The following is a 72,089-nucleotide window of genomic DNA, read 5'->3' as shown; positions in this document are numbered from 1 at the left end:
CTTGGAGAGAGTGGATTACCCCTTTTCTTAAAGCTCTTAAGGCATTTTAGAGGTTGCGGAGTACCCTCCTCTAAACCAATATTGTCTTCTTGTAGAGTCATTTCTATCCTTCTCTTAGAATGGCCGGGGACCAAGACATTAGTATGACGGAAAGTTCGGAGTCCAAGTTGCATGCTATCATGAATGCCCTTGCTATGTTATCGCAAAGAACTACAGAGATTGAAGGAGTCGTGGCAAGGCTTCATAATGATGGAGCATCTGAGATGGCACAATCTAGGTTGCACCAGCTTCAAACTTCTATACTTGGAGAAGCAACTTTACCATCTTGTTCGACAAGCACCGCTGGTTCTACAACATAAAGAGCTTCAAGTTAACCTTTCGAACAAGTTCGATGGTACGCATTCTAAGTTTTGAAGATTCGTCAACCAAATCAGGTTGATAATAGTTCTATAGCTCGAACGCTATCTAACAGAGGAATCACGTGTTGGGCTTGTTGGAACCTTACTTACAGGACAAGCTCTATCATAGTTTGCTCTTTTGTTTGAGAAACGATCGTCCATACTAAACAACTTTGAAACCTTTTTGGAGGCGTTTGCGGAAGCATTTGTTGAACACGACAAGGTTCGATGGGCTACAACAAAGATCCGATCACTATGACAAGAGATGCGCTCTACATCAGTCTATGCATCGAACTTCAGGCAATTAGTATGCGACATCAATTGGAACGAAGAAGCGTTGATGAGTCAATTCTATTGGAATTTAAGGGACGATGTGAAGGATTTGCTGTTAACTCTTTCTGATCCACAAATGCTCAACGAAGCTATTAGCCAAGTTGTGAAGTGCAATAACCGCCTATTCTAACGCCACCAAGATCAACGTTTAAGACAACATACGATTCACCAAGCCTTAACTTTGTCGGCAAGCAGCATGAATTCACATTCAGAGGTAGAAGACATGCAAATTGATGCGGTACATGTCAAATCCCTTACTCTAGAAGAAAAAAAACGGCATATGGAAGAAGGTCTATGCTTGTATTGCGGTGAAGAAGGCGACAAAGTTGAAAATTGCCCCAAGAAGCAAAATCGACATATTGTTAAGACTAGGAGTGCGTTTATTTAGGAAAATGAGGATGTCCAATCACAATAGGAACCGTGTAGATGGAAAGTGAAATATCGCAATAACAACCAGGTTCCTTTCTTTCCGCTCAACCTGCCCTTTGTTTTACAATCCCTTTACTTATTGGCCCTCAAAAACTAAAATCCTTAGCATTATTAGATTCAAGAGCATCTGCTTGTTTCTTAGACAAAGAATTTGTGAAGCATCATAAGATCCCTTTAATACAAAAATCCAAACATGTTCACGTTGAGGTCATAGATGGACGACCTTTATTGTCTGGTAGTGTCACCCATTAATCAGAACCTATAGAAGTGACATTTAAGGGCCATAGTAGTCATAGTATTTTCAATATTATTAGAATCCTATCAAATCCAGTTATTCTTGGTCTTTCCTGGTTGAAAAAGCATAATCCATCCATAGATTGGAAGTTGGGAAAGATGACCTTTCCCACAAAACCACCCAAGAGTAAGCCTAGTAGAAAAACCCCAAATAGAGAAATCCTTATTTATTGGAGTAAGAGCATTTATAAGATCGTCCAAAGAAGGCACACCATTTGTCATTTATGCGGTTCCAACTACAGGGGAGAAGATCTCGACAACAAGTATACTGGAGCAATATAAGGATTTTAAAGACGTGTTTCAAAAGAAAAATGCCAACATGCTACCGGAACATAGACCATATGATTGCACAATAGACTTACAAGAAGGAGAACAACCGCCTTTTGGCCCAATCTACAATCTATCGCAGACGGAGTTGGCGGAGTTGGAGAAGTACATTGACAAGAATCTAGCCAAAAACTTCATCCGTCATTCAAAATCGTCAGCTGGAGCATCCATCTTATTTGTGAAGAAGAAAGATGGCTCATTGCGGATGTGTGTGGACTATCGAGGCCTCAACAAGATAACAAAGAAGAATCGTTACCCGTTACTCTTGATTTCTAGTCTCTTAGAACAACTTGGACGTGCAAGGATTTTTACAAAAATTGATCTAAGGGGAGCTTACAACCTCGTACGAATCAAGGAAGGAGATGAGTGGAAGATAGCGTTCCGTACAAGGTATGGCCATTTTGAGTATAATGTCATGCCCTTTGGTCTTACCAATACTACAGCGGTCTTTCAACATATGATGAATGACATTTTCTGAGAGTACCTTGATGATTTTGTTGTCATCTATTTAGATGATATTCTTATATTCTCCAAAAATGAGGAAGAGCATGAAAAGCACATTCGTTTGGTCTTGAAGAAACTACGCGAGCGAGGACTATATGCCAAGTTGGAGAAGTGTTTATTTCACCAAATAGAGATGGAATTTTGGAGATTCGTTGCGACTACGAAAGGCTTGAAGATGGACCCCAAGAAGGTGGAAGCAATCGTGTCTTAGGAGGTTCCGAAGATGGTAGGAGACGTACAATACTTTCTTGGCTTTGCCAACTTCTATCGAATCTTCATCAAGAATTACTCTCAAGTTGCTGCTCCTCTCACTCGGTTGATATGCAATATAAGCTGGAATGGGGATCATTAGCGGAGAAGGGGTTTCAAGACCTAAAAATCATATTTAGTACAGTTCCAATCTTGATACATCCAGACTTTACAAAGGCCTTTCATTTAGAAACTGATGCTTTAGATTTTGCTTTGGGAGCTGTACTTTCACAAATGGAAGAAGACAAGAAGCTCCATCTGGTTGCATTCTATTCTCGAAAGTTCTCTGCTACTGAAATCAATTATGAGATCCACGATAAGGAACTTCTTGCTATAGTGGATTCTTTCGAAGAATGGCGTCATTTTCTTGAAGGAGCTGCACACTCAGTCACCGTATACACAGATCACAAGAATTTGGAGTATTTTATGTCGGCTCGAGTTCTAAATCGACGTCAAGCTCGGTGGAGTATGTTGCTATCAAGGTTTGATTTTGTTATCACTTATCGACCAAGAAAGCAACAAGGACTATTTGATGCCTTATGGAGGAGATCGTAGCTTGTACCAAAGGCTAGAGAAGCAGCGTTTCATCAACAATGTATGATGTTGTTGAAGCCAGAGCAATTTAGGCTTTGCGCTACTATTGTACCAATTGATGCTAACTTCTTGAATCAAGTATGTGCTGCGACCATTAAAGATTTAATAGCCATTAGTATCAAGCAGTATGCCAATGACAAAAAATTCAACGTGGAGGGAGATCTTTTATACTTTGAGGAGTCGTTGTATATGCCAAAAGGACCAGCACGACTCCGAGTTCTTCAATCTTGCCACGATTTTCCAATTGCGGGATATTTTGGATTCAACAGGACCTTGGAGCATATTTTTCAAGATTTTTGGTGGCTCCAAATTTGGAAGGATGTGAAAGATTTTGTCCTGTCCTGCCACATCTGTTCAAGATCCAAGAATCCTCGACATTGCCTTTATGGACTCCTACAGCCATTACCGATTCTACGTTGACTATGGTCTTCAGTTTCCATGGACTTCATCACAGACCTTCCATCATCAAACTCATTTGACAACATCTTTGTTGTGGTAGATCGGCTTACAAAGATAGTGCACTTTGTTCCTTGTAAGAAGACATCGTCTAGTGAAGTCACAGCAAGGCTCTTTCTCGATAATGTGTATCGATATCATGGACTATAAGATGATATCGTATCAAATCGAGGAATCCAGTTCATATCAAAGTTTTGCAGATCTCTCTTTGAGATACTGAAGGTGGATATCAAGCTTTCTTTGGCTTTTCATCTTCAAACTGACGGCCAAACGGAACTAGTGAACCAAGTCTTGGAACAATACTTAGAATGCAGCATCAACTATCAGCAAGACGATTAGACCACATATCTACTGCTAGCCAAGTTTGCATATAACAATACCATCTATGCGTCGACTCAATACACACCATTCTTTTCCAACTATGGATATCATCCGAAGCTTGATTTATTGAGTCTGTCAACAAATAACAATCCAACAACTGAAAGATTTGCGAAACAACTATCAGAGCTTCAAAATATGCTGAAGCTTCAATTACAATCCGCTCAAGAATCCTACAAGGCGTCTACAAATAGATTTCGGAATGAAGCACCTACTTTCAAAATTAGAATTGGCTTGGCTTCTTCGATGGAATATCAAGACCAAGTGACTATGTGATAAGTTGGACTATCAAAGATTGGGACCATTTATCATCTCGAAGCATATCAATCCAGTGGCGTACCGTCTGGAATTACCGGCTTCTATGAAGATACATCCAGTCTTTTATGTTTCTCTGTTAGAGCCTTGTCGAGAGTCGTCTTTTTTTAAAAGAGTATAATGTCCACCACCTAGTATTGAGATCGAGAACCACGAGGAATACGAGGTTGAAAAGGTACTGGATTCAGGGCATAGGTGGGGCAATTTGGAGTATCTTGTTCATTGGTGCGGCTACGACATTAATGAGCGAACGTGGGAGCCAGCTGAAAATCTCGCCAATGCGCCACAAAAAGTACAAGAGTTTCATCAACAACATCCTCATAAACCTAAGCTGGTTCGACGATAGCTTCTTTCTGAAGCTTGCTCACCCAAGAATATAAGAAAGGGAGGAGCACCACCAAAATTCGTAGTTGATGTAGATATTTTCTCTAAAATAAAATAGAATTTTTTCATAAGCCATAGTTTGGTCTTTTGATATGGATAGCCAAGAGATAGATACTATGCCAGTCAGATTATCTCAACCGACTAGCTCACGAAGGTGACTCTGAGATGAAGAACTGCCTACACCACGACGACGACGGAGGATACCAAGTAACCGATCACTAATGATTGTATTTCAGTCCGAGCCTGCTTACGATGGTCAACCAAAAGGCGTGTTTGCAGGACAATTTCACAATGAGGACACGAAAATTCATGCTTTGTCAGAAGTTGAAGGAGTGGGCTACTACCATTGGCTTCAAGGGTCGATGAATCATTTGCCTCGTGATCAACAGTTGGAGTTCATAGCAGACGTTATGCGAGAGATCTTCATTTTCTTGCATTGGTAGTGATCAACAACATTGCATCTTAGAGACCTCAAAGCTAAAGGAGGGGGTGATGTTAGGGACATAATCCTTAGAACCTTCTAGAGACAAGTTTCTAGAACCTTCTAGAAGCAAGTCTCTGGAGCCTTTTAGAAGCTTCTTAGTTGGTAGAAGATATTAGAGACATAGTCCTTAGAATCTTCTAGAGATAAGTTTCTAGAACCTTCTAGAAGCAAGTCTCTAGAACCTTCTAGAAGCTTCCTAGTTAGTAGAAGTTGCTTGAGAAGCTTCCTAAATAGAAGTATATATTGGAATCGAGGCTGAAGAGTTCTTTAGTCTCCAAAACACATCTCTTGGAGCTCTAGCTCACCTCTCTGGTGTTGTTCTCATCTGATTAATCTAGTTCTTGTTAGTTCTTCCTGAACTTCTTGTTAGATCTCGAGTCTGTATTTGTGTGTCCATGACACGAGCTTGATGATGATTTAATATGCATGCTGACATAAAATACTCGAGGTTCTTGTGATCCGTATATACGGTGTCGTAGTGTAAATGCTTATAGTATGTAAAAATTAGTTAGAACACATTAAATGTTATTAAATCTAAATGTATGTTAGAGTGGATAATAGATTAAATTAAAAAGAGTTGATAAAAAAAAAAAAAAACTTTATTTTGTTTTCTTTACTTAGTTTGATTATAGTATATAAAAGTTATAGAACCTTAATGTTAAGTATGAAGCCTTGAGAGGAGATAGGGGCCTAAAGATGAAGATTTAAACTAATAGGAGGTTAATTGAGAGGGATGAAACCAAGGCATGGTTGGATGAAGGTAGAAATAAGGATCTTCATCCCCCTTGGTCGAAATCCATGCCCAATGGGCTTTTAGGAGGCTGCCCGCGACCTTGATAAGGGTTTCGGCGACTTCAAAGAGGCCATTAGGAAATCAGAGGCAAGGGTTGTAAAGTTTAGGATTTTGGCTGCAATTTTTGTGCAAATTTTATAGGGTTTGGAGTTAGGGTGAATAAGTTATAACCGTTTGAAGTTAAGGTGTTAATTTGAGACCTACTGTTACTCTTTTGAGTTCAAGAAGAGTCTTACGGAAGCTTATGGAGATCGGAAGGTGCGACTAGAAGGGCATCTTTAAGACATACATCTTTTGTGAAGGAAATGTTGCATTTGGAGTTTATGTGAAGGAGTTATAGGGAGTTAAAGACAACACATTCAAATCAAAGGCAGTAAGTCAACGGTTTTGTTCAAAGTAGTGTTAGGAGCCATAACTTGAGTTTACGAATGGAATTTTGGCTCAAACTTTAAGAGAATGTAAACGTTTGTGTTAAGAAGCTATCTGTTTAAGTTTCGTGGAATTTGGACTTATGGTTTGTGAGTAATGAAGAAAATTGCGCACAGGTATATAAAGATTAAGGTTTGAAGTGACTATTAGGGTTTTGAAGATATCTCAAGATCTGCAACGAATTTGCGGTTGAAATTTGTTGTAAAAATTAATAACAACATATCAGTACTTCACGTAAATTTTGATCTTGTTTGGACGGTTGGATCACGAGTTATGAGGTGTTGAGGTTCGGGAGAATTTTCACACAAGGATATACAAGGTTTTAGAGTACTTCTACCATATTTGGGTGTTATTGGTTATTTAAGACTTAAGTATTTGGTGTAATTGTCCCAAAAGGAGAACTTATATATATAAAATTAGGATTACCTTATTTTAAGCTTGATTGAGCAATTAGTGACAGCCAGAAGCCCAGCGCTTTCTTGAGGCAAAACCTCTCTATCTAGACAACGGTGATTGGACCGGAAGCACCTTTTAGATAATGATGCCATTCTTGAAAAGAATCCACAATTGCAAGAAGTTCTTTGTCATAGCTCTCATAATTGATTTCTATTGCTGAGAATTTTCTTGAATGAAAGGCTATTGAATGAAGTTTATCATCTATTTGCATTTGTGACAAAATCGCACCCAAAGCAAAGTCTAATGCATCTTTTTCCATAAAGAACACTTTGAAAAAATCAATATGATACAAGTTTGGTGCACTAAAAAATGATGTCTTCAAAGATTCAAAAGTAACTTCTGCTTCTTGATTCCATTGGAGTTTGTTTTTACAAGTCAAACGTGTAAGTGGAGCTGTAACTCAAGAGAAGTCTTCAATGAAGATCCGACAGTAGTTGGCAAATCCCAGAAAGCATTGGACATCTCTTACCATTTTTGGAATCTTACAATCTATAATAGTTTGAACTTTCTTAGGATCCATCATAAGTCCATCATTTGAAATGATGTAACCTAAGAAATTGACTTGAATATTGTGAAATATACACTTTTTTATCTTGGCATAGAGTCCCGCATCTCTTAATTTTTGTAACACACGACGAACATGAAGTTCATGTTCTTTTGGATTCTTAGAATAGATTAAGATGCCGTCTAGATAACAGACCACAAAATTGTCCAAAAATTCTCAAAAAATATCATTCATTAGATGTTGAAAAGCTGTTGGTGCATTTGTAAGTCCAAAAGGTATGACGTTGTATTCAAAATATCCATACCTAATTTGAAACGTAGTCTTTCATTCATCTCCTCCTTTGATGCATACTAGATTATATGCTCCCCGGAGATCTATTTTTGTATAGATCTTATTTTGATTCAATTAATCAAGAAGTCTAGATATCAAAGGTAGCAGGTACTTACTTTTTATAGTAATTTTATTGAGTCCTCAATAATCAACACACATCTGTAATGATCCATCTTTTTCTTTATAAATAGAATTGGAGCTCCTATCGAAGATTGAGAATAGCGTATGAAATTCTTCGCTAGATTTTATCCTTGATTTCAATCAACTCATTTTGTAATAAACTGTAGATTGGTCCGAATGGCGATTGTGCTCTTTCTTGAAGGTCAATTGAGCAATCATAGGGACCATGTTTAGGAGTGTATCCACATTCTTTTTCTCAAATATTTCTTGAAATTTTTGATATTGGTTTGGAATGCTACATAAAAACTTTGCATCATTAGAAATGGATGTGGCATAAATAATATATGGTGATTCTTTCATAGCAGCATGCAAGAAAGCTTTTGCACCTATAAACACGAGTTTAATTGACCTGAACTTATGACTCTCTACTTGATTAACTACACTGTTAGTTATACTTTTAGGAAAAGTAAGAGTTCAGAAAATCTAATATATTTGAGGGTTGTATTTTTCTAACCATGATAAATATAAAATGACTGGATTAGAGGGACATCTAATGATATTAAATACTACAAAGTCAATATGATCATTGACTTATTACTTCTATAAGAAGGATTTTGGGAGTAATATCTCCAAAAGACAATGGATGACCATCTATGACTTCTACATGAACAGGTTTAGTTTTCTTTACTAAAGATATGCTATGTCTTTTAGTAAATTCTTCATCTAAGGAACATGTTGAGGCTTCTAAATATAACAAGGTAGAGGCTTTGTAATGTTTAGGTCCTAAAATTATATTTAATATAAAATAAAGATAGGGTTCTAAAGAGAGAATAAGACCTTTACTAGATATTGTGTAAGGTTCTAATCGCACGGTCCCTATTGTAGCTGGACAAACTCATTTTCCAACATATTATCTTTTTTGACAGCCACAATCCTCATTTTGTGGTTGCATCTTTTCTTTAGACAATGTTGAGCGATGTGTTTTGGTTCTCCATAATATAAAGATAATCCTTCTTAATGATGACGAGTCTTTTTTAGCTCAGTAAGAGGTTTGAAACATACTGCATTAATTTGTATATCTTCTACTTCCGAATGTATGTATTGAAGAGGTGTTGGTATTGCTTTTGAATTATAGTAACGTTAAGGTCCACTTGAACGGTTCTTAGATCAGAATTCAAAAAGGCGATTGTGGTACTTCATAGTAAAGTCAATTACTTGACTCAATGTTTGAGGATCAGGTAAGTTGAGCATTAATTATTTTACCTCATATTATAATCTATAGAAAAATTGGCTAATAAGTGTAAGATCATCCCACTTAATATCAATTGCAAGTTATCAAAATTGTGAAGCATACAACATTACAGATCGATTGCCTTGTCGTAAAATACCGATCTTATTAGTTGTAACATGAATTGCATCATGTTCTTCATACATGGATTGAAACTCTACCAAAAAAGCCTCTAGATTATCTAATATTGGATCTTATTGTTCAAGAAAAGATAAAAACCACGATAGTGCTAAACTTAAAAGAAGCATATCAATGAATCTAACTTGCGATCTTGGAGTTGGATAGCTTTGGGGTTGAAGTTCAATCATTAGATACACTTCACTTATAAATCCTCGAAACTTGGATCTGGTGCCATCAAATTTTTCTAGTAGGGAAATTCTTGGTTTTCTAACACTGGAAGGACGTTCCATCATAGGAGAAAGGACATGATGTGGTGCAGATGTTGAAGCAGCTCCAACCATTTCTATATCTTCACTTCTTGCCAATCTTGTTGCTCTTTGTGGTGGTAAATTGAGTTAATGCATCGTAAGCATTAACTCCCTCAATTGCTCTTGCATTTGTGCCATTGCACTCTTCATTTCACTAAGTTCTACCATGATAACACTTAAAAAAAAAAAAGATGTTTAATATCGCTCAAGATAAATAAAAGAGAGGACTTAAGAACAAAGAAAATATTAAAGACAATATCAGTTTAGAAGATGGTAATCCGCAACTTCTAATATGCTTATATCTTATCAAGAAAAAGAAGTAATCTATTCTTAATCAAGATTAGACAAAACTCTAATATTGTAGGTGTACTCTTATCAATCTGTCAAGGACAAAAACTCAAGGAAAAAGTAATTCAGAGAAGTGAGCCTTTACTTAAAGAAAGGTAACAGAATATAAACAAACAAGTATGTATATTAAAAGAAGAACTAGAATGGCTATTGCTAAAAGACAAGAAAACTAGACATCCTTGAAACTAGACTAGAAGCAAGAAAGGAGTTGACAAGAGTGAAGAAGGCTTCACTCTTTTTTCTATATATACTATCTAACTAAGAGCTACATGGCGACATTCTATAGGACCTCGAATATGTGTTGACTTTGTAGGACTTATGCCTTGACTTATAAGGCAAGTTTTTCTACGTGTGGGCCACATAGTTAGCTTGGTCTTCAAGCTAACAACATGTGTGGTACATGGCTAACTTGTTGACTACGTTTCTAATCCAAAAAGTCAATTAAAGACACTTATAAAGTCAAAGTGGCATCTATGAAGCTTCTAAAAAGCTTCTATATCAAATACTATAGAATTAACTTACTTTTATCTACTTTTACTTACTTCTACCTATTTATACATGTAATTATTTGCTTACGTGTGTATGTCCATGACAGGTACTCCTAAAAAATCCTTGAATTCTTCAACATTCCTTGGCAATGGATTTTCTCTCAATTTGTTTCAATTCTGCTCATGATTTGGAGGCACATTCAAAAATTGTACTGCCCTCCTCTCATCCTCACTACAAATTCGTGCATAAGCTTAACCATCATCAAGTACCTTTATTTCCATCCGAGAAGCAATAATATATGGTTATCTCAAAATAAGAAGATAAGATATTGTATCTTGAATAAAGAAATTTAGCTCAATTGCAACATCACCAATTCAAATTTTCACATCTGGGTAAGCACCATATAACTCCCTTCGTATATTATTGGTTGCACATTGTCATATAGCATGATTTCCTATCTGAGAATATACTGGATATTTAGCTAAATAGATTTTAGTTTAAAATTTTATATATATCTTGTCTTAGCTTCCAAAACTCCTTTAATTTATAAAAAATTCTAAATATAAAAAAATCTTTTCAAAACATATTTTTTTCGTAAAGGATTTTCTCTTCCAAAACTTTAGAAATTCATAACCCTTGATCTAATTGTTCAGTTTGTTTCAAACTTGTAGAGTAGGTAGAATTTATCGTTAAGTTTTACATCAAAAAAATCAACTGCAAAATCACTTACGATCTTTTAGGATCTAAGAAACCCTTGTAGATGCTCTAAACTCTAATTTATAAGCATTTGAGCACTATTTTCTTCATATCTCAAGAACCCAAATCTAAAATATCATTAAAATTATGTATAAAATTTATTAACATAAATATACACATTTTCTAAAATATTGAGCCAAAATCTTGTCAAATTGCTCATGATATAGCTCAAGTCACAACCACTAGTAAATTGGGTCACTAACTACCCTTAAATTGCATACACTGACTTCAAAATATAATATCTCCTTCACCATAAGTTGGAATCCAGCAAGAAAAATATAAAAAGTGTGGCTATAAAAGTGGTCTCTCCTGGTGGAGTCACTGATCCTCAATTGCGTTTTGTATGCATGCGTTATATTTAAAAGAGTGACACTAGGTTCCAAATCAACACCTTAACTTTGAACACCTATATCTTCTTCATATAAACTCCAAATCATATAAAATTTGTACCAAAATCGTAGCCAAAAACCTAAACTTATTCATTTTAGCCTTCAAAGCTCAAATGGCTCCGAAAAACTAACCCTAATCTCTAACATGGCATCAAACAGCCTCCTCAAAGTCCATTGGTCATGATTTTTGACCAATAGGAATAGAGATTTTTATCATCCATCTCCATTCATCTATATTGATGCCCTAAATTCTCTTTCTACTACCAAAATCCTTCACCAACTCTTTTTTTTATAAGATTTATTTAACATATATCCTAAACACAAATTAAAGAATCAAAATAAGACTTCTTGGATCACCAATGTCTAATAAAGGTGACTCTAAATATTTAAAATTACGACCAATAAAATCAATTTCAAAAGCTACTATAAAAAAAAAAAAAATTATACAAATTCTAATATTAATCCTTTTAAACAACCTCCTTTTAAAATAGTAATTTAATCATATTCTTTAACCAACTAAAATCCAGTAATATGGTGTCAAGGACATGAATCTCGAAGAAAGAGAATCTTCAATACACTCTTCTATCACTGAAGAGAACTAAAAAGTCACTCAAAGAGGTGATGTAATATTAACTAAAATGGCTATTGCCAAAAATAAGAAAGATTAGAAAGTCTTGAAACAAGACTAAGACTAGAAAGGCATTGAGAAGAGTGAAGAAAACTTTATTCTTGCCTCCATATATACTATATAACTAAGAGCAATGTCGCAATGTCCTATGGAACCTCCAACATGTATTGACTTTGCTAGCCACATGTCTTATCTTGCAAGACAAGTTATCTATATATGTGCCACGTAGTTGGCTTGTTCCATAAGCTACTATATGGAGATAACTTGCTTCACAAGCTACTACATGGAGATAACTTGTTTGACAAGCTACTAATACATGGTTAGCTTTTAGGCCAAGTTTCTAACCTACAAACACATCTAAACTTAAAACTACTTCTATGAAGCTTCTAGGAAGCTTCTCTAGAAGACTTTATGAAATTATTCTATATTTACCTACTTCTACTTAATCATATAAGTAATCATTGAGGTAAATATATATGTTTGTAATATTATCCCCCTTTCTAGAGACGAGTTCCACAAGGAGCGATGTTCATATAATGAGGAAGTTCAAGATGTAACAAATTATATTTGTTACATACTCCGATCTTTGCTCTCTTCAAAGATGGTTGATAGGTCCTCTCAACCATCTCTACTATCCAATACCACGGTGAAAAGACCACCTTGTTATTTAGTCATTGTTGACGCCTTCATAACTTCTTTCAAATAAAACATTTGGAATATTGTCAGGAGTTGTTCCTACCTCTAATAAAATCACTAAACATCGGGAGTCTCTTCTAAGGTCATGATGTCAAACACATTGTATCTCACCATCTATTCGAGGAAGGACATGTTGTTCTTAAGGATCTTCATCTCGATTTCGTTGTCTTGAAGGTTGTGACAATCATAATGTCTCATCTGGTAAGTCCGCAAATAAAAACTCTTGAGTTGAATCTGCTAGTTGTTGGTGCTTCATCTCATCACGAATATACAGAAGCTACAATAAAAGATAGAAGGTAGAATATTATTTTTGTTTGATCTTGTTTCTTTTTTAGCAAAGATTTGCTATTCTTCATCTTGATTTTGATGGATGTCATTGATGAAAGTCTTCAACTTTCTTTGCTGCATTTATAAGATTCTTTGACGGCTCCCATATATGTTCATTAATATTATATCCACAACAATAAACAAGATATTTCAACCTATTTTGGCACCACCATGAGTCTAAGACTTCTTCCACTTCAAACTTTTGATTATTATCTACTTCTATAAAAAGAAGTGGTATTTGTCTTCTTCCCAAGATTTTCAATGTCTTAAACAGCTCCAAAAGAGACATGTGAAATACAAGGTGGATCTTCATAGACTCCGATAGATGTAATCAATAGGCAACAGGATTGATTTATTCACAAATAGGAAAAGGTTCCAACCTACGATAATCTAATTTATCACAAGGATGAGTAGTCTTGTTATTATGATGAAGTAACCATACCTTATCACTCATATTATATTGTAGTTGCTCCTTGCGATAGGCATCTACATTAGTCTTTTGTCGTTCTTGAGCTTCCTTTAATTATATCTTCATTGTTGTATGTAGCTCTGATAAGTCATTTGTTAAATCTTCTACCATAAGATTATCAACTTTGAAAAGTCAAAAGTATCAAGACGTAGATGACAACCATAATTGGCAAAGAAACGTATTTGTTGAGTGGAAGAATGTACCAAATTATTATATACAAATTCTACCAATGGTAATAGAGTTGTCCAATCAACTTAATGATAGTTGATGGTACATCTCAAATACTGCTCTATAATTTGATTTATCCATTCCATCAGTTTAAGAATGAAAAGCTAAAGAAAGCTTTATATCCACCTTTAAAATCTTGAATAGGATTTTTTAAAATCTTGATACAAATTAAGTCTCCCTATCTGATATAATATCCTTTGGTAATCCATGATAGCTATAGATATTGTGAATAAAAAGCTTAGATGTGATAGATTTTGTACATAGTATAAAATGTGCCATCTTCGTAAAATGATCTACTATCATGAATATAGAATCATAAGAACCTGAGATTAAAAGATCAGTGATGAAATCCATAGAAATAGAAGACCATGATTGTTTGGGAATGAGTAATACCTGAAAAAGTCCATAAGGTTGATGACGAGGAGTTTTTGATCTTTAACAAATATCACAAGATTGTACAAAATCTTTGACTACCTTCTACATTTGCAGCCATCAAAAATCCCTAGATATTAGTTCTAAAGTTTTATTGTACCCAAAATATCCTGCTATTAGAAAGTCATGAGGATATCGTATTATAATACGACTATATGGTGAAAGATGATAATATGGATCTTATTATAAAAAACCAAGTTAAAAGATAAAGTAGAAAAATATAGATAAAAGATAGAGAGGAGGTGTGATTGTCGTTTTACTTATTCTTCAGTTCCTTTCAGAATAAACTTGTATAGGGAAATTCGAACACAAGGAAAGATTAAGTGCATGATGTCCGGTAGAGAGAGTTTGCCTTAAAAAAACGCTGGGCTTCTGGCTGTCACTAATTATTCAATCAAGCTTGAAAATAAGGAATGCCCTAAGTTTATATATAAATTTTTCTTTTTTCAGCAATTACACCAAATATACAAGCCTCAAGTAACCAACAACATCCAAAATATGATAAAATCCTCTAAAACTTGGTATATTCTTATGTGGAGATTTTTCCAAACTTCAACACCTCATATCTCTTAATCCGACCGTCCAAACAAACTCAAATTTTACTTGAGATACTGATGTATTCTTATTAACTTCTACAACAAATTTCAACTACAAATTCATTGCGGATCTTGAGATATCTTAAAAATCCTAACAGCCGCTTCAAACCCTTGTCTTTATATACCCACGTGTAATTTTCTCTATATCTAACAAAATATAAGCTCAAATGCCACGAAATTTGTATGTATAGCTTTTTAACACAAAAATTTACATTCTCTAAAAAGTTTGAACCAAAAATTCGTTTGACTACTCAAGTTATGGCTCCAACCATTACTACAAACAAAATCGCTTACTTACTGCCTTTGATTTGGAAGCGCCACCTTCAATTCCTTATAACTCCTTCATATAAACTCCAAAAGAAATAATTCTTTCATGAAAAATGTAGGCTTTGAAATCGCCGTTCCAGTCGCACCTTTCGATCTTCAAAAGCTGCTGTAAAACTACTCGTATCCTCAAAAGAGTAATAATATGTCTTAAATTATCACTTTAACTTCAAACGGCTATAACTTCTTCATCCTAACTCCAAATCCTCTAATTTTTGCACACAAAATGTATCCCAAATCCTAAAATTTATAATTCTAGCTTGTAATCTCCAAATGTCTTCTTTGAAGTCACCGAAATCCTTTTTAAGGTCACAGGCAATCTCCGAATGTCTTCTTTGAAGTCACCGAAATCCTTTTTAAGGTCACGGGCAGCCTCCTCAAAGCCCATTGGGCATGGTATTCGACCAAGAGGGATGAAGTTCTCTATTTCTTGCCTTCATCCAACTATGCCTTACTTTCATTCCTCCCAATTAGCCTCCTATTAGTTAAGATTTTCATCCTTAGGCTTCTACCTTCTCTCAAGGCTTCATACTAAACATTTAGGTCCTATATATATATATATATATATATATATAATGTTAAAATCAAAAAAAATAAAGAAATAAATTAAAGTTTCTTATACCAACTCCTTTTAATTTAATCTATTAGTTACTCTAATACACATCCTGATTTATTGACATATAATATGTTTTAACTAATTTTTACATACAATAAGCATTTATAGTACGACAAAGAGTTTATTTATTAGGGTCATACAATTAATCATATTTTGAATCACTAAAACACTAAAAATAACTACAATGCTTTCTACCAGCTACAATACTCCTTCATCAACTGATAACAACAGTGTGCAACCTTGCACTCTCATAAGACTGCTCAAAAAAAATAATTTCCATCCAACACCAGAATTAACAAACTTCACTCCAACTAATCTAAATTCAAATAATTTCTGTAATCATAGACTTCCTCTATCCAAAACACACACACCTCTCAATAAACAACAATCATAATCTTTCAATAATTCCTCATATAATTCCATCACTCAATGCTCCAATTACATAATCAATAACTCATAAATCAATCTTTGATTTATTTTATAGACTCACTTTTTAGTATTCAAAAATTATACATTACTTTTCAAGAACAAAGAAACACAGAAACAAAGAAGTAGGACCAAGCTTAACCCCAGCTCATGACTATCACAGTCTAGTACTCAGACTAACTTCTAGAACTCCTATATACTTACTCTCTATTTCCAGATTCTAATTGTAATCCTGTAATTAATAACTTTTAATAACTAAGTTAACTATCCGTTCTCTTGAACTGACTATTCTATGGACTATTAGTCTATTTTACCAATATCTTACAGAAACAAACTAATATCTATTCTACATAGCCTGACTTCTATCTGTGCAACGTCCTTGCAAATACACAATTGTTACGTATCTAAAAACTACTTAAAAAAACTCTACAAAGTTACTATTTCCTCTAGTCCACCCAATTGATCATTTGCTACATTATCTAATGTGGATTCCGCCGTTCTAGTTCTAAATTCAAATCTTCTTCTTCTTCTAATATGTCCATCGACTCCTTCCTCAACTGGTTTGAGAGATTCTCATTATACTCTCCCAATTCATGGACTTGAGCTTCCAATTTTAAGATGTGGGCATCACGGAGTTTCAATTGATGCTGTTACTGACTCGTCTATTTTGGAACATCTTCAATTGATGCTTAAGATCGGCTCCTCAGTGTTAACTCTTAACTGGAACTATTACTCTCGAATACACAAGAAACACAAGAAATGGCAATCTCAAAAAAAATAATGCAAAATGACACAACAAAATGATCTTGATTTGGTGTCCCATTCCTATTCTCTTACTACTTGGTGATAATGACAACATGTCATCCATATTTTTTGTTTCTCACCTCCATCCCATCTGGTGGAGGTTTCTTTAATAAGTTTGTTAAAGGTTGATAAATAACAGCAAATGAACAAATAAAGCGGTAATAATAACTAACATGGCTGATGAACCCTCGAACACCAAAGACCATCTCTAGTCTAGGCAAGTTCATTATATGCTGCACTTTTTCAAGATCCATAGCAATACCATGACTGAAGACAATATGTTCTAATAATTTTCTGAATGGAATACCAAATTGACACTTCTCTGAGTTCAACAATATTCCAAACTTAGTGAATTAAGCCAAATATTTGACAGGATAATTAAGATGATTTTTTTTTGAACTGAATGTACAAAAGTCATCTAAAAAGAAGTCCATAAATATCCAAAGTTGGTCTTGGACGTCTTCAGTCATCACTCTCTGAAACGTAACTGGGACATTGTATAATCCAAAAGGCATCACATAATAAGCAAATGTGCCCCAATCCGTAGTAAAGGTTGTCTTGAACTGATCTTTCGGTGCAATTTGAACTTGATTATATCCTGAAAATCCATCAAGGAATGGATAACATTCGTGACCTACTACAACATCCAATATACTATCCTTGAATGGTAATAGGAAATAATATTTCTTGGTAGCTGTATTAAGTTTTTAAAAATCTTGACGATTTTGGATTTTTTTGTTCTTTTTCGGCACCATCACGATTGGAGAAATCCACTCATTATTCGATACCAGGTAAATAAAACCAACTCCAAGAAGCTTATCCAATTCCACTTTTACCATGAGAGAATATTTAGGATTTAGACGATATTGCCTCTACTGTACCGGTTTAGAATTCTCCTCTAAAATGATACGATGCTCACAGACTTCAACAAGAATATCTTTTAGATCATTATAAGTCTAAGTAAAAGAGGAGTTATGATGCAAGAAAAATTTTGTTGAGCAGATCAACTCTTCTTCTCTAATACCTTTATAGATCTGAATTCTTTGAGGCTATGCTGTAGTCATGAAGTTGATTGTTTGATATAAAGGTGCAGCGGCAATGTTATGTTTTAATCCCCTCGCTAGTTTCAAATCAATTGGTAAGTCCAACATGTGCGAAGTATAAAATCCTGTATCTAGGGCACTATAGAATAAGTAAATAAACTTTGTGATAAGTTACTGGTTGGTTATTGACAACCTTGAGAATTAAAATTATGATTAGGTAATTTAATTAGTAACAATAGATTGTTAGTGGAATAAATGGTTAAAAATTCAAATGGTCATAACCTTTGAAATCCGCTGGCTGACGGATCATCTTTTTAGTGGGATAAATGGGTTGAAGAAAGAGAGATTGGAGCCAGACTGTGAGAGTCGTAAGCTGAGGTAAACTTGATGCTACCTCTTTATTTTCTTCGCTTTTATTATTTACTTATGAAGAATTGTGATTGAGAGAAGTATTGTTGAATTGATAATCGAAGAATGGACTATGGGTTGAATTAAGACGGAAGTAGTAAGCCTCAGTGTTTTGTAGTTTAATAATTGATTTCAGAAACCCAGAGTATAGTCAATTGTAACACTAACAGATCCAATTCATATAATCAGTCTTTCCCCGTATTTGACCCCACCTCTATTAGTTCAATTGCTTAGGTATATTGAAGCTTGAATGCAACAAGAACAACATTTTGGTGTCGCTGCCAAAGAAATGATAACAATATGAAATGTTAGAAATTGATTGTTTGGGAGGAATGAAAGATTATAAGTGATAATCATGAAGGGGAAGATTATCAAAGAATTAATTTACAAGCAAAAAAAAGACAAGAGTAATTACGCATAAGAAATATCTTACAGGAATGACAAAAAAGAATTCCAACTCCGAGAAAAACCAAAGGAAGAAAAATTTTGATTCAAATAGTAAGGAGACCAATAATAACACCAATGGTCGCGGGAGTGCCAGAAGTACCAATTGCAATACAAATGGGAGCAGTAGGAGACCGAACTATAAGTGTGGTACCATAACCTACTTTTAGTGGTTGGCCGGACTTTGATCTCGATCACCATATATCTCAATTCTTGACAACTTGTGTGGCTAATAATGGTAGAACTGAAGACATTTGGTTGAGATCGTTGCCAGCAACTTTAAAAGATACATCTTTTGAATGGTATATTTGGCAATTAATGGGTACATTTTTTAATTGAGAGGCCTTGAGGAATGCCTTCTTAACCCATTTTAGACCAATTAGATTTGAAGATCAACTTTGAGAAAGTTTTACGAATAGCAAAATGTTTACGAGAGAATCCATAGAGTTTTATTATGGCCGAATCATGGATATACTTTGTAAATGGTCAAATAATCAATTGCCACATGCATTTATATTGTCGATATTGATAAACCGTTTGCATCCACCAGAATTAAAAATATTTATAAAAGAAGCTCGACCAGCTACAATAGAAGCATCATTGGCAAGAACAAAGGTGTGGGAAGAATGTCATTATGACCAATTATTAACAGTAGGGGCCTTGATGATCCCAAGTTCAAGAAGCCAACAAATACAACTTGGAAATATGTTGATCGGTAATTATCCACAAATCGCTCCCTCCAATGTGAAGAATGTTATGTTACAACAATCAATTAATGGTACACAACTCCAAGCAATAGCGCCAATAACAATGACACCTTATTTTACATCGTCGGATTTATTCACAAATGCTATTGTTAAAGATCCAAATAAAACCTTGTTATTAAATCTAACAAAGAAGATGGAAGAATTGGCTGTGAATTTGGCTAAAGATAAGGAGACATGACATAAGCCTTCTAATACGAGACCTAATGTATGGTATAATAATTGTAAGAGATAAGATCATTTTGATACGAAATGTCCATCACCTAGACAAACAGGTGTTCAATGTACATTTTACGGAGAAAAGCATCCTACCCAAAATTGCTGGCATTTACAAAAGCAACAACCATTCAGTAATCAGACCATGATTCCACGGACTCAATGGAAAGTCAATCAAGTTCAAATGGAAAATATGTATGGATGAAATGGAATTCGATCTAATTGACAAAATCAAACATTCAATAATTTTTAAAGTTCTAATTTTAATCAAGGGTTTACATCAAACCCCCAGAATTATGAAAAGGAGCAGCAAAGGTATCAATAATATGCTCCATTGGCATCATTGAATCAAGTATCCTCCGTACCAACGGGACAACTAGGATCATTTTCTAACCCTATATGGAACAAGCCTAGTAGGTATATATTGGTAGAGATATCCAATATGCCAAATAGAGGTACAAGAAGATCACTTCGTTGTTTTCGTTGTAGATACATTGGTCATTATGCCAGTGAATGTCTCAATCCCAGAGCCAGTGACAATTATGCGCCAATATATATGAATTGCAAGCAGTCAGAACATATTTATCAGCAATGTAATGCTCCGTTCAATTTCAATAATCGAGATCAATAAATCCAAAGCCAAGGAAAAATGGAGGAGATAAATCAAGGTCCTTAAGATTGACCAGTTCATCAAGTAGAAGTAGTCCAAGCTATCCTTACAAGAAGTCAGCAAAAGGAGAAAGGACCAATTCAACATTTGGGTGATCTAGAAGCGAAGGACCAATTGGACCTAATTACGGGGAAATCCAATCCAGGTCCTGACATGGGTCCCTTACTCAATATAAGACCTGAATCGATTAAGTAACCCAATGAGGTACCGATTACAGAAGCTTCGGTTCCGTGTTGAGCTGTTTTGTTCTCTATACAGTTTTGAAAAACGTCCTTTCCGTTGAAAGGTCTTCTAAGAGGCATGAATTCGAAGGAACTAATATCAGCCAAATTGGAAGAACAATCTTACTAGTTGAAAGAATTGATTTTATAGGCTTTGTCAAATTTAGTTTCAGTTGCTCTACCAATTTCCAATTTAAAAAAAACCAATTTACTTGCGTTGGTATCTAAGACTCGAAAGAAGAAATAGACATTGAAAATTACTTCTAATACAGAATCATATGATATTCTAAAAGATTTGAACACCATACAACCCACGATCTCAATGAAGCAAGTATTGGCGGTAGTACCTGAGTGCTGAACTATCTTGAATTCTTCATTAATTCATCGTAGATCTTGAAATAAAGAAATTCGAGAAGTAAGTTTGAATCCCGATCCGGGCGCACAAATGATTGATGTCTCAATTGATGGAATGTTACTATTGAGAGTGCAAGTAGAGGGAGGATCTAGTGTAAATCTTATGAATGCTGCTACAATAGAGGAATTGGATTTGGATCACTTATTGCCTACTACAATAGTTTTGAGAATGGCTGACTCCAATCGAGTTAAATCTATGAATATTTTACGAAGTATTGATATAGTAATTACGAGGATTACCTACAAAATTGATTATATTTTTTTTCGATTGTGAAGCTCTATATTGTCATACTCAATTTTTAATGAGGTAATTGTGGTTGTATCAAGCTAAAGCTTGAAATGATTGGAGCCATGGTACATTGACAATTGAGAAAGATAATGATAAAATTATGCTTCAAATATACCCTGTCTAATATCATGGAGAAACTCAAGTTGTCAATTCAGAATTCATGTCGGATTATGAAGATGAGTCCACAGAAGAAGAAATTGGTACACTTGACCTAATTTATGTTGATACACGGCAAGTTATCAAGCACACTAGAATAAACTACCAATGCAAGGGACCGAGAGAGTACTTAGTTCCTCCAAATGTTATTGATAATTCTGATCATATGATTACATATTGGATGAATAGACAGGATGTTAATCACATTAGTACTATTGAACTGGAATTAGAAAGTTCTAATATGTCGGATTTTATGAAAGATTTTGGTATTAAGTAGAACATTATTCTAGAGACTCTTGAAATTCTACGATGTCAATCAATTAATTTAGGTACAGAGAAGGCTTCCCAAATCATTCAGATTTACGATGGTATAAAAGGCAAGGAGAAAGAAATTTGGATGGATTACTTTTTAACGCATAAAATTATTTTTGCATGGTCATTTGTGGATTTGAAAGGAATTCCAGTTGAAGTTTGTGAGCATCAAATTATATTGGAGGAAAACACTACACCAGTATGCCAAAGACAACATTGACTTAATCAAAAGTACTCACTTATGGTAAAAGAAGAGCTGGATAAACTCCTAGAGGTCGGATTTATCTATACAGTTCCATTTAGTGAATGGGTTTCATCAATTATTATAGTACCAAAAAAAAATGAAAAAGTTTGCATCTATGAAGATTTTTGAAAATTAAATGTGGCTTGCAAGAAGGATTATTTACTTTTACCATTTACGGATAATATATTTGATGTTGTCGCTGGACATGAATGTTATTCATTTCTTGATGGATTCTCTAGTTATAATCAAGTTAAGATTGCAAAAGAAGAATATTTAAAAACTACTTTTACTACAAATTGGGGGACCTTTGATTATAAGGTTATGCCATTTGGGCTTTGTAATGCACCAGCTACATTTCAAAGGATAATGACGTAAGCATCCCAAGATTATCTATGAATTTCAATGGAAATATTTCTAGATAATTTTTGTACATTTAGTACGAGAGCCAGACATTTAGAATGTCTAGGTCAATGTTTGAATTAATATGCCAAATATGAAACTTCTTTAAATTCAAAAAAATACCAATTTGATGTGCCTTTTGGTAAACTGTTGGATCATATAGTTTTGATGGCAGGCATTGCTACAGATCTAGATAAAATAAAGATTATAGTAGAATTAAAGCATCCAAACACTGTTACGGGTATTCGAGCATTTGTTAGCTATGTCAGTTATTATTGGCAATTTATCTATCTATTCATAGTTATATGTCTTTTTTTGATAAATCTCTTGAAGTAACTACCAATAGATAGGACCAATTCATTTTGGACAAAGGAATGTATAATTGTATTCAAAACATTGAAACAAAAATTGGTTTCTACACCAATATTGGTGGCACCTTGTTGGACAAAACGATTCCAAGTTTATATGGATGCATCTAATATCGCGATTGATTCTGTACTAAGCCAGAAAGATGACCAGGGTTTTGATCACCCTATTTATTATGCAAGTCATCAATTGGTAGCAGCTAAAAGAAATTATACCATAATTAAAAGATAAATATTGAGGATGATTTATTTCGTACAAAAGTTTCGACATTATCTTCTTGGATATAAATTTGTTTTCCATGTCGACCATGATGCTTTAAAATAATGATTAATAAGCCTCAATTGAGTGGTTATATTGCATGATGGATTTTACTATTACAAGAATTTGACTTTATTTTTCAAGTAAGACCAAAAAAAATCACATTCCAATGTAGATCATTTATCTCGATTATCTAATATATTGGGTAATGAACATATTAACAATGCACTACCCGATGCAAAATTATTTGTGATAGATGTAATTATTCCAGAGTATATTGAAATAATTCAATACTTGACATTTCAAACCTTTCTACCCAATTTCAATGAAAAGCTTAAATGATGCTTAATAATAAAATATGCACCTTATATGATGATTGGTGATGCTTTATATAAACAAGGTAAGGATGGAGTTTTGTGACCCTATATTTATCAGACTGAAGTGTGTACTATATTAGAAGGTTGCCACTTGGACAATTGTGGTGGATATTTTGTCGCACGGCTTGTAAAGCTTTATTAGTAGCAACAGATTACATAACAAAATGGGCTGAAGCAATAGGTAGCTACGAAAACCGATAGTACAAATACAGTAGCAACCTTTTTGTATGAAAATATTATTACACAATTCGGTTGTCTACAAGAATTAGTTAGTGATCGAGGAACTTATTTTCTAAATAGTACAATCGAAGTACTCATGGCTAAATATGAGATAAAACATCAGAAGACTACACCGTATCATCTTAGAGCCAATGGACAAACGAAAAAGATTAATGGAATTTTATGTAAAATCTTAACAAAAACAGTTTCAAGAGTGGGAATAGATTAGGATACAAAGTTGTTTGCAGCTTTATGGATATACCATACTACGAATAAAGTTACTACCAATGCTATTCCTTTTCAATTCGTTTATGGCCAAGAAGCAATATTACCTATTGAATTGGAAGTCCAAAGTTTACGAATTGCTATAGATAATAGATTGGAAGATCAAGGTTCATTACGGCACTATTTAGAAGAATTAAAAAAATTGGATGAAATTAGAACCAATGCATTACTAATAATAGAAACTATACAAAAACAAAGGAAGACTTAGAATGATAGTAAGCTTAAACCAAAGGCTTTTATGCCAAATTATTTAGTACTTCTTTATGATAGTCAATTTAAAAATTTTCTAGTAAAAATTTCAAGTACTATGGCATGGGCCATATCGAGTTATTGATGGATTTCCAAATGGTTCAATACAACTGGAAGATTTTATGGGTATTAAATTTACGACATGGTGTCGTGTTGTGGTTCGGCTACTATATGAAAATAATGTAATTATATACTTAATATATAATTTATTAAGTAACATGGTGAGAGCCATATTAGTAAATTTTAGTTGGTTGTAGAATATAATTTGATTATTACCTTGAAAAGAGGTTGTTTAAAAAGATTACTATAGAATTTGTATAATTTTTTTTTTTGTTATAGTGGCTTTTAAAATTGGTTTTGGTTGATAGTAACTTCTAAATATTTAAAATCACCTTTTTTAGACATTGATGACCTTTGAAAACTTCTTTTGATTCTTTTATTTGGTGATTAGAGTATAAATTATGTAAATCTTATAAGAAAAAGGATTGAATAAGGATTTTGGTAGCATAGGAGGCTGCCTAAGGCCATGTTAGGGATTAGGATTAGTTTCTCAAAGCCATTCGAATTTTAAAGGCTAGGATCAGAAGGTTTTGGTTTTTGGCTATGGTTTTGGAGCAACTTTTGTATGGTTTGGAGTTTATATGAAAGAGATACAAGTGCTCAAAGTTAAGGTGTTGATTTGAGAGCTACTAACATACTTTTTGGCATAATGCACGCATACGGATAGCAATTGAGGATCCGCGATTGCAACTAAAGAGAAAACTTTTGCAGCTACATTTTTTACATATTATTTATTGAATTCTAAGTTGAACTAAAGCAGTTATTGGATTTTGAAGTCAGTGCATGCAATCTAAGGGTAGTATGTAACCCAATTTGCTAGTGATTATATCTTGAGCTATATCTTGAGCAATTTGACAAGGTTTTGGCTCAAAATTTCAGAAAATATGTTATTTTATGTAAGTAAACTTTGTGCATAAGTTTTATGATATTTGAAAATTGGATTCTTGAGATATTAAGAAAATAGTGTTTGGGTGCTTGTAAATTAGGGTTTAGAGCATCTACTAGGGTTTTTTAGATGCCAAAAGTTCAAGATTGAATTTATAGTTGGTATTTTTTGTGATAAATATCAAGGGTGAATTCTACCTATCTTATAAATTTGAGACAAATTAAACAATTAGATACAGAGTTATGATTTTCTAAAGTTTGGTACAAGAAAATCCTTTGCGGAAAAAATATGTTTTAAAGGGGTTTTGTTTTATTTTGAGTTTTATGCAAAATATAGGAATTTTGAGAGGTGTAGAATAGATATTAATTCGTTTTTGAAAGGTATTGGTAAAATTTATTAATAGTCCATATAATAGGAAATTCAGGAGGATGGATTAGTGATTTAATTATTAAAAGCAGTTAATTACAGAATTACAGTTAGAATCTGGAGAATCAGGGAAAAGTATGTAGAAATTGTAGAAGTTAATTAAGGTGCCATCGCTGTGATAGTTGTGAGCCACGGTAAGCTTGGTGCTACCTCTTTTCTTTTGTTTGTTATTTTCTTTTAATAAGAGTATTGAGAGTTTCTAAATATTGTGAAGTGAATTATGGAATGGAAATGTGATTGGTATTATTTGAAAAGAAGAAAGATTGAATGCTGAAATCTTATTGTAGTTCAGCAGAGAGAATGAGTCTGTATTTGTGTGAAATATCGTAATGTGAATGGTAGTTCTCTGTGAAGAATTCCAGTGATTGGAATGAAGGTAATTGTGTGCTGAAAGCTGTGAGGGCACAGTATTACAATTGGAGATTATGAGGATGAATATATTGGTGGAAATAGCAGTTATTGGTATGACTGAATTGCTGTAAGGAAGAGACCGATAAGATGAAGGAGGAAATTATAGTTTCCTTGTATGTTTAGATATTAGAAATAGAGATGATACATTCATGAGGTAATTGATTGTGTGACCCTAACGTGAATGCTTAAGCAACTAGTCATTTCCTGTGTTCGAACCCCTCTATATGAATTTATTCTCATTAGATTAATTTAGAATAAGTAAAATGAGCAATCACAAGAGGCTACCACAAGATTAATATATAGATTTAAGCTACACTCTCTACAGCTAGATACCCAATGTATTACCAAATAGCAAATCATGCTATATGATAAGAGATCAATGGTAATTGGCTTAAACTTTACTATATATAAATCTGGGATGAGTTTTCTGTTAAAAAAGAGGAAGTCGACTCAATTGATTGGACCATAGTAAGAAGTAGGAGGAGGACTCTTGACAAGTATAGTATTTTTTTTTGTGGTTAAGAAGAAGATGGCAAACATGATGTCTAAGAATGCAAGCAGGAAGATCGATTGGAAGGAATGGCAAGAGCGGCTGCAAGTAGAGGTTGCGATGATGTAGACTAAACTAGCAGCATTAGTAAAGGAGGCCAATAATTTAGTGCAGATCAATATGTCAATTTCATCAATAACACCTTCGGAGATACCTTTGAAACTAACAGAAGAATGATAGAAGATGTTGGAGAAGCGTGACTACCAAATTGCCCGACGTGAGTCTCAGGTATGGAAATTGGACTTTTTGAATGAAGATCTGATAACGCGTTTAGATAGAGAACTATCGAACACCAAGGTAGACAATGAAGATGTAGCAGAGGAGAAGGTCACCAATTCAAAGGATGGTAAGCGAACGCCATTGACTAAAGAAGCCAACGATGCTACGTCTTTATAAGTTGAGGCTAAATAATATTTGCGAGGACGCTGCATAATTAGGAGTGGAGCTATGTGTAATAGATAAATAAACTTTGTAGTAAGTTACTAGTTGGTTATTGACAATCATGAGAATTAAACTTATAATTAGGCAGTTTAGTTGATAACAGTAGGTTGTTAGTGGAATAAATGGTAAAGAATTCAAAGGGTCATAACCTTTGAAATCTGCTAACTGATGGATCATCTTTTTAGTAGGATAAATAGATTAAAGAAAGAGAGATCAGAGCCAGAGTGTGAGAGTCGAAAGTCGGGGTATGCTTGGTGCTACCTCTTTGTTTTCTTTGCTTTTATTATTTACTTATGAAGAATTGTGATTGAGAGAAGTATTTTTGAATTGATAATCGAAGAATGGATTATAGGTTGAATTAAGATGGAAGTAGTAAGCCTCGGTATTTTGTAGTTTGATAATTGATTTCAAACAGCCAGAGTACAGTCAATTGTGATACTAATAGATCTCATTCATATAACCAATCTATCCCTATGTTCAAATCCACCTCTATTAGTTCAATTACTTTGGTATATTGAAGCTTGAACACAACGAGAATAACAGGTACTCACATAGTGCACATCATACTTGGTCATTCAATCAATATTAACTTTAGTAGAGATTTCTAAATCTGATGAGTATATTAAGTACTCTCTCCGACCTCCACATTGGTACACTAATCCAAGGTATTGAGTAGCTTCTCAAATGCCCTCGTAATTAGTACTACTCCATCATCATCGGAGCTAAGCTCATCGTTTGATGCCAATTCAGATGCTAGCAATTGATACTTCCTATTATAGTGCACTGGGTATATTTATAATACCATTTTATCTCCGTCCTTGCTAATTGTCAAAGTATCCCGACTCCAATTGTTCTTGGCCTTCATTTGATAAAGTCAAGGTTGTCCCAATAAAATTAGATATAATAAAGTCGAATGTTGTAACCATAAGATAATATAGTCGATTTCATACACAATACCAGTAATTATAGAGTGAACATTTCATAAAATTTCCATTAATTAATCTGGCTATGATCTGCTATCCCTAACACCAATGTTGTGGGTACAAAGTGTTTTAAATCTAAAGCATCTATTGTATCAACATTCATTAAATTAACATTGGAACCATCATCTACCTAAACAATTGAGATCATAACACTGTCAATCGAAACATCGATGGTTGGTTCACCTGGGTCATGTTCAAACTGACTTCAAAAACTTCCTTATTGTATTACGTATGCCACATTAAGAATGAAAGCAACATAGAATGACATTCTTGTGCAACCGCTAGAAGTTGCTTCATAGAAATAGAAGGCCAAATAGCATCGAGATTCTTCAAAATATCATAGGATTCCATATTTGAGGTAATTCTCAATGTCCTCTTTCTTTTCATTGGATTGAGTTTAACTTTGAGAGGTAAGATATTCTTCTACCTTCTAATTAGAACAGTAGCCTGAGCTTTCTTGGAATTCATGCCTCCGAGAGGATCTTTTAATGGATAAGATGATTCCCAAAACTGCATAAGAAACAGAACTCTTTGGAATTGAATCGAAGCCCCCGTAATCAGGACCTCATTGGATTGCCTAACCGAGTCAAATCTCATATTAGGTAAGGGGCCCATAATAGGACTTGGATTGAATATCCCTAAAATTGAGCCAAATTGGCCCTTTGCATCAAGCTCACTCAAATGTTGAATTGGTCCTTTTCTCTTTTGCTGATTCTTGGTAAGAACAACTTGAACACATTCCACTCGATTTACTAGAGAATCTTGAGGACCTTAATTTATCTCATCTATTTTTTCTTGGCTTTGGATCTGATGATCCCATTTATTGAAATTGAACGGAGCATTATATTGCTAATAAGTATGCCCTGACTGCTTGTAATTCCTACACACTAGCGCATAATCGTCACAAGCTCTGGGATAAGGACATTTACTGGTATAATGACCAATCTGTTTGTAACGGAAACAACAAAGTGATCTTCTTGGACCTCTATCAAGCATATTAGATATCTCTATTGGTATATACCTACTAGATTTGTTCCATGTAAGATTAGAAAATGATCTTGATTGTGCCATTGGTACGAAGGATACTTAGTTTGATGTCGCCGGTAGAGCATATCGTTGATACGTCTGCTGTTCGTAACCATAGTTCTAAGAGTTTAATATAGACCTTTGATTAAAATTAGAAATTTAAAAGTTATTGAATGCTCGATTTTGTGAATTAGATCGATTTCTATTCCATCTTAACATACTTCCCATTTGAACTTGATTGACATCCCATTGAGTCAGTGGGATCATGGTCTGATTATTGAATTGTTGATGCCTTTGCCAATTCCAACAATTAGCTGTTAAATACTTTCCTCTACAAAATATACATTGACCCATCATTTGTGAGGGTGAAGGGCATTCTTTTACCACATGATTGTGGCCCTTACAATTACTGCACCATACATTGGTCCTAGTATTGATAGGCTTGTACCTCTTCTCCTTATCCTTGGCCATATTAATAGCCATTTTCTCCATTTTCTTTGTTAGATTCAATAATAAGGTTTCATTGGAATCTTATGGGGCTATTATTATTGATAATTCTGTTGCTTGTTGTTGATATGAAAAATAGGGAGCATACACTCTTGTCTGTTTGGTGGTATAGCTTATAATAGGGTGACATTAAGTGGCTCCTAAATATTGGTATTGAAATTGATCATTGTTTCTAACATCCATGAATAACTACCCATTGATCCATTCCAAGTCGGATTTTGATAGCTGCCTTGAATTAGAATCATCGTGGCATCCGCAGTTAAAAACTGATCATAATGGCATTCCTTCGTATTTGGTTGAGCCTCTTTTACAAATATTTTTAGTTCGGATGGGTGCAATCCGTTGATTAATATGGACAATACAAAAGCATCTGGCATTTGGTGATTTGGCCACTTGCGGAATATATCTACCACATGAAGATAGTATGATTCCACTACCTCTTCTAGATCTATTTTGCTAGTCATTAATCTTTCTCGAAGTTGATCCTTAAAACCAATTGAGTGAAAATAGATTCAAAATGTATTCTTTCATGCTTCCGAATTGAAAAATTGATCCATTAGTTGACGGTTGTACCATTCAAATGCCGTATCCTTTAAAGTTGCTGGCAACCATCGTAACCAAATATCTTCAGTTCTTCCATTATTGGCTACACATGCTGTTAGAAACTGAGACAAATGTTGATCGGGATCTGTACTTTGAAAATTCCTAAAAGTAGGTAATGCAGCCATGCTTGTTGTGCGATAGCTCACATCACCCATTTGTACTGCTATTGGAACCGTTGGACCACCCGTGGGCATTGAAGAGAACAATGTTCCACTTAATCTTTTGTTAAAACAACTGGCACCTTTCCTAATTGATTGTTTTGAATTTTTAAGTTTTCTTAATTTACTATTATTATCCCTTACTAAGTTATTTGATTAAATTAGAGGTAAAAATGGAAGATTTTAAAATACTTTAAAATGACTCTAATTGACGAGTAATTTATCTACTCTATTGAATCAGTTTTGACAACATTAGAAGCTTCTGTTATTAAAAACGTATTTAATGGAGTATCCAATATTTCTATGATTCCTTCACTTGCAATTAATGGCCACTGATCTAGTGACTAAATTATTTGTAAGTACTCTTGGAAATTTCTCTAACAGTATATACTTTTGAAATATTTGATGTCGATCAGCTTTTGGGTATACTCGGATATGCTGACAAACATGCAACCGTGGTTTAATGCAATTTTATCAATGATTCTTTTTTAACTTCTATTCTTGATTTCTATGTAACAAATTTTTTGTTTACAATCTCTCTATTCTTTCTTTCAATTAGTGTATTCTCTTAACTATTAAGTTCTTCTTTTTAATAACCATATTTTTTCATTATATTCTACTGAATTTTTTTCTTACTTCCCATCTAACTAAATCGATAGTTAATTTGTAACATTCAATGCTATTGTCTATCCCCAGCAGTGATGCCAAAATGTGATTATCATTTTACTAATTTTATAATTCCTTTCAAAATAAACCTATATAGGAGAATTCAATCATAGATAAAGATTAAGTGCATGAGTTTTACTTATTAGGGTCATATAATTAAGTGTATTCCGAACCACTAAAACACTAAGGAACACTACCTTGCTTTCTCTTAGTAATAATACTCCTTCATAAACTGATAACAATAATGTGCAACCATGTACTCTCAAAAGACTACTCAAAACACATAATTTCCATCCAATACTAGGAATAGTAGACTTTACTTCAATGAATCTGAATTCACAAAATTTTCGTAATTACCAACTTCTTTTGTACAAAATACATACAGCTCTCAATAAACAACAATCATAACCTTCCAATGCCTGGTGCTACCTCTTTGTTTCTTTGTTTTCTTTATTATTAAAGAGTAATGGATAGTTTTTGAATAATGAGAAGTGAATCTGTGGAATAAATCAGAGATTGATTTATGACTTATTGATTATGTAATTGGAGCACTGAGTGATTGAATTATATGAGGAGTTATAAGAAGATTATGATTGTTGTTTATTGAGAGCTGTATGTATTTTAGACAAAGGAAGTTGGTAATTACGAAAATTTTGTGAACTCAGATTTGTTGAAGTGAAGTCTGCTATTCCTGGTGTTGGATGGAAATTATGTGTTTTGAGTAGTCTTTTAAGAGTGCACGATTGCACACTGTTGTTATCAATTTATGAAGGAGTGCTATTACTGAGAGAAAGAAATGTAGTATTTTTTAGTATTTTAGTGGTTCAGAATACACTTAATTGTGTGACCCTAATAAGTAAAACTCATGCACTTAATCTTTATTTATGTTTAAATTTTCTTATACAAGTTTATTCTTAAAAAAATTCTAAAATTAGTAAAATGATAATTATATTTTGACACCACTGATGGAGATAGATAATAGCATTGAGTATTAGGAATTAACTACCGATTTAGTTAGATGAGAGGTAGGAAGCAAATTTAGTAGAATATAATGAAAGAATATAGTTATTAAGAATAAGAACTTAATAGTTAAGAGAATACGGTAGTTGAAAGAAAGAATGGAGAGATTGCAAGCAAGAAATATATTATGTAATGAGCAAGAACAAAATTTAAAAAGGAATCATTGACAAAGTTGGATTAAACCATGGTTGCATGTCTGTCGGCATATCTAAGTATACCCAAATGCTAATCGACATATACCATTAGAGAAATTTCTAAGAGCACTCACAAATAATTTGGTCAATAGACCAATGTTTTCTTTGAGGCCATAAACTGTAAGTGGAGGAATCTTAGAAGAATTGGATCCTCCATTAGATACGTTCTCAATAACAGAAGTTTCTAATTCCGTCAAAACTAGTTCAGTAGAGTGGAATAAATTACTGGTCAATAAGAGTCAATTCAAAGTATTTCAAAATCCCTCATTTTTACCTCCAATTCAATCGACTAACTTAATAAGGAACAATAATAGTAAATTAAGAAAACTTAAAATATAGAATAATCAATTGGAGAAGGCGCCAGTTATTTTAACAAAGGATTAAATGGAACATTATTCTCTTCAATGGCCACGGGTGGTCTAGCAGTTCCAATAGCAGTACAAATGGGTGATGTGAGGTATCGCATAATAAGGGTGGCTCCATTACCTATTTTTAGGGATTTTCCAAGTATGAATCCCGATCAATATTTGTCTTAGTTTCTAACAGCATGTATAGCCAATAATGGAAGAACTGAAGATATTTGGTTACGATGGTTGCTAGCAACCTTAAAGGACACTGTGTTTGAATGGTACAACTATCAACCAATGGGTCAATTTTTCAATTGGAAAGCATAAAAGAATACATTTTGAGTCTATTTTCGCCTAATTGGTTTTAAGGATCAACTTCGAGAAAGATTAATGACTAGCAGAATGGGTTCCAAGAGAGGTAGTAGAATCAACTATGGTCGTGTGGCAGATATACTCCACAAGTGGCCACATCACCAAATGCTAGAGGCTTTTGTATTGTCCATATTAATCAACGGATTGCACCCACCTGAATTAAAAATATTTGTAAAAGAGGCTCAACCAAATACGATAATTGTATCTCTTATTAGAGCCAAGGTTAGGGAGGAATGCCATTATACTCAGTTTTTAACTACGGATGCCACGATGATTTCAGTTCAAGGCAGCTATCAAAATCCAACTTAGAACAGATCAATGGATAGTTATCTAGGGATATAAGAAACAGTGGCCAATTCCAGTGCCAATATTCAAGAGCAAGTTAATGTCATCCCATTGCAAGTTATACTACCAAATGTCACAACTGCGTATGCTCCATATTTTTTGTATCAACAACAAGTGTTAACTACAATAGAGTTACCATTAATACCAACTCAAAAAATTCCAATGAAACCTTGTTATTGAATCTAACAAAGAAAATGGTGGAAATGGCCCTTAATATGGCCAAGGATAAGTAAAAGAGGTACAAGCCTACCAATACTAGGACCAATGTATGGTGTATTAATTATAAGGGCCATGGTCATTTGGTAACAGAATGCCCTTCACCCTCACAAATGATGAATCAATGTATATTTTGCAAAAGAAAACACTAAACAACTAAATGTTGGAATTGACAAAGGCAAAAATAATTTAGCAATCAGACCATGATCCCACCGACTGAGTGGAAAGTCAATCAAGTTTAAATGGAAAATACGTATGAATGGAATGAAAATCGATCTAATTGACAAAATCAAACCTTCAATAACTTTCAAAGTTCCAATTTTAAAGGGCCAATTCGACCCTATTACGGGAACATCTAATCCAAGTCTTGTTACGGGCTTACCCAGTATGAGACCTGACTCAGTTGGGCAATCCAATGCGGTCCCGATTACGGAGGCTTTGGTTCCACTTCAAGCTGTTTCGTTCTCTACGTACTTTGAAGAAACGTCTTATCCGTTGTCAGATCTTCTCAAGGGTGTGAATTCCAATGAAGCTCTAACTACTGTTTCAATTCTAAGTCCAGGACGAAAGGATATCTTACGTCTCAAAGTTAAACTCAACTCATTGAAAAAAAAATGGCATTGAGAATTATCTTAAATATGGAATCCTATGACATTTTGAAGGATCTGGACGCTATCTAGCATTCTGTTTCTATGAAATAACTTCTAGAGTTGCACCAGAGTATCGTTCTACATTGAATTCATTGTTAACATTGTATAGACAACACAATAAGAAAGTTTGTGAAGTCAGTTTGAACCCTGATTCAAGTGAACCAACCATCGATGTTTTCATTGATGGTGTTATGACATCGGGTGTTCAGATGGATGGTGGTTCCAACATCAATTTAATGAACGTTGATACAATCGATGCTTTAGATTTGAAACACTTAGTATGGAAGACATTATTATTACGGATGGCAAATCATAGCCGGATTAAATCAATGGGTATTTTATAAAGTGTTCAAACTATAATTATCGGTATTATAAATGCAATTGACTATATCGTCTTTCGACTAGAATATTTGACTTTATTGTATCCAATTCTATTTGGACAACCCTGGCTTTATCAAGCAAAGGCCTAGAATGATTGGGATTGGGGTACTTTGATAATTGGCATCGATAGAGATAAAATGGTATTACAAATGTATCCAGTATACTATCATAGGGAATCTCAACTACTAGCATATAAATTTACATCGGACAATAAACTTAGCTCTAATGATGATACAGTAGCATCAATTATGGAGGCGTCCGTGGAAGCAACCCAACACCTTGGAGAGGTGTACCAATGTGGCGGTCCAGAAGAGTACTTGATATATCTGCCGGATTCAAAAATCTTTACTAAAGTTAGTATTGATTGGATGACTAAGTATAATGTGCACCATGTAAGTACCCTAGACACAGGATTCAGTACTTCGTACATGTCAAACTTATCGACTGATTTGAAATCCGTGTGGAGTTGAAACAAAACATCACCACTGCATCTTTATGTCAAACTGTCAACTTGGCAATCATAGCAGAGCCTCGGACAATTAAGATCTACAAAGATATTAAGGAACAAGAGTTGACCTACTAGACAGAATTTTTCTTGCATCATAAATCCACTTTTTCTTGGACTTATGATGATCTAAAAGGTAGTCCACTAAAGTTTGTGAGCATCATATCCTTTTAGAAGAGAATGCTAAACCGATATGGCAGAGCTAACATCGCCTTAATTCTAAATATTTCTTCATGGTGAAAGAAGAATTGGACAAGCTTCTTGTGGTTGGTTTTATTTATCCGGTACCGAATAGTGAGTGGATTTTTTCAATCATGATGGTACCGAAAAAGAACCAAAAAATCCAAATTTGTTAGGATTTTCAATAATTTAATGCGGCTGCTAAGAAAGATTACTTGTCATTACCTTCCATGAATAATCTGGGTAACATGTTGTTGGTATCACCAGATAGTAAAAGAATAGGAGTAGGGCACGAGATAAAGTCATTCTATAATGTTGTTTTGGGTTGGTTGGAGTACCATTTGTTGTGTTTCTTGTGTATTCATGAGTAGTAGTTCCAGTTAAGAGTTAATATTGAGGAGCCGATTACCAGTGTCAATTGAAGATGTTCCAGAATAGATGAGTGAGCAGCAGCATCAATTGGAAGTTTGAGATGTCTAGATCTTCAAATTGGAAGTTCAAGTCAGTGAATTGGGAGAGTATAATGAAGATCTATCAAACCAATTGAAAAAAAAAGTCAATGGAAGGACTGGAGGAGGAAGAAGATTTGCAGTTCAAACCAGATTTGGTAGAACCTACATTCGATAATGCAGCAAATGATTGATTGGGTGGGCCAGAGGAAATAGTAACTTTATAGAGTTTTGTTAAGTAATTTTTAAATAAGAAATAATTGTATATTTGCGAGAACACTGCACAAATAGAATTAAGGTTATGTAGAATAGATATGAGTTTGATTTTGTAAGATATTAATAAAATAGACTAATAGTTCATTGAATAGTTAGTTCAAGAGGATGGATGATTGATTTAGTTATTAAAAGCATTTAATTATAGGATTGTGGTGAGGATCTAGAAATCAAGAGCAATTATATAGGAGTTGTAGAAGTTTGTTGGGATGCCAGACTGTTACAGTCATGAGCCAGGGTAAGTTTGGTGCTACCTCTTTGTTTCATTACTTTTTTTGTTGTTAAAAAGTAATGGATAGTTTCCAAATACTGAGAAGTGAGTTTCTGGAATAAATCAGAGATTGATTTAAAAGTTATTGATTATGTAATTGGAGCGCTGAGTGATTGAATTATATGAGGAGTTATAGGAAGGTTATGATTGTTGTTTATTGAGAGTTGTGTGTGTGTTTCGGACAAAAAAAGTTAGTGATTACAAAAATTCTATGAATTTAGATTAATTGGAGTGAAGTCTGTCATTCCTGATATTGGATAGAAATTATTTTATTTTGAGCGGTCTATTGAGAGTGTAGGATTACACAAAGTTGTTATCAGTTGATGAAGGAGTATTGTTACTGGGAGAAAGCATGGTAGTGTTTTTTAGTAATTTTGTGGTTTGAAATATAGTTAATTGTGTCACCCTAACAAGCAAAACTCATGGACTTAGTCTTTCCCTATGTTTGAATTTCCCTATACAAGTTTTTTCTGAAAGGAATTCTAGAATAAGTAAAATAATAATCACAATATAACTTAGGAATACAATATAGTTATCTTTATTAGTGACCAATTTGTTCCAATCTGAAGAGCCACTATTGCTCGTTTCAGCAGTACCCTCTACTAAAAAAATATCCAATGGAGTACCAAATTCTTCTATGCCTCCTTCTCTTTCACTTAACGGCCTCAAGATTTCTACTAGAATATTAACGAAATTTCCTGCAAGTGTTCTTGGTAATTTTTCTAACAGTACATATTACTGCAGAATTAATAGTCTGTCCAGTTCTTGATATGTTTGGATGCGCCCATGGTTTAATCCAATTTTGTCGATGCTTCCTTTTAAGATTACGTTCTTGCTCCTCTCTAAGCAAGTTTCTTCCTTGTGCTCTTCCCGGTCTTTCTCTCAACTGATTTATTTTCCTCGATGCAATACTCTCGTTCTTATTAACCATAATCTTGCTTCAAACACTACTGAAATCATCTTCCATTGCCAATTTTCTCACACGTTTGGTAATTAATTCCTAACACTCAAAGCTATTATTACTCCTCAATAGTGACACCAAAATGTGATTGCTCATTTTACTTATTCCAAATTAATCTAATGAGAATAAATCCATATAGGGAGATTCGAACACAGGGAATGACTAGTTGCTTAAGCGTTCACGTTAGGGTCACACAATCAATTACCTTCTGAATGTATCATCTCTATTTTCAATATCTGAACACATAAGGAAACTATAATCTCCTCCTTCATCTTATCGGTCTCTTCTTTACAGCAATTCAGTCATACCAATAACTACTATTTCCACCAATATATTCATCTCATAATCTCCAACTCTAATATTGTACCCTCACAGCTTTCAGTACACAATTATCCTCTTTCCAATCACTGGAATTCTTTACACAGAACTGCCATTCACATTACAGTGTTTCACACAAACACAGACTCATTCTCTCTGCTGAACTACAATCAGATTTCAGCATTCAATCTTTCTTCTTCTCAAATAATACCAATCACATTTTCATTCCATAATTCACTTCACAATATTCAGAAACTCTCAATCCTCTTATTCATAGAAAATAACAAACAAAAGAAAAGAGGTAGCACCAAGCTTACCTCGGCTCACGACTCTCACAGTCTGGCATCCTAATTAATTTCTACAACTCCTATATACTTTCCCCTCATTCTCTAGATTCTAACCATAATTCTGTAATTAACCGCTTTTAATAATTAAATCACTCATCCATCCTCCTGAATTTCCTATTATATGGACTATTAATATATTTTATCAATATCTTTTAAGAACAAATTAATATCTATTCTACACTACTCGAGGTTGTTTCAACATTAGAAATGGATGTAGCATATATAGGAAAAGATGATCCTTCTTTTGTAACATGCATGAAAGCTTTTGCATCCACTAGTAAAGGTTTGGACATATTGGACTTATGTACTTCTACTTTGCTAACGCGGTTTTGGATTATACTATTAGAAAAGTTAAGGTTATGAGAAATCTAATCTATTTGAGGGATATGTTTTTCTAACCATGATAATCCTAAAATAACCGAATAAGAAGGAGAATTTAATACATTAAATACTACTATGCCGTTATAATATTTAATATCTATATCTAAAGAAATAGTTTCATGGATAACATTTTCAAAAGACAACAAATGACCATCTATGACTTCTAAATGTACGGATTTAACTTTCTTTACTAAAAGTATTTTTTTATTTTTGGCAAAATCTTTGTCTATAAAACATGCTGAGGCTCTTGAATCTAACAATGTAAAGACTTTGTGATTATTAGGTCCTAAATATACTTCTATTATAAAACAAGATGAAGGATCTGAGGAGAGGATAGGACCTTTACTAAGTATTGCATATGATTCCAACTGCACGGTCCCTATTGAAGCTGGAGAAACTCATTTTTTGACACATTATCTTCTTTGGTAATTGTGCTCTTCATTTTTTAATTGTGTTGCTTTTTTGGACAATATTGAGCAGTGTGCTTAGCTTCTCTATAATATAAACATAACCCTTTTTGGTGACGTCGAGTCTTTTTCTGCTTTGTGAGAGGTTTAAAACGTATCATATCAATTTGCATTGGTTTTGGCTTTGGCAAATATGTTTCAAAAAACTTGGAAGCTGCCACCATTACTTGACTTATTTTTTTCTAACCAAATCTTTTTTCTTGATGCCTTTTAAATAAATGATTATTGCATACAATAGCTTGAATAATAAATTCTTCCAAAGATTCTACTTTCAACATTGTTAATAACAAATCTTTGACGCTATCCTTCAATCCATATCAAAATTGGTTAATAAGTGCTTTGTCATTCCAGTCCACGTCACAAGCAAGGTTTTGGAACTTGGCAGCATATATACTGGCTGATTGTGATCCTTGCTGTAATGATAAAAGTTTAGTCTCTGCTACTCATTCTTGATCACTTTCTCCGAATGTAGCCGTAAACATTTCTAGAAATGAATTCAAATCATAAAAGAGTCGTGAATCTTTTTTCATTAAAGGTGCAAATCAAAAGAGAGTACTTCCTAATAGTAGTATATCTATAAATCCGACTTGGATAAATCCATCATGATATTGAAAAGGGTGCAACCTTAGATAGAGCTTGACTTGTTGCAAAAAACTTCAAAATTTTGATCTTCTTCAATCAAACTTCTCAGGCATACTAATCCTTGTCCCTGTCAAACTTATAGAAGCAAAACTCTCTGGATTTGATTGTGATGTTGATCTACTTGCTTCTTTCAACTGCACAACTTCTTGTTGTCGACTCTGAACTTCTTCCATAGACATAGGCATAGTACTTCCATGATTCACGTTGGAAATACATGAGATTTCTACTCTTAGAGTATTGACAAGCTCATGAAGATTTGCCATGTTGCAAATCTATTCTCACTTCTATTGACAATAGCATCCATAATCTTTCCTTCGATAGACAATTTAAAGGAATTCAAAAGTTAAATTAGAGGAAGATAATCCGTAACCTCTAAAAAAAAATACCATTGAAAGGGGTAATCCATTCTCTTTAAGAAAAAGATCAGTTTTGTGATTGCTCGTTTTACTTAATCTGGAAGAAACCTCCTAGAATAAATCCATATTGGGGGATTTGAACATGGAAAATGACCATGTATATGAGCTCCAATTGTTAGGGTCACGCAATTAACCGCTACTGCTGAATACTTACCATACCAAAGAACACTTAACTTTTCTTCCTACTATCTACTCTCTCATATCAATACAATAATATCCACGATAACAATTTTAGTACCCTGTGTAATTCACGAACACACAAGCATATCCCCAACTTTGAAATGAACAACTTTCAATCTTTAGAATTTAATCAAGATAATTTCTTCGATTACAATTCCTCTCCACTAAACTTACAACCTTGTGATAAACAGTGACTGCAAACTTCCATACGTCCTCAATCTTTTATAACAATTGATAAACAGTGATCCATAAAAAACTTCATAAATCAAACATTAATTCATTAAATCAATTCTCTTCACTAGAATCAACACTAATACAAAAGAAACAAGAAAATTAAGAAGAAGAGATAGCACCAAGCTTATCCCTGGTTCAGTACTATCGCAGACTGGCCCTCGGCTCACAACTCTCACAATCAGGCATTTTCTTCCCCTCTCCCATCCTCTTTGTACTACCTCGAGATACCAACTCCTATACTACAGATGATAACTACTTTTCTTGACTATTCATCCATTCTACCTGCTGAACCACCTTTTCAGTAGTTATCTATCCCTGTTTATACTATACACTAGGTATCTACATTCTGAAAATAACTACTTATTCTACATAGCTCCACTCCTAACTGTGCAACGTCCTCACAAATATTCAATTCATACCTATCTAAAAATTATCTAACAAAACTCTACAAAAATTGCGATCCCTCTAGCCTATCTAATTAATCAATTGTCGCAATATCTGTTATTGATTCCACCGATTCCGGTTCCAACTGCAAATCTTCATCCTCCTCCAATCCTTCCATCGATTTCTGCCTCAACTGAGCTGAAAGGTCTTCATTGTACTCACCCAGTTCACGGACTTGAGCTTCCAATTTCAGGATCTAGGCATCTTTCAATTCCAACTGGCGCTCAAAGTGACTCCTCTCTTCTGGAACTTCGGAAACTGACAATGTCGATACTTGTGCTTGACCAATATTGACTAAATTCTTTATCAATCTTGTCATCTCGGCATTCAAGGCCTCAATTTCAGCCCTTAACCGCTCTGTTTTATATCTGTATTGGTCACACAATACCAATTTCTCTTGCGCCAATAACTCAGTCTTTTCTCGTTCCATTACCAATTGACCCTTCATTTTTTTCAGTTCCAAAATTGAATGACTGCGAGCCCAAAATAGTTCTTGCCTGTGGATCTCCACCATGCATTTTCTTTCTTGTGACTGGCCCTTCACTGTTAACTTTTATTTGGAACTACTACTCTCAAAAACACAAAAAATACAAGAAAATGGCACTTCAGCCAACCCAAAACAATACCACAGAATGACTTTAACTGGTGCCCCACTCCTATTCTTTTACTACCTGGTGATAATACCAATATGTTATACATACTATCCGTGAAAGGTAATGAGAAGTAATCTTTTTTGATGGCCGCATTAAGTTTCCAAAAATCCTGACAATTCCCATTCTTTTTCGGTACCATCATGATTGGAGAAATCTACTCACTATTTGATACCGGGTAAATAAAACCAACGGCAAGAAGCTTGTCCAATTCCTCCTTCACTATGAAGGAATATTTAGGATTAAGGCGATGTTGCCTCTGCTATTCCGATTTAGCGTTCTCCTCTAAAATGATACGATGATCACAGACTTTAGCAGGAATACCTTTTAAATCTTCATAAGTCCAAGCAAAAGCGGATTTATGATGCAAGAAAAATTTGATCTAGCAGGTTAATTCTTGTTCCTTAATACCTTCGTAGACCTTAATTGTCCAAGGTTCTACTGTGGTCGCCAAGTTGATAGTTTGACATAAAGGTGCACGGCGATGTTCTGTTTCAACCCCCGTGCTGGTTTAAAGTCAGTCGATAAGTTCGACATGTATGAAGTACTGAATCTTGTGTCCAGGGCACTAACATGGTGCACATCATACTTGGTCATCCAATCAGTACTAACATAATCCGAGTTTTTCAAGTCCATCAGGTATATCAAGTACTCCCCCAGATCTCCACATTGGTAAACCACTCCAAGGTGTAGTGTTGCCTCCACAGGCACCTCCATAATTGGTGCTATTACATCATCATCGGAGCTAAGCTCATCGTCGGACGTTAATTCAGATGCTGACAATTGAGACTCTCCATGATATTGTATCGGGTACATCTGTAGAACAATCTGGTCCCAGCCTTTTTCAAATGTCAACATATTATAACATCGTCAATCGAAACATCGATGGTTAGTGCACCTGGGTCAGGGTTCAAACTAACTTTACAAACTTCTTTATTACGGCGCCTTTGCCGTATTAACGATGAATTCAATGGAGAACGGCACTCTGGTGCAACCGCTAGAAGTTGCTTCATAGAAATAGAAGGTCGAATAGCATCCAGATCCTTCAAAATATCATACGGTTCCATATTTTGAATAATTTTCAATGCCTTCTTTCTTTTCATTGCTTTGTGTTTAACTCCGTGATGTAAGATATTTTTCTGCCATGGACTCAAAATTGGAACAATAGTTGGGATTTCCTTGGAATTCTCGCCCGGAGAGGATCTTTCAATAGATAGGACATTTCTTGGAACTGCGTAGAGATCGAAACTGCTTGGAATGAAACAGAAGCCTCCGTAATTATGACCTCATTGGCTTGTGCCACCGATTTAGGTTTCATACTGTGTATCGAGCCCGTAACAGGACCTGGATTGGATGGTCCCGGCAAATTGGCATATGGAAGCGAATTGAGTTCCTCAGTCTGTTGAGGTCTCAATATTGGGATACGTCCTAATACTGATATTGGTTCGTTTAGCCCCGTTGTCCTATTACGTGCTTTCCTGCTCGAGAACGCGTCGGTCATCTGGCTTTAGAAGGTAGTATGGAGATTTGCCGATAGTCAAGCAGTCTATCAGTTTTTGACTGCTGGAATATAAATGACTGCAACAATGTACCGTAAATCTATATGGATACTCTTCGACTGCTTGTCCAAGTCTTTTTTTTTGTCCCACCCGATAGGTCTCTAGACATTACAAAGAACCCCGAACAACCCAAACTGTTAATCTTCAATATCCCTTTGTACTTACGATCTTGTATCCACTGACTGTCCTGTTAGATTAACCCAATAAATTTCATTCACTCCGCATATTCAATCCTATAGACACCCCTTTAATCCTTCAATCACAGACGTAACTCGATTTTACAAAACAGTCAAGAGTATTCAAACCCACTTCATTTAAAAATCCCGATTCACCATTACAACACTGACTTCAGCAACGATTGCCTCAGTCTTCCCAAAACTCTACGAAGAAGAAAAATCCAAATTCTATGTCTTTCCTTCCTCGACCCGAAGCATGAAGCTCCTCTCTCTAATTTCCTTGATCTTCAAAAACCTCCAATGAAACCGAACTGGTAACCTTGCAAAAGCTTGAAAACTAGCTCCCCCCCCCGATTCCCCGAAAAAAAAAAACCTCCCCCCCCCCAAAACTATATCCATCCTAACCTTATCCTCTGAATTTCTTCAATCTTCCATCTTAGATCCGGAATTGGCTCCCACCTCAAGCTTGGATCCAAAATTGGCTCTCGTCGTCAAGCTTTCTCCTCCGTTTTTACCTTTAAGAAATCAATTTACCGAAAACAACGTTCCTTGAAACGGCACAGAGAACAGGACAGCCTGAAACAGAATCGAACCCCGTAATCGGGACCACATTGAGTCGCCCGACAAATTCAGGTCCTATATTGGGAAAGATGCCAGTAGTAACCTGGATGTTCCCGTAATTGGGTCAAATTGGTCCTCGCATCAGATTGGCTAAGACCCGTAGTAAGACGTGGATTTCCCGTAATTAGACTGCATTGGGTTGACCGGCCAATTCAGGTCTCATATTGGATAAGAAGACCCGGATTGGATTATCGAAATTGGATCCAATTGGCTCCTCGAACCCGTCGTGTGAATTGATCCTTCTCTTCCTGCTGACTCCCGTTATTGGAATCGAATGGAGCATTTCAGTATGCTCCGGCTGACTGTAACGGAGTGACTGAACCTGACCACTCAGTATTTGTACTGGAGTTGGTCGATGCTCCCAATATTCGAGGTAACTGAATATTAATAAAATTCCCCTTTCTTTTTATTTTCACTGTATACTCGTGTTACAACATGACATCCACCCCCTCTGAACCTGTGCATCCTCCGGTATGCACCAATTTACCCAATTGCTGTTTGATTCAGAATATATCCCCTACATCTTTGTCCAGTTCGTCTTCGTCACCTTCATTATCCAAATATCTTTCATCTTCTTGCTGCTGAATGTCTATACCTTCAATAAGGTCTTCCATATTCATCTGTGTGTGTCTTCGTTTAAATATTTTTACTCGCTTCCTGGCAATTGGTATTTTCAATTTTATACCATCTAACTCCCGTAATGAGTAAGTCGCATTATCATGAACAGTTGTTACAACATATGATCCAAACCAACGTTTTGAAAATTTCCACAAAGTACTATGTTGATTATCCAGACTATTGTCATAAACAAGTACCCAGTCACCTTCCTCGATTGCTTTTGGTCTCAATCGATGTTGCTTATCGAATTGCACCTTATTTTGTAACCTTGCTCTTTTTAACCTTCTCAATGCTATCTGGATATCTTCCGTTCTTTGCTCCAATTGTCGAATCCTAATAGCCAGAAGTTCTTCTCTTGTCAATCCATCTTCCCATGGTAGCATACTCCAAGTAAGTACCTTTTCTTCAATCGGCATAATTGGTTTTTGACCTGTCATAAGTTCTACTGGCATATATCTTGTCACCGAACTATGTGATGTTCGATCAGCCCATAATGCAAATGACAAAAGCCGTGGCCACTCTTTAACCATTCCATTACAAGCTTTAACTAATGCTTTCACAATCGGCGGGTGACCGCGTTCGCTTTTTGCATTCCCTTCTGGATTATAAGCAGTAGTCAATGATAGTTTAACTTCACATCTTTCAAAGAACTTACGAGCTTCTTGTGCATTTAATTCTCCACGATCTGCAGTGATTTTTTCTACGCACCCGTAACAGCAAATGACATCTTCAAGCAAAAATCTACAAATCCCCTCTGTAGATTTTGTCCTCAATGCTCTTCCTTCTACTTGATTTCATAAATCTTCACGAGCTAAATCCAAATATCTCATCTGCCATAACCTAACCGGCATAATAACCAAATCAACAACCCATTTAAAATGAATAGCCAGAGGATACGTAGGATGAAGACCATCTCGATGTCGGATATTAGAATACGATTGACAGATTTCACATGACTCTACAAATGAGAGCACATCTTGATACATATTTTTCCACCAATATCGTTCCTTGAGTTTAGCAAAAGTAGCCCAGATTCCTCTATGCCCTGCCCCTAAACTATCATGAAACTCCTTTAATAATTTTAGTCTTTCTTCCCTTTTGCCTATCACTTGTTGTGGCATTCCAATTCTTTTCTTCGGTCTCTTCCATAAGAATCCATCTCAAAGTAAAAATCCATATGCTTTTTTTCTTATTTGTTTGAATTTTTCTGTAGACCAATTCCCATGCTTAGTCAAGGTATTCAAATAATGACCAATATCCAATAATTCTCCTTCATAAGATTCTTCAAGAAATAGCTTGTCTTCTATGTTGAGATTTGATATTGAATAGAATTTCAATCCGACATCATCAATGTCTTCAACCATTTCGTCCTCCCTCTCGTACCTTGCTCGAGATAGCATGTCTGCTACTAAATTGTCCTTTCTAGTGATATGCTTAAATTCTGAATTTAGTGACTTAATATAAGCAATCCATCTCAACATTGCAATATCTGGCGTTGAATAGTTAATAATCATTCCAAGCAATGGCAAGCAATCTGTTTCAATTACTACTACTGCCCCAATCAAATAGTCCTTTTCAGCTTTCATAGCCGAAACGACTCCCCAAAGTACTCTTTTGACTTGCGAATATACACGCTGACGAATACTTAAAACTTTAGCCCCAAATCGAACTGCAAATCTACTCCCATTCGAATCATCTTGACCCACCGCCCATCCAACGGCAATTGGACTAGCGTCTACACTAAGAATCACTGGTCTATTGTACTTATAATCAACCTTCCTCAATATTGGAGGTGACATCAATAAATTCTTCAATTTTTGCATTGTCTGATTATGTCTTTCTTCCCATTTAAATCGATAATCCTTGCGTAATAGTTCATATAATGGATCCGCTATGTGAGCAAAATGAAGGATCCAGATTTGATAAAATACACATGCACCCAAAAACCTGCGAACCTCTATTAAAGAACCACAATCCTCTTTCATCCTTCCAATTGCATCAACTTTAGTCGGATCTGGTTTTCTTCTGTAAGATCCACATAAATGTCCAATAATTACAACCTCTCGCACTCCAAATACGGACTTCATACCCGATAATGTAAGTTGAACTTCTCCAAGCCGAGTTAAAATCTTTTCACAATCTTGTATATGATCAACAACATATCTGCGACACCCCCTCGTATCTAAAGTTTCATCCTTGTCTCCTTCTCTGCACCCTTTTATAGGAACATCATCCAGAAAAGGCATAGTCTTTTCTGGAATAAAATCTCTCAATACCTTATTCATCCCATTCATCATATGCGTAACTGAGTTGGTCGCGCCTTGAGGAAGAGTGCACATTCTAACCAATCCAAGCGGTGTCCTCATCATTGTCATATCTCTACTTCCTTCGACAAGTTGAAATTGATCATAACCTGAATACAAATCACCCATTGAATAGATCGCCCTTCCAGCAAACGCCTCAGCAAATTCATCCACAATAGGTCCAATTCCTGCATTCCTGACAGTTACAGCATTCATCGGCTGCATATCTTGAATAAACCGCAATGACCCATTCTTCTTAGGTACCGTAAACCATCGACTAGAATACGGCGCAAATGAAGGTTCTAATATTTTCATCTTTATCTTTTCTTTCAATAGTTCCACCAATTTAGGTAAATGTGTCCTCGGTACTGGAATCGGTCTTAGATTCCAAGGTACATGCGGTACAGTGAAGATAACCATAGGTGTTATAATATTTGGATCCACACACCCAATTTCATGAGATTCGAAGGCAAACGATCTACCTTGTTTAGCTAACATCTTTTTGAAGCAAGAAATTTCCTCCGGGAATAAAGAACCATCAGAACCAACCTTCAATTCTTCAAAAGTCTCTTCAGTAAACTGATGTCCAATACTCATTGGATCTCTTAAACTTGCTTCTTTTGATGCTTCTCCCATTTGTTCTTTAGAATCCTCTGGTAATGGTCCGGCAACAGGCTTTACCTTCTTATCTGCCATTTTATATCTCGTCTCCACTATGACTTCTGGTGCTTGAAAAGATTCAAGCATGGTGTAAACCTCTCTCGAATGAATCTCAACAATCTTATCATTATCCCCTAACCCAATAGATGTAATCAATTCCAATGAATCTTCCAGCCCATTTTCTTCATAAACATCCAAAATCCTCTCAACATCTTGCAATGTACCTATCTTGCGTAACTGTCTTTCAATATCATATAATCTTTTTCTTTCTTTTCTTTTAAAATCATCAACTTTCTTATACATAATATTTCCATTCTTCAATATACCAATAAAACTCGCATCAAAGGTACCTTCATCTCGCGAGAGTACCTCCTCTTTTGTACTTCCATAATCTCGCTTTACAGTGGTACCTCCCCAAAATCCTTGAATCCTTCAACAATCTTTGGCAATGGTTTCTCCCTCAACCTATCTCGATTCCGTTCATGGTTAGGAGGTACTATTAGAAATTGTACAGCTTTCCTCCCATCTTCGCTCCGTACCCTTGCATAAGCAGAACCATCATCAAGTACCTTTGTTTCCATCCATGTTGCCGTGATATAAGGTTGTCCTAAAATCAACGGATAAGACGTTGTATCTTGAATGAAGAAATGTTGCTCCGTCGCAACATCCCCAATCTGAATTATGACATCTGGACAAGCTCCATATAAATCACCTTGTGTGTTATTAGCTGCTCGTATTGCCCATCCATGTTCCATATCAATTGGCCATTTTTGCTTCTTATAAAGATCTTTAGACATGAGATTTATTTCTGAACCATGGTCCACCTAGGCAACTATTGGTTCTTCTATATCTCCTACCTTCACCAATACCTCAGTAGTTGCCCTTGCCCAATGCTTTCGAGTATAATGGCTCAAAGTTTCCATTTCCTTGTCACTAGAATCTTCGAAACGTACTCGCTGATTATACCCATTCTTTTCATTTGTTGGTTGCTTGTAACCAATATCAACCTCTTCTTCATCTCTACATATTCTTGCATCAATAGCATGATTCATTCCAGTTTCGCCCATTAATTGCCTCTTTCGCTTAATGCTGTCAATGATAACATCATGAAACTCCTTCTTTGCAATTTCCAAGACTTCTTTTAATGTGAATTCCACCTTAGCTTTTAATATACTTTCTTCCAACACCTCTATCAAATTTGTTGCTGCTTCAATGTCAGAAAGTAGCTTACAAGCAATTGATTTGCCCTTATCTTTTGTCTCCTTTGTTTTTTCTCCCAATGATGTTGAGGTATCTTTTACAGGTAATTCTTGTGAAGCTGCCTCTCGAGCCTTGTCTCCTCGAGTTTGCCTCTTAAAAGAATTTCCTTCTCTAGTATCATCAAAATTTCCTCGTCTTTTTTCTTCCATCAAAGCTTCATGTTGGCTCTTAGCAATATATGCATGAACTGAAAGAGACTCAACGGGATCCTCCCAACCTGTTCTTCCTCATATTGTAGCTGCAGTTCTCAATAACGCTTCTCGAGGTAATTTCCCTTCTTGCATTGTAGAAACGGCAGAAGCCCAAAACTCACTAGTTTTCGTACTTCCACCAATTTCATCATCTACTCTAGCACCATAACTTGCACTTTCTCGTACTACTGTTTCATGCTCTTTTAAGTAATCTTGAACCAATGCTCTCATTCCTCTCTTGCCAAAATTGGTTTGAAGAAGATCCTCCCTATCTTTCAATGCTATCTTCCCATCTTTCCAGCAAATAATTCCCTACCGTATCATATTATTAAATTCATTGCAATCTTTTCTAGTGTGTGAAGCATCATCACACCAAATGCATCTTTGTACATATCTTTGTTTTGAAACATTCTTCGAGATGTTTATAGAAGTATTCTCTTCAAGTCTTGCCAATTTGATTTGAAGATCTCGCATTCCTCGTATAATTTCTTCCATATCCATATCTGCTTTCTTTGACAAGGATGTCGAAGGTTGAACTGTAGGCATTGTCGGTGGTGTTGTACGTATTGGAGCTTTGGGTGCTTGTACTGTTTTTGGAATGTTGCTCCTATCCTTCCTCCTTTCTTTTTTTGTAAGTAACCCCATCGCATCTTCAACGTTCTTCCACTTCGTTGTCAATCCTTCATCTTCTTCTTTGTCTTCAAGAAGGGGTTCTAATTTCTCTTGCTATTCTCCATCAGCAGCTTGAAGAAATAGATCAACTTTGTTCGGCTCCAATGTCAATTTTTCTACCTTCGATAATTGAGAGTACTGCCTCTCAAATTCCCTTAGTAGCTCTGTTGCTTGCAAATTCTTATTGGGCCGTTCAATCCATCCCAGAAACAGCTTCTTAGTAACGCAATCAGCATCTTCCAAGAAATATTTGTCTTTCAATGCATGTGAAAAATCCTCCTATGAATTCCCATAACGATCCGTAATCGATGTAATGTGGTCCCTTATCTCCGGTATCGTGGCAAGTCCAAATAGTGCAACCATTTTCTTCTAAGAAACCCGATTTAATTCCATTTCACAAACATAACATCTTAAATACCTTGAAATATTCCTCCCATCAAATTGATCAATTTTATTGACCATTGCTTGCAATGCTTTGGTTGCCAAAGCTTCCTTTCGATCATTGCTTTGCTGTTGCTGCATTGACAATGAGAAGGCTTGAAACAAACTAGAAATAGATGGATCCATGTGCATACCTTGTCCTTTAGAAGAGTCCCCACCAGAAACTCCTCTCAAAAATCCTTCAAAATTTTTATTTTTGTTTTCCATAAAAATAAAGATAAAATCAACCAAAATCCAATACCTTGCACCTCAAGATTTCACGTCGGGTTTACCATTTTTTGTCGTATTACGTGCTTTCCTGCTCGAGAATGCGCCGGGCGTCTGGCTGTAGAAGGTAGTATGGAGATTCGCCGATAGTCAAGCAGTCTATCAGTTTTGACTGCTGGAATATAAACGACTGCAACAATGTATTGTAAATCTATACGGATGCTCTTCGACTGCTTGTCGAAGTCCTTTTTGTCCCAACCGGTAGGTCTCTAGACGTTACAGAGAACCCCGAACAACCCAAACTGTTAATCTTCAATACCCCTTTGTACTTACGATCTTGTATCCATTGACTGTCCTGTTAGATTAATCCAATAAATTTCATTCACTCCGCATACTCAATCCTATAGACACCCTTTTAATCCTTCAATCATAGACGTAACTCGATTTCACAAAACAGTCAAGAGTATTCAAACCCACTTCATTTAAAAATCCCGATTCACCATTACAACACTAACTTCAGCAGCGATTGCCTCAGTCTTCCCCAAAACTCTACGAAGAAGAAAAATCCAAATTCTATGTCTTTCCTTCCTCGACCCGAAGCATGAAGCTCCTCTCTCTAATTCCCTTGATCTTCAAAAAACCTTCTATGAAAACCGAACTGGTAACCTTGCAAAAGCTTGAAAACTAGCTCCTCCCCCGATTCCCCGAAAAAAAAAAACCTCCCCCCCCCAAAACTATATCCATCCTAACCTTATCCTCTGAATTTCTTCAATATTCTGTCTTAGATCCGGAATTGGCTCCCACCTCAAGCTTGGATCCGAAATTGGCTCTTGCCGTCAAGCTTTCTCTTCCGTTTTTACCTTTAAGAAATCCATTTATCGAAAACAACGTTCCCTGAAATGGCACAGAGAACAGGACAGCCTGAAACAGAATCGAACCCGTAATCGGGACCACATTGAGTCGCCCGACCAATTCAGGTCCTATATTGGGAAAGATGCCCGTAGTAACCTGGATTTTCCCGTAATTGGGTCAAATTGGTCCTCGCATCAGATTGGCTAAGACCCGTGGTAAGACCTGGATTTCTCGTAATTAGACCACATTGAGTCGCCCGACCAATTCAGGTCTCATATTGGATAAGAGGACCCAGATTGGATTATCGAAATTGGATCCAATTGGCTCCTCAAACCCGTCGTGTGAATTGGTCCTTCTCTTCTTGCTGACTCCCGTTATTGGAATCGAACGGAGCATTTTAGTATGCCCCGGCTGACTATAATGGAGTGATTGAACCTGACCACTCAGTATTTGTACTGGAGTTGGTCGATGCTCCCAATATTCGAGGTAACTGAATATTAATAAAATTCCCCTTTTTTTTTATTTTCACTGTATACTCGTGTTACAACACGACACCATGAACAGCGCTACTTGCTCTCTTGTGATTGATTCATCCATGTTCTGAATTGGATTCTTGTCTTTTTGTCGGCCTTTGGTAAGCACTGTGTTCACCACCTTGACACAATATAGTGGTGCGTCTCGTTGAACAGGGCCTTTGTCCTCCGTCAGTTGGCTTGTTTGCATTTGCTGGACCCAGTTATTATAATTAAAGGGCGCATTGCACTTCTGATAAGTATGACCAAACTGCTTACAATTTTTACATATTGGAGCATAGTCATCACTGGCCCTTGGATTTGGACATTCACTCACATAATGTCCGATTTGTCTGCAATGATAGCAACGAAGTGGTCTCCTGCCAACTCCTTCAGGGATAATTGATGTCTCTATGGGTATATAACAACTAGGTCTGTTCTATGTCGGATGAGTAAAGGATCTTGGTTGACCCATTATTACTGTAGAGTCTAGCATTGGCTTCGTCATGGGTGGATATTGATGGTAACTTGGTTGATTCATCGCCAATCCATAAGTATTGGATACACCTCCTTGGTAAAATTCAAAGTTGAAAAAATTAGAATAATTCGTATTTTTTTTATTCGCTCAATTTCTATTGCAGCCAAAGCTATTATTCATTTGTACTTGATTGACATCCCACGAAGTTGTTTGAGTCATTATCTGGTTACTGAGTTGTTGTTGCTTCCGTAAATTCCAACTGTTGGTGGTAATATGCTTGCCCCCACAAAAGGTACATTGTACAGTCATTTGGAGTGGTGAAGGACATTCTATTACTAAATGACCTTGCCCCTTACAATTACTGCACTAGACATTGGGACGCATATTGGTTGGTTTATGCCTTTTTTCTTTATCCTTGGCTAGATTCACAGCCAATTCATCCATTTTTTTTGTCAATGTTAACAGCAATGACTCAATGGGATCCCTTGATACCAGTAAATTTGGCAATTCTTTTGTAGGTATTGGTTTTTGATATGCGGAATAAGGTGCATACGGGTGTGATGATGATGGTGGTATAGCTTGCAATGGAACGGCATCCACTATTCCCTATGGAATTATACCATAATCATTCTTTCCCAAATAACTTTCCAATGTATCATTCCAATTTGTGATTTGATAACTTCCTTGAGATGGAAGCATCGTGGCTCTAACAGTTAAGTTCTAGTCATAGTGACATTCCTCCTATACTTTTGCTCACTCAAAAGATGATGCAATGGTGGCTGATTGGGCCTTGTAATCGTCATTTGACTCGGACTCAAAATACCAAGATATTTGATCAGTATAGGTGGGTTCGATCTCGAGGAAAGACTCGTTGTATGAATTGGATATGTTATGTCACAATTGATTATGTATTAATTATCTAAAACTTCCAAAGTTCTCTTCCTCATCTCAATTCAATCCCTTCACAATCTCTACAATCGTTCACTGCACTGCAGCTACTAAATATCACTGACATTCCTGACATATACAGGATGCTTAATCTCTTTCCACAGTACTTCAATTCTCAATTCCTTTACTTTTACTCAATCTTCCAGTGCTACTAACACAATGCAATAATCTCTATTATCACAATCACACTTTCTTTCTCCAAATTAATTAATTCGAATTCATAATTTTCAATATTTCAATCACAGTTTCAGCAATCCTTTTCTTAAATCCAATAATAAAGAAAAATACAAAAGCAAAGAAAACAAAAGGGTAGCTCCAAGCTTTACCCTGGCTCACGACTATCACAGTCTGGCCTCCATTCCTTCTTCCTCAACCTCTTTATCTTACCAAAATATGAATCGTCATTCAGCAGATTCCACAGGTTGTGAAACTTTAGCTTCTTAACCGCATATGTTCCTAACTTCCTACTATTAACAACTAATCAAACTAACCATTCATCTAAATCCCAATATTACTACTATTTAACCGATAACGAACCAGAAAAGTTATTTATACATTCTACATAGCCCCAATCCTTACTGTGCAGCGTCCTCACAAACCACCTTGTACTACGTTTTACAATATCACCACATCATTGGCTTCCTCCAATGTCTGAACCTCTAGTCCGCCTTGGTGCGTTTCATCAATTCCATAAGTGAGATTGGTTTCGACTTCTTGAGCTTCTTCTCCAACTCCTTCTCCTACTTGCTCTCCGTTCAATAAAGCTGTCAAGTCCTCGTTAAGTGCTTCCAATTCCCGAATCTGAGACTCCAAAAGCGCAATTTGGGTGTCTCGCTCTTTCAGCTGCTCCTCCAGGGCATGCACCTGTTTTTCTAATTCCCATAAAGATGTACTTGCTAGATTGACCTCTCCTTGCTGCATAGTAACTGTAATCATTTTTGCCTCCAATTCGGCAATCCTTCTCTTCAATTGCTCGTTCTCCAACTTTGAGCTCTCCGATTGTCTCCGAAAATCGTCCTCCAATTTGGATCTCCCGGCTTCCAATTCCACCACCCTATTCTTCTCCTCCTGGTATTGGTTCCGCAACTCCATACACTCCTGCTTGGTAAGCTCCATCAGACTCTTTGTCAATTTGTTCTCCTTGGTCCATTCCGCTTGGGTCTTCTTGAATTGGTGCTCTAATCTTGAATATTTGAGAGTGTCCGTTACTGAAGCACGTTATAAATCCCCAATCTTCTTCTTCTGATCCTCAATGATCTTGTCCTTCTCTTCTAATACCTATCTAAGGCTGAACTCATTGTCCATTTTCTCAACGGCCATCTGTAATTGAGTAATTTGTGTCGAGATTAACTCCTTGAGTTCTCTTGCCTGCTGGCCAACTCCCGATAAACCCACCCGTTGATAATACTCTACTAATACTAGTGGAGTGACGGCCATATTCGTACTGGGACGACCCAATTCTCTAGATGACGAGCTGACATTGGTCCGTTCGTACTTTCTAACTTGGCTGCACTCTGCTATCGCCACTTCCTCGACTTGTTTTGATGGCAATGGCGTTGACTCTATTCTTGTCTCTCTTGCTACAACGTCTAGTCTCTCCACCATTGAAGGTTGCTTGAGTTGATATCTAATTGCTTCACACACGTAGTTGGAGCATAACATCGTGGTAACCTTCCCTGTTCTTCTTTTCACGTCCAATTTTGCATGGATTCTGGTCGCAACATACGCTGTCCAGTTGAAGACCATCCCCTCCAACGTTGCAATTGCTGAAAATAATAACCTCCTTGCCATATACGTCAAATGTCGATTCAGCCCTAATCGCTTCTACACAAACCACATCCATTCTCCTAGCTCCGACGTAAGCGCATCCATTGTCTTTCACCTTTGATTTTTCTCAAACGCTTCGTTTTCCGACTTGAAGTACTTGCTTGGAACAAAATCAGACTCCAAGTCTCCCGGTATCGGTAGCTCATCCATGGGAAGATATAGAACCTTGTTCAATGTCACCTCATCTATACCAATAATTCTCTCATGAACCACACTAGACCCGTCTTCCGGATCATAATTCGTCACATATTCTGTTAACAATGCTATATCTATTGGTGGTAGCCTCTACGAAAACTTCAAAAATCCATACATCTGTGCCGTGCGAAACTCTCTTTGTCTCCTTTGCAACCAAAAAATGTCCATAGCGACCGGCTCCATGCTGGTCACTATCACGCATTCCATTGGTGGCAATGCTCCCTTCGTCTTGACATTATGCTGTCGCTCCTCTGTCCTAGCTGTCCTCTTCTTACGCTCAATCACCATCTTCGCTATTCACAATAATCCTCTAAAACCTGTGCTTAGCAATGTGAATCAAGAAATTGCAATGTAAACAATGCCAGCCAAGAGCCCCACTCCTAACTTCTACCCTGGTTCTACTCCTGATATGACTTAACCTAACATGCCTATAACAACCTATCCTATTAGTGTCTTCTTGATGGCTCACCTTCACTCAACCCGTCCATAATCTCATCATCACACGTTCTTCCCTTCCCATCACAACTCTTGCGTTGTCACTTCAATACTAAATTGGCTTTCTCTCTCCCCCCCCCCATCGATATAAAACCAGTCCCGGGTTTATGTAGTATACAGACGTAGCCGATTCCCATTTATACGCGTAGTAAATTTAGTACCCATAAAGTCTTCCAAATGGACTGAGCCATTGGAAAAACCCTCAATGACTCTATACGGTCCATGCCACCGAATATGAAATTTTCCAAGAAAATTTTTAAAACGACTGTCATAAAGCAGTACCAAATCATTGGGCATAAAAAATTTTGGTTTTAATTTACTATCATAATAAATTTTTCGTCGCCTTTGAGTGGCCTCTTGTCTCAATAGGGCATTGGTTCGAGTTTCATCCAACTACTCCAATTGTGCGAAACGAACTTGTAACGACTCCGTATCCCCCAATCGTTCCTCCAGTGCAATGCGTAAACTTTGAACTTTGAATTCGATAGGTAATATTGCTTCCTCACCATAAACTAATTGAAAGGGTGTAGCATTAGTCGTAACTTTATATGCAGTACAGTATGCCCACAAAGCGGCAAACAATTTAGTGTCCCAATCCGTGCCTGCACCAAATATTGTCTTGGTGATAATTGTACATAATATGCCGTTGGTCTTTTTTGTTTGGCCATTTGCTCTGGGATGATACGGTGTCGTCTTGCGGTGTTTAATCTCATATTTAGCAGTCAATGCTTCAATTGTAGTATTAATGAAATGGGTTCCTCGATCACTGACCAATTCTTTTGGACAGCCAAACCGTGTAATAATATTTTCATATAAGAATGTCGCTACATCACTAGCACTATCAGATTTTGTTGCCTTCGCTTCGGCCCATTTGGTAACATAGTCCATGGCAACCAATATATACCATTTTTGTCCATGGCGAGAGGCAAGTACAATTGGGCCCACGAAATCAATACCCCATTTTTTAAAAGGTGCCTGTGCCAAAATTGGAACTAACGGCATCGCGGATGTACCCGTAAGACGACCAATTCGTTGGCACGGGTCACAACGACGTGTAAACTGGTGAGCATCCGCAAACAGTGTCGGCCACCAATATCTCGCCTGTAAAACTTTGCGTGCTGTGCTGTCGCCTGTAAAATGTCCACCACAACTATCCAAATGACATCCTTGCAATATAGTGCGTGCTTCATTCTGATAAACGCAATGGCGTAATATACCGTCTTTCCCTTGTTTATATAAAGTTTCTCCAATCATAGTTTAAGGTGCGCTTTTCAAAACCAATCTTCTCTTAAGCTTCTCCATAAAATAGAAAGAAAAAGTTTGAAAAGTCAAATATTGTATCAATTCGCTATATTCCGACGTAATTAGGTCGAGAAGAAATAACTCAGCGTCAGGTAATGCATCATGAATGGGTTCATTTTCTAATATATTGGACAGTCGCAATAGATTGTTCACATTGGCATGCGACTTCCCTGGCCGTACATTAATAATAAAATCAAATTCTTGTAAAAGCAATACCCATCTTGCGATGCGGCCACTCAACTGGGACTTGTTAATCATATATTTTAAAGCGTCATGATCCACGTGGAAGACAAATTTATATCCAAGAAGATAATGTCGAAACTTTTGGACAGAATAAATCATTCCCAAAGCCTCTCGCTCAGTTGTAGTGTAATTCCGTTCGGCAGCCACCAACTGACGGCTTGCATAATAAATAGGATGATCGTGGCCCTTGTCATCCTTCTGGCTCAATACCGAACCAATCGCAAGATTAGAGGCATCAATATAAACCTCAAAAGATTTTGTCCAACAAGGGGCAACCAATATTGGTGCAAAAACCAATTTTTGTTTTAATGTTTCAAACGCACCTGTACATTCTTTGGTCCAAATTGGTTCGAGACTGTCCGGTAGTTGCTTTTTCAACAAATTTGTCAATGGAATACAGATAACAGCAAATAGATAAATAAAACGTCGATAATAGCTAACATGCCCAATAAAGGTGCGAACACCTGTCACTGTATCGAGTATTTAGAGTTCTAGTATAATTTTTATTTTATCCGGATCGGTGGCGATATCTGTTTCCGATACGATATGATCTAATAGTTTTTCTGAAGGTACCCCAAATTTATATTTTTTTGAATTCAAAGAAATTCCAAATTTAGCACATTTGCCTAAGCACCGACCCAATTTGTTTAAGTATTCTTCTCTGGTGCTGAATGTGCAGAAATCATCTAAAAAGATTTCCATTAAAACTCGTAGCTCATCTTAGAATGCTTGCATCATCACCCTCTGAAATGTAGCTGGCGCATTACAAATTCCGAAAGGCATGACCTTATAAGCAAAAGTTCCCCAATCCATAGTAAATGTAGTCTTTAATTGATCATCCTTTCTAATTTGTACCTGATTATATCCGGAAAAACCATCAAGAAACGAATAACATTCGTGGCCTGCTATTGCGTCTAAGATAATATCCGTAAATGGTAAAAGAAAGTAATCCTTCTTTGTAGCAGCATTCAACTTTCGAAAATCTTGGCAAATTTGGACTTTTCCGTTCTTCTTGGGAACCATAACTATCGACAAAACCCATTCACTATGTGGTACAGGATATATAAATCCCACCTCCAGAAGCTTATCCAATTCCTCCTTTACCATCAACGAATATTTAGGATTCAATCGATGTTGCCTTTGTCGTACTGGTGTAGCCGTGTCCTCCAATTTTATTCGATGCTCACAAACTTCAGCTGGAATATCCTTCAAATCTTTACAAGACCAAGCAAAAGCTGATTTATGTTTTATAAAATAATCTGTCCAAAGCTCTTTAGTTTTACCCGTTATACCATCATAAATTTGAATCAATTTGGGATTATCCTTTGCGCCTAAATTTATTGACTGACACTTTGGTCCATTAAGAGCTTCAGGGGTAATCTTCTGCTCTTGTTCGAAATCTTTCATAAACTCCAAAAAATTGGAGCTTTTCAATTCAAGATCTATAGCACCAACTTAATTAACATGTCTTCACTGCATCCAGTGTGCAATCATATGATCTGAATCATCAATAACGTCTGGAGGAACAAAATATTCTCCAAGTCCTCCACAATGGTAAATATTCCTATTTTGTACTGCAACTTCCCATGCCTCGACAGCCTTTGATTTTGAAACAACCAGTTCTTCTTCCATATACTCCTGTTTGCAGTCCGATGTATATTCTGGACTGGTAATTTGAGTTTCTCCATGATACTGGACAAGATACATTTAGAGCACTATTTTATCCTTACTCTTTCCAATTGTTAGCGTTCCACGACCCCAATCGTTCCGAGCTTCAGCTTGATATAGCCACGGTCGACCCAACAAAATTGGATATGACAATACTGTACTTTGCAATCGGAATACAATATAATCAATTGTGTATGTAATCTCCGGAACAACTGTATCAATTCCTCGTAAAGTACCCATAGGTCAGACTCGACTTGAATCTGCGATTCGAAAAACAACCGTAGTTGGCATTAATTGGTCCAATCCCAATTCTTCCATTGTATCCACATTCATGAGGTTAACGCTAGCCCTGCCATCCACTTGTACATCCTGAACTAATACTCCATCAATTGATACATCAATAGTCGGTGCGCCTAGATTCGGATTCAAACTTACTTCACGAATTTCTTTTTGACAAGTTCTTTGTCGAATCAAAGAAGAGTTTAAGGTGTAACGATATTCTGGTGCTACTGCCAATAATTGCTTTATTGTGATTGTTAGTTGAATTGAACCTAAATCCTTCAAAATATCATAGGGTTCCATATTGGTCATGATTCCTAATGTCTTTTTTTTCTTACGGATTTTGGATCCCGATCCCCGTATATTGGTACTTCCAATATCAGGAATAGGTACTTCCTCGATTTCTGGTTGCAATTGCTCCTTGAAAATTGGATTCTTTAACTGGTACGACTGTCTACAGTATTGGTGTAATATTGGTACTTGTGAAATTAGTGGACGCACCAATATATTGGTCGAATTGGGTTGTGACGGTGACGCTTCGTCCAATAATGGAGCAGATTTTGGTATTGGTCTGTTGACCGGGGCTTGTATCGATTTCTCCAATATTTGAATTAGTTCTTGGTCTTTTTGCTGATTTCTTGTCAATACTGCATGAATCGCTTCCACCCGATGTACCGGTGATTCCTGTGGTTTGTTTGTTTCTTCTATAATTTGCACTGTTGATGTCATGTGCTGGTCCCTACTATTTGGATTAAAAGGCACATTACATTGGTAGTGGTAATGACCAGATTGCTTACAATTTGCATAAAGAGGTGTGTATTCTTCGACAAATCTTGGGTTGTTGCAATCACTTGCATAATGACCCAATTGGCGGCATCGAAAACAACGAACTGGTTTTCTTCCTGTCCCATCAGGTACATTGGGAATCTCCGTCGGAACATACCTTCCAGGTCAGTTCCATGTTAGTGTAGTAAAGGATCCAGGTTGACAAGTTGTCGCCATTGTTGAATTGGTCTGTTGTATTGGCATCGATGGTTGATTTCCCATTTGATTTTGGCCACCATTCTGCATATTGGTCTCGTAGGGCTGATTATAGTTAGGATTTTGGAAATTTTTGAAACCACGATTCACTCTATTATTTCTATTTCCATTCCATCCACCCGTATTTCCTGTTTGTACTTGATTTACATTCCATACAGTTGGTTGTATTATTGTTTGTTGTCTTGGTAAGTAGCAACAATTGGCAGTGTTATGTTTTACTCCACAATACATACACTGTCCCATCTTCTGATGAGGCGAGGAGCATTCTGTATCAAAGTGTCCCTGCCCTTTACAATTGTTACACCATACATTAGGTCTCATATTAGAAGGTTTATGCCTTTTTTCTTTATCTTTAGTCATATGCACGGCTAATTCTTCCATTTTCTTTGTTAGATTTAACAATAGAGCTTCGTTAGAATCGTTAATTATTGCATTCATCGGTACTTCAGGTTGTCGATATGCCATCGGCGAAGGATAAGTTGCCACGGGTGGTATCGCCTGCAAAGGAGTGGCATTAACTACTCCTTGAGAATTGGGATTTCCCATACTAGGCACAATCATTCGTGGGTAGCTTCCTATCATCGTATTGGTCATTGGAACTTGATTTCCTATACTAGGAATCATTGTGGTTCCCACCATCAACAGTTGATCATAATGGCACTCCTCCCACACCTTTGCACGTGTTAAGGAGGCAGCTACTGTAACTGGTTGAGACTCCTTAACAAACATCTTCAATTCTGGGGGATGCAACCCTTTCACTATTATTGATAATATAAACGCGTCTAGCATTTGATTGTTTGGCCATTTACGTAATATATCTGCAACTCAACCATAATACGACTTCACCGATTCTCCTACAAACATTTTACTGTTCAGCAAATTTTCTCGAAGACGATCTTCGAATCCTATTGGTCGAAAATGAGTTAAAAAAGCATTTTTCAATGCTTCCCAATTAGGAAATTGTCCCACTAGTTGTCGAATATACCATTCAAATGCTGTATCCTTTAAAGTCGCTGGCAGCCATCGCAGCCAGACATCTTTAGTTCTGCCATTATTGGCTACACACGCTGTCAAAAATTGGGATAGGTGTTGATCGGGATCAGAACCCGGCCATCCATTAAACGAGGATAATGGAGCAACGCTGGTGGTGCGATCTCCAATTGCTCCCATCTGTACCGCTATTAGCACTGCGGGTGCTTCTTCTGCCATTGGTGCTTGCGCTGATCTTCTTGCTATATTAATATGAATTCTTCTTTTTGTTCCAATTTGATATTTGCTCACTCTTCTTTCTTGTAAACTATTGCTATTATTCAATTCTTCTGTACTTAAACTTCTTATAATTACTGAACTTGACTCTCACGCTTCGTTATTCATAGTATCTCCTACAAGCGCTCGCGGTAATTTCTCCAATGGTATATAATGGTACAATATTGCACTTCTTTCAGAACTTGGATATGCTCGAATACTCGCACATGCATGCAGCTACGACTTTATCCAACTCCATCAATGTTTCTTACGTTGAATCCCTTCTTGTTGTTGTCGTAATAAATTTCTGAAATAAAATTGATCCTGTCTTTCCTTTACCTGTTGATTCCTTCTGTGATTATCATAGTCGTAATCACCGCTTATATTCCTTCGATCTCGTCTTTTGTACCATCAATTCTTTAACATTTCATATTGTTGTCAATCCCTGGCAGCGGTGTCGTGTTGTAACACGAGTATACAGTGAAAATAAAAAGAAAGGGGAATTTTATTAATATTCAGTTACCTCGAATATTGGGAGCATCGACCAACTCCAGTGTAAATACTGAGTGGTCACGTTCAGTCGCTCCATTACAGTCAGCCGGGGCATACTGAAATGCTCCATTCGATTCCAATAACGGGAGTCAGCAGGAAGAGAAGGGCCAATTCACACGACGGGTTTGAAGTGCCAATTGGATCCAATTTCGAGAATCCAATCCGGGTCCTCTTATCCAATATGAGACCTGAATTGGCCGGTCAACCCAATGCAGTCTAATTACGGGAAATCCAGGTCTTACTATGCGTCGTAGACAATCTGACGCGAGGACCAATTTGACCCAATTACGGGAACATCCAGGTTACTACGGGTATCTTTCTCAATATGGGACCTGAATTGGCCAGGCAACCCAATGCAGACCCAATTACGGGAACATCCAAGGAACATTGTTTGCGGTAAATGGATCTCTTAAAGGTAAAAAAGGAAGAGAAGGCCTTGATGACGTGAGCCAATTTTGGATCTAAGCTCTAAGGGCAGGAGCCAATTTTGGATCCAAGACAGAAGATTGAAGGAATTCAAGAGGATAAGGTTAGGGAGAGAATAAGTTTGAAGGGGAATCGGAGGAGCGGGCAGAAAGTTTTTGCAAGGTTACTTGTTCGGTTTCATTGGAGGTTTTTGAAGATCAAGGGGATTAGTGAGACGAGCTTCATGCTTCGGGTCGGGGAAGGAAAGACATAGAATTTGGATTTTTCTTCTTCGTAGAGTTTTGGAAAGACTGAGGCAATCGCTGCTGAAGTCAGTATTGTAATGGTGAATCGAGATTTTTAATGAAGTGGGTTTGAATACTCTTGACTGTTTTGTGAAATCGAGTTACGTTTGTGATTGAAGGATTAAAAGGGTGTCTATAGGATTGAGTATGCGGAGTGAATGAAATTTATTGGGTTAATCTAACAAGACAGTCAGTGGATACAAGATCATAAGTACAAAGCGGTATTGAAGATTAACAGTTTGGGTTGTTCGGGGTTCTCTGTAACGTCTAGAGACCTACCGACTGGGGCAAAAAGGACTTCGACAAGCAGTCGAAGAGCATCCGTATAGATTTACGGTACATTGTTGCAGTCGTTTATATTCCAGAAGTCAAAATTGATAGACTAGTTGACTATCGGCGAATCTCCATACTACCTTCTACAGCCAGACGCCCGGCACGTTCTCGAGCAGGAAAGCACGTAATACGAAAAAAGTGGTGAACCCGACGTGAAAGCTTGAGGTGGAGGGTATTGGATTTGGATTGATTTTATCTTTATTTTTATGGAAAACGAAAATAAAAATTTTGAAGGATTTTTGGGAGGAGTTTCTGGTGGGGACTCTTCCAAAGGACAAGATATGCACATGGATCCGTCTATTGCTAGTTTGTTTCAAGCCTTCTCATTGTCAATGCAGAAACATCAAAGTAATGATCAAAAAGAAGCTTTGGCAACCAAAGCATTGCAAGCAGTGGTCAATAAAATTGATCAATTTGATGGGAGGAATATTTCAAGGTATTTAAAATGTTATGTTCGTGAAATGGAATTAAATCGGGTTTCTGAGAAGAAAATGGTTGCACTATTTGGACTTGCCATGATACCAGAGATAAGAGACCACATTACATCAATTACGGATCGTTATGGGAATTCATGGGAGGAATCTTCACATGCATTGAAAGACGAATATTTCTTGGAAGATGCTGATGGCGTTATTAAGAAGCAATTCTGGGATGGATTGAACGGCCCAATAAGACTTTGCAAGCAACAGAGCTACTAAGGGAATTTGAGAGGCAGTACTCTCAATTATCGAAGGTAGAAAAATTGACATTGGAGCCGAACAAAGTTGATCTATTTCTTCAAGCTGCTGATGGAGAATAGCAAGAGAAATTAGAACCCCTTCTTGAAGACAAAGAAGAAGATGAAGGATTGACAACGAAGTGGAAGAACGTTGAAGATGCGATGGGGTTACTTACAAAAAAAGAAAGGAGGAAGGATAGGAGCAACATTCCAAAAACAGTACAAGCACCCAAAGCTCCAATACGTACAACACCACCGACAATGCCTACAGTTCAACCTTCGACATCCTTGTCAAAGAAAGCAGATATGGATATGGAAGAAATTATACGAGGAATGCGAGATCTTCAAATCAAATTGGCAAGACTTGAAGAGAATACTTCTATAAACATCTCGAAGAATGTTTCAAAACAAAGATATGTACAAAGATGCATTTGGTGTGATGATGCTTCACACACTAGAAAAGATTGCAATGAATTTAATAATATGATACGGCAGGGAATTATTTGCTCGAAAGATAGGAAGATAGCATTGAAAGATAGGGAGGATCTTCTTCAAACCAATTTTGGCAAGGGAAGAATGAGAGCATTGGTTCAAGATTACTTAAAAGAGCATGAAACAGTAGCACGAGAAAGTGCAAGTTATGGTGCTAGAGTAGATGATGAAATTGGTGGAAGTACGGAAACTAGTGAGTTTTGGGCTTCTGCCGTTTCTACAATGTAAGAAGGAAAATTACCTCGAGAAGCGTTATTGAGAACTGCAGCTACAATATGAGGTAGAACAGGTTGGGAGGATCCTATTGAGTCTCTTTCAGTTCATGCATATATTGCTAAGAGCCAACATGAAGCTTTGATGGAAGAAAAAAGACGAGGAAATTTTGATGATACTAGAGAAGGAAATTCTTTTAAGAGGCAAACTCGAGGAGACAAGGCTCGAGAGGCAGCTTCACAAGAATTACCTGTAAAAGATACCTCAACATCATTGGGAGAAAAAACAAAGGAGACAAAAGATAAGGGCAAATCAATTGCTTGTAAGCTACTTTCTGACATTGAAGCAGCAACAAATTTGATAGAGGTGTTGGAAGAAAGTATATTAAAAGCTAAGGTGGAATTCACATTAAAAGAAGTCTTGGAAATTGCAAAGAAGGAGTTTCATGATGTTATCATTGACAGCATTAAGCGAAAGAGGCAATTAATGGGCGAAACTGGAATGAATCATGCTATTGATGCAAGAATATATAAAGATGAAGAAGAGGTTGATATTAGTTACAAGCAACCAACAAATGAAAAGAATGGGTATAATCAACGAGTACATTTCGAAGATTATAGTGATTAGGAAATGGAAACCTTGAGCCATTATACTTGAAAGCATTGGGCAAGGGTAACTACTGAGGTATTGGTGAAAGTAGGAGATATAGAAGAACCAATTGTTGCTTTAGTTGACCATGGTTCTGAAAAAAATCTCATATCTAAAGATCTTTATAAGAAGCAAATATGACTAATTGATATGGAACATGGATGGGTAATTCGAGCAGCTAATAATATATGGAGCAAATTATATGGAGCTTATCTAGATGTCAAAATTCGAATTGGGGATGTTACAACGGAGCAACATTTCTTTATTCAAGATACAACGTCTTATCCGTTGATTTTAGGACAACCTTATATTACGACAATACGGATGGAAACAAAAGTACTTGACGATGGTTCTGCTTATGCAAGGGTACGTAGCGAAGATGGGAGGAAAGTTGTACAATTTCTAATAGTACCTCCTAACCATGAACGGAATCGAGATAGGTTGAGGGAGAAACCATTGCCAAAGATTTTTGAAGGATTTAAGGATTTTGGGGAGGTACCACTATAAAGCGGGATTATGGAGGTACAAAAGAGGAGGTACTCTCGCGAGATGAAGGTGCCTTTGATGTGAGTTTTATTGGTATATTGGAGAATGGAAATACTATGTATAAGAAAGTTGATGATTTTAAAAGAAAGGAAAGAAAAAAATTATATAATATTGAAGGACAATTACGCAAGATAGGTACATTGCAAGATGATGAGAGGATTTTGGGTGTTTATGAAGAAAATGAGCTGGAAGATTCATTGGAATTGATTACATCTATTGGGTTAGGGGATAATGATAAGATTGTTGAGATTCATTCGAGAGAGGTTTATACCATGCTTGAATCTTTTCAAGCACCGAAAGTCATAGTAGAGACGAGATATAAAACGGTAGATAAGAAGGTAAAGCCTGTTGCCGGACCATTACCAGAGGATTCTAAAGAACAAATGGGAGAAGCATCAAAAGAAGCAAGTTTAAGAGATCCAATGAATATTGGACATCAGTTTACTGAAGAGACTTTTGAAGAATTGAAAATTGGTTCTGATGGTTCTTTATTGTCGGAGGAAATTACTTGCTTCAAAAAGATGTTGGCTAAACAAGGTAGATCGTTTGCCTTCGAATCTCATGAAATTGGGTGTGTGGATCCAAATATTATAACACCTATGGTTATCTTCACTGTACCGCTTGTACCTTGGAATCTAAGACTGATTCTAGTACCGAGGGCACATTTCCCTAAATAGGTGGAACTATTGAAAGAAAAGATAAAGATGAAAATATTGGAACCTTCATTTGCGCCGTATTCTAGTCGATGGTTTGCAGTACCTAAGAAGAATGGGTCACTATGGTTTATTCAAGATATGCAGCCGATGAATGCTATAACTGTCAGGAATGCAGGAATTGGACCTATTGTGGATGAATTTGCTGAGGCATTTGCTGGAAGGGCGATCTATTCAATGGGTGATTTGTATTCAGATTATGATCAATTTCAACTTGCCGAAGGAAGTAGAGATATGACAACGATGAGGACACCACTTAGATTGGTTAGAATGTGCACTCTTCCTCAAGGCGCGACCAACTAAGTTGCGCATATGATGAATGGGATGAATAAGGTATTGAGAGATTTTATTTCAGAAAAGACTATGCCTTTTCTGGATGATGTTCCTATAAAAGGGTGCAGAGAAGGAGACAAGGATGAAACTTTAGATATGAGGGGATGTCGCAGATATGTTGTTGATCATATACAAGATTGTGAAAAGATTTTAACTCGGCTTGGAGAAGTTCATCTTACATTATCGGGTATGAAGTCCGTATTTGGAGTACGAGAGGTTGTAATTGTTGGACAATTATGTGGATCTTACGGAAGAAAACTAGATCCAACTAAAGTTGATGCAATTGAAAGGATGAAAGAGGATTGTGATTCTTTAACAGAGGTTTGCAGGTTTTTGGGTGCATGTGTATTTTATCGAATCTGAATCCTTCATTTTGCTTACATAGTGGATCCATTATATGATTTGTTACGCAAAGGTTACCGATTTAAATGGAAAGAAAGGCATATTCAGGTAACGCAAAGATTGAAGAATTTATTGATGTCAGCTCCAATATTGAGGAAGGTTGATTATAAGTGCAATAGACCAGTGATTCTTAGTGTAGACGCTAGTTTAATTGCCGTTGGATGGACTGTGGGTCAAGATGATTCAGATGGGAGTAGATTTGCAGTTCGATTTGGGGCTAAAGTTTAAAGTATTCGTCAGCGTGCATATTCGCAAGTCAAAAGAGAACTTTGGGGAGTCGTTTTGGCTATGAAAGCTGAAAAGAACTATTTGATTGGAGCAGTAGTAGTAATTGAAACAGATTGCTTGCCATTGCTTGAAATGATTGTTAACTGTTCAATGCCAGATATTGTAATGTTGAGATGGATTGCTTATATTAAGTCACTAAATCCAGAATTTAAGCATATCACTGGGAAGGACAATTTAGTAGCAGACATGCTATCTCGAGCAAGATACGAGAGGGAGGACGAAATGGTTGAAGACATTGATGATGTCGGATTGAAATTCTATTCAATATCAAATCTCAACATAGAAGATAAGCTATTTCTTGAAGAATCTTATGAAGGAGAATTATTGGATATTGGTCATTATTTGAATACCTTGACTAAGCAGGGGAATTGGTCTACAGAAAAATTCAAACAAATAAGAAAAAAAGCATATGGATTTTTACTTCGAGATGGATTCTTGTGGAAGAGACCGAAGAAAAGAATTGGAATGCCACAATGAGTGATAGGCAAAAAGGAAGAAAGACTAAAATTATTAAAGGAGTTTCATGATAGTTTATGGGCAGGGCATAGAGGAATCTAGACTACTTTTGTTAAACTCAAGGAATGATATTGGTGGAAAAATATGTATCGAGATGTGCTCTCATTTGTAGAGTCATGTGAAATCTCTCAATCGTATTCTAATATCCGACATCGAGATGGTCTTCATCCTACATATCCTCTGGCTATTCATTTTAAATGGGTTGTTGATTTGGTTATTATAACGGTCGAGTTATGGCAGATGAGATGTTTGGTTTAAGCTCGTGAAGATTTATCAAATCAAGTAGAAGGAAGAGCCTTGAGGACAAAATCTACAAAGGAAATTTGTAGGTTTTTGCTTGAAGATGTCATTTGCCGTTACGGGTGCGTAGGAAAAATCACTGCAGATCGTGGAGAATTAAATGCACAAGAAGCTCGTAAGTTCTTTGAAAGATGTGGAGTTAAACTATCATTGATTACTGCTTATAATCCGGAAGGGAATGCAAAAAGCGAACGTGGTCCCCCGCCGATTGTGAAAGCATTAGTTAAAGCTTGTAATGGGAAAGTTAAAGAGTGGCCACGGCTATTGTCATTTGCATTATGGGCTGATCGAACTAAACATAGTTCGGTGACAGGATATATGCCAGTAGAACTTATGACAGGTCAAAAACCAATTATGCCGATCGAAGAAAAGGTACTTACTTGGAGTATGCTACCATGGGAAGATGGATTGACAAGAGAAGAACTTCTGGCTATTAGGATTCGACAATTGGAGCAAAGAACGGAAGATGTCCAGATAGCATTGAGAAGGTTAAAAAGAGCAAGGTTACAAAATAAGGTGCAATTTGATAAGCAACATCGATTGAGATCAAAAGCAATCGAGGAAGGTGACTGGGTATTTGTTTATGACAATAGTCTGGATAATTAACATAGTACTTTGTGGAAATTTTCAAAACGTTGGTTTGGACCATATGTTGTAACAACTGTTCATGATAATGCGACTTACTCATTACGGGAGTTAGATGGTATAAAATTGAAAATACCAATTGCAAGGAAGCGAGTAAAAATATTTAAACGAAGACACGCAGAGATGAATATGGAAGACCTTAATGAAGGTATAGAGATTCCGCAGCAAGAAGATGAAAGTGATTTGGATAATGAAGGTGACAAAGACGAACTGGACAAATACGTAGAGGATATATTCTGAATCAAACAGCAATTGGGTAAATTGGTGCATACCGGAGGATGCACAGGTTCAGAGGAGGTAGATGTCGTGTTGTAACACGAGTACACAGTGAAAATAAAAAAAAAAGGGGAATTTTATTAATATTCAGTTACCTCGAATATTGGGAGCATCGACCAACTCCAGTGTAAATACTGAGTGGTCAGGTTCAGTCGCTCCGTTACAGTCAGCCGGGGCATAGTAAAATGCTCCATTCGATTCCAATAACGGGAGTCAGCAGGAAGAGAAGGGCCAATTCACACGACGGGTTCGAAGAGCCAATTGGATCCAATTTCGAGAATCCAATCCGGGTCCTCTTATTCAATATGAGACCTGAATTGGCCGGTCAACCCAATGCAGTCTAATTACGGGAAATCCAGGTCTTACTATGGATCTTAGCCAATCTGACGCAAGGACCAATTTGACCCAATTATGGGAATATCCAGGTTACTATGGGCATCTTTTCCAATATGACACCTGAATTGGCCGGGCAACCCAATGCAGACCCAATTACGGGAACATCCAAGGAACATTGTTTGCGGTAAATGGATCTCTTAAAGGTAAAAACGGAGGAGAAGGCCTTGATGATGTGAGTCAATTTTGGATCTAAGCTCTGACGGCGGGAGCCAATTTTGGATCCAAGACGGAAGATTGAAGGAATTCAAGAGGATAAGGTTAGGGGGAGAATAAGTTTGAAGAAGAATCGGGGGAGCGGACAGAAAGTTTTTGCAAGGTTACTTGTTCGGTTTCATTGGAGGTTTTTGAAGATCAAGGGGATTAGTGAGACGAGCTTCATGCTTCGGGTCGGGGAAGGAAAGACATAGAATTTGGATTTTTCTTCTTCGTAGAGTTTTGGAAAGACTGAGGCAATCGCTGCTGAAGTCAGTATTGTAATGGTGAATCGGGATTTTTAATGAAGTGGGTTTGAATACTCTTGACTGTTTTGTGAAATCGAGTTACGTTTGTGATTGAAGGATTAAAAGGGTGTCTATAGGATTGAGTATGCGGAGTGAATGAAATTTATTGGGTTAATCTAACAAGACAGTCAGTGGATACAAGATCATAAGTACAAAGCGGTATTGAAGATTAACAGTTTGGGTTGTTCGGGGTTCTCTGTAACGTCTAGAGACCTACCGACTGGGGCAAAAAGGACTTCGACAAGCAGTCGAAGAGCATCCGTATAGATTTACGGTACATTGTTGCAATCGTTTATATTCCAGAAGTCAAAATTGATAGACTGGTTGACTATCGGCGAATCTCCATACTACCTTCTACAACCAGACGCCCGGCGCGTTCTCGAGCAGGAAAGTACGTAATACGACAGCTGCGCCAAAAATATAATCATCGTTTGACTCGGACTCAAAACATCAAGATATTTGATCAGTATAGGTGGGTTTGATCTCGGAGAAAGACTCGTTGTATGAATTGGATATGTTATGTCACAATTGATTATGTATTAATTATCTAAAACTTTCAAAGTTCTCTTCCTCATCTCAATTCAATCCCTTCATAATCTCTACAATCGTTCACTGCCCTACAGCTACTAAATATCACTGACATTCCTGACATCTATAGGATGCTTAATCTCTTTCCATAGTACTTCAATTCTCAATTCCTTTACTTTTATTCAATCTTCCAGTGCTACTAACACAATGCAATAATCTCTATTATCACAATCACACTTTCTTTCTCCAAATTAATTAATTCGAATTCATAATTTTTAATATTTCAATCACAGTTTCAACAATCCTTTTCTTAAATCCAATACTAAAGAAAAACAAAAAAGCAAAGAAAACAAAAGGGTAGCTCCAAGCTTTACCTTGGCTCACGACTATCACAGTTTGGCCCCCATTCCTTCTTCTTCAACCTCTTTATCCTACCAAAATATGAATCATCATTCAGCAGATTCCACAAGTTGTGAAACTTTGGCTTCTTAACCGCATATGTTCCTAACTTCCTACTATTAACAACTAATCGAATTAACCATTCATCTATATCCCAATATTACTACTATTTAACCGATAACGAACCAGAAAAGTCATTTATACATTCTACAGGCCTCCTTTACAAACATTTTCAATTCTGATGGATGTAATCTATTAACCAGTATGAACAACTCAAATGATTCTGGCATTTGATTATTTGGCCATTTTTGAAGTATATCTGCTACACGACCATAATATGACTGTACCGCTTCCCTTGGTACCATTCTGCTATTCATTAATCTTTTTCTAAGACATTTTTCAAAACCAATTGGTCAAAAATGGGCTAAAAATATATATTTAAATACCTCCCAATTGATAAATTGTCCCATAGGTTGGCGGTTATACCACTCAAATGTTGTGTCTTTCAATGTCGCTGGTAGCCATCTCAGTCAAATATCTTCTGTTCTTCCATTATTGGCTATACACGCCATCAAGAATTGAGACAAATATTGATCTGGTTCCGCACTTGACAAATCTCGAAAAGTAGGTAATGATGTGATGCTAGTCGTTCGATCGCCCATTGCACCCATTTGAACTTCAATCGAAATTGCTGGTCCTCCAAACGTCATTAAAGATGTTGGTGTTCTGCTCAATTTCTTATTAAAATAAAAATCGTCTCTCGCAATAGTCTTTTTTGGACTTCCAGGCCTTCCCGATCGATTATTATTATCCTCAAATAATTTTACTAGTTGAATATGAGGTGAAAACGACAGGTTTTGATATACTCTAAATTGGTCTTTATTGGCAAGTGATTTATGTCGATCTTCAAAACTACTCTTATTAGGATCGGACATATTTCTAATTGAGAAGATACCCCGTGGAGTACCTAATTCCTCTGTGCCTTCCTCATTTTCCATTAACGGCTTCGAGAGGTTTGCTGGCCTATTAGCAGCGCTCCCCGTGAGTACTGTTGGTAATTTCTTTAATGGTATGTACTTCTGAAATATTAGAGGTCAATCGTCTTTTGGATACGATCGAATATGCCGACAGGCATGCAACTATGGCTTAATCCAACTTTGTTGATGCTTCTTTTTTAATTTGTGATCTCGCTCATTACGCAACAAATTTCTTACTTGTGATCGCTCTGTTCTTTCCTTTGACTTCTTTATTCTCTTTGCTGTTAAATTCTCATTCTTAATAACCATACTCTTTCATTATTTCTACTGAGTTTGCTTCTTAATCTCCTTTATTGCTTCGACAGTTAATTCCTAACACTCAATAATATTTTCAATCTCCGGTAGCGGCGCCAAAATGTGATTGCTTGTTTTACTTATTTTGGAAGAAACCTCCTAAAATAAACACGTATAGGGGGATTCAAACACAGAGAATGA

This window comes from Physcomitrium patens, chromosome 18 (assembly GCF_059467195.1).
Source record: "Physcomitrium patens ecotype Gransden chromosome 18, ASM5946719v1, whole genome shotgun sequence".
In the NCBI taxonomy this organism is placed as follows: domain Eukaryota; kingdom Viridiplantae; phylum Streptophyta; class Bryopsida; order Funariales; family Funariaceae; genus Physcomitrium; species Physcomitrium patens.
The sequence above is the reverse complement of the archived record's forward strand: the minus strand, read 5'-3'. Positions refer to the sequence as shown.